The following is a 72,089-nucleotide window of genomic DNA, read 5'->3' as shown; positions in this document are numbered from 1 at the left end:
AAGAACTGCTTCCACTTTGCAGACAAAAAATGAGAAGCTATCATAATGACGCCTCCAAAATTGTTCACATCACTACTAGGATGATAATGGAATATGGACAACATACAAATATTAAAAACCTGATCTTCAAATAGTTCATGTAGATCATATAGCAATGGCCAGACCAAAGGGCAAATTGTCCCTGCTCTCTCTACAATAAAGTTGAATTAGCTTCTCGGGCTATTCATACCATTTCTCCCACACAGTCACCGACATGTACAGGTCATTTGATCTGGACACTAACACTTGCTCACTTAGATGAATAGTGCTGTCTTGTGAGTCATACAAGGAACTCCCTAAACCAGTATTACTTACCCATCACCTCATTTTCCTTCTTAGAGGGATTATATATCTTCCATATTGCTTCCTTTAAGCATTTAAATAGTATTTTTAAAATATTTTAATAATAAATGTATAGTATTTTATGTATTGTCTTCCACAATATTTCTACTTTGACACTTTATATTGGTGAGTATGTAATCCTTGATTCTTGAAGAGCATAACAACAGAATTCAAACTCTGACAGGTCTTGCCAAACTATAACTGTTTCATATCCAGTTCCAGAAAGAAAAATGTGTCTCGGGTATCTGTATCAGTCTAGCTAAGATTAAAGAGGCTCACCACCGAAATGATTTTAAAAATTTGCATTTTTCAGCTACAGAAATACTTGGAGACCAATGTCTAAGAGTCACTATAATGTATTGAGAGAAATCATTGTTAATAACCAGTGATTTGGGGAGATCCCCTCTTTTTCTAAAGTCTCGATTTTAAAAAGTTCAGTCTCTGAAGGTCAGCTAAACTTCTCCTCTTTCTGACCCAACTCAATCTTACAAGGACTCTAGACTAAGGTAAATTCCATTCAACCAAGTCTGGGTGGAGACAGACCCTTTTGTGTAAATTGCCCAAGGCTGGAGGTGGTCTGAGTATCTGTCCAAGGGTGATGTGATGTCACTCTCAGTTTCTCATTGTAATATTCTTTCTCTCATTAATTGTTAACCCATCAGAGTTGATTGCCACTCCTCTGCCAAAAGAAGATATAAGCCCTCAGCCCACTACCATGATCACCTTTGGTCTAAGAGAGACAGCCAAAAAACTGGCCTTTTTAATAAAATGATTAAATTATCCAGATACTATGTCTCTTAAATTTAATGGTCACAGTATATTGCTTTAAATAATACACACAGTGTGTGTGGGGGAGTGGGGAAGACAGATAATTGAATTATTAAGTGGGTTCTTCTGGTCTGCCCTGGGAAGAAAAACACTGTAAATATTATTTCTATAGTTAAATGCATTCTATGTTCTTATAGGATCATGGATTTCATGATGGAAGCAATGTTATCATAGGTTATCCTTTTAGACTTCAGTTTCTCAAGATCCATGGCCATGGTAATCTCTAGTTTCCCAGTGTTAGATATAACTCCCAGAATAGCCCCAAGTATGCTAAATAGTAATTCTTAGAATTATAGTAACAGACAGTCCTACTGAGGCTATCTTGCAAGATATGGGAGTTATATAGTTGATATTTACTATGCTTATCCAGAATGACAATAATACTTAAGTTAACTTGTGAGCTTAATGTTGGTAAGATGCCTTCTTTGTCTGTTGCTCTATTAAGCAAGTGAGCAATGGTCAGTGAATGAGGAATCCATGGGGAATCCTTGGGGGAATTCATGGGTAATACACAGAGGAATGCATGTACCTGCCTCAACTGGCCCCCATTGAGGCCTGAAGGGATGAAGGAGAGTGCAAGAGCTTTGTTTGTCTCGATTGACCCCATCAAGACATATGGGTAGTTGTCCCCCTTCTCGCTGGCCCATGTGAGAAGGGTGATTAGGGAATGCTTAATTAAGGAATTCTGTAGGTGTTGATTCTCAGCAACCTTCGGAGAAGACTAGATGAGAATAAAGTTTTTTATTAATCCTCCAGAGCTGTCTGCCTGTCTGACCAGATCAAGAGTGAACCTGTTAAAGGCTGGAGTTGAAAACTCCAGAGTCTCCTATGTGTTATCTGTGAAACACTGCTTCACAAAATTTTAAAGTTGTTTGCATAGCATCTCAGGGACTATCTAAACTTGGGGTTCTTAACATCAGGTTCCATTGACTTTGTTTTTAAATAATCTGATGGCTATGTTTCAGTATAATTGGTTCCCTTGTAATCTTATGTATTTTATATTAATCATTTAAAAACATTATTCTGATGACAAGATTCACAAAATTGCCAAAATAGTCCATGATATAAGAAAGGTTATGAAACATTTATTTAAGTCAACACATACCTATAAAAGGATTCCTGAAAAGTTATCTTCTACCCTTTTTTTCAAGATCTCAAAAAGTGATGCATAAACTCCTAAGGCTACTTTTCCACTTTAGAATAGCTCTGAGTGTTTTAAAGTTATTCCTTATATCAAGCCTAGATTTTCCTCTTTGCAATTTACTTCTTACTGCTTCCATCACACTTCTCTCTTCTAGGACTAAGCAGAGCAAGTATAATTGCTTTTCCACATAAGAATCCTTTAAATCCTTGAAGGTAGTTATCATGATCCTGCTAAATCTTCTGTACTCCAGATTCTTCCTCATTTTCTTTAGCTGATTGTTACATGGCATAAAAAGGCATTACACCTTCATGGGAATCATCATCTGGGAATTCTCATACCTAAAATATAGTAGCCCGAATTTGGCTAAATCATCAAAGTGTGATCTAATCAAGACAGAGGGCTGACACAAAGAATAGTCATTAATAGGTCTCACACACACACACACACACACACACACACACACACACACAGACATGAAGATGACACAATTCCCCTAGGTTGTATTGTTGTTGTATTGTATTGTTGACATAACTATTCTCAGTAATACAATAATCCAAGACAACTCTGAAGGACTTAGGATGAAAAAAGACTTCATCTTGTCCTTATCATGCCCCACCTCATTAACCAAGATCACATTAACTCTGGAATTTGTAACTTATTAGTATCTTCAGCCCTTGGGGCCCTGCCCTTTCGCTTATGAACATAATGTCAAATAATACAAGTTTTACACACTACCTAATTTCTAAAGGAATTTGAGGTGGCATACAATTTAGAATTATAAGTAGAACTAAGGGGCAGAGTCAAGATGACTGAGTAAAGGCAGGGACTCACCTGAACTCTCCTCTAAAACCCTCCAAATACCTTTAAAAATGAATCTAAACAAATTCTAGAGCAGAAGAACTCACAAAAAGATGAGAGAAAGAGAAAGGGATAAGTAGAATGGGGTAAATTATCTCATATAAAAAAGGCAAGAAAAAGCTTTTATAATGGAGGGGAAGATAGGGGAGGAGAGGGAGAGTGAGTGAACCTTATTCTCATCAGAACTGGCTCAAAGAGGGAATAAGATACACAGGCAATGAGGTATAGAAATCTACCTTACCCTATGGGAAAGTAGAAGGGGAAGGGAATTGGGGGGGCGGGTAGGGGGAAGGGGAGGGGCAGATTGGGGGAAGGGGAGTCAAAATCAATACACTTTTGAGGAAGGACAGGGTGAAAGGAGAGAGAGAATAAAATAAACAGGGGTAGAGAGAACAGGATGGAGGGAAATATAGTTTGTAGTAGTAACTGTGAAAAAAAAATTGAAGCAAGTTTCTCTGATAAGGGCCTCATTTCTCTAACACATAGTGAACTGTGTCAAATTTATAAAAATAAAAGCCATTCCCCAATTGATAAATGATCAAAATGTGTAATTAGTTTTCACATGAGTAATTAAATCTATCTATAGCCATATGAAAAATATTCTCACTCGCTATTGATTGGAGAAAAGCAAATTAAAACAATTCTGAGATACTACTTCATACCTATTAGATTGATTAATAGGACAGAAAATGTGAATGACAAATGTTGTAGGGGATGTGGGAAAAATGAGACATTAATGCATTGTTGGAAGAGTTGTGAACTGATTCAAACATTATATAGAGCAATTTGGAACTATGCCCAAAAGACTATAAAACCATGCAAACCCTTTGACCTAGCAATACTACTTCTAGTTCTGTATCCCAAAAGGGATAATAAAAAAAAACAAAAAGGAAAAGGACTTATGTGTACAAAAATATTTAAAGCATCTCTTTTCTGGAGGTAAAGAATTAGAAATTGAAAGGATGCATGCACATCAGTTGGTGAATGGCTGAACAAGTCGTGGTATGTAATTATGGTGGAATGCTATTGAACTATAAGAAATGATGATCGGGATGTTCTCAAAAAAAAAAACATGGAAGAACTTGCATGGGTTGAAACAAAGTGAGATGTGCTTGGTACAAAGTAACAGCAATATTGTAAGATGATCAGCTGTAAATGACATGGCTATTCTCAGCAATACAATGATCCAAGACAACTCTGAAGGATGTAGGATGAAAAATACTCTCTATCACCAGAGAAAGAACTGATGGTGTCTGAATACAGATTGAAACATAATTTTTTTTACTTTATTTTTATTGAGGTTTTTTTTGTCTATGTTTTCTTTCAAAACATGACTGTTGTGGATATGTTTTGCTTGACTGCACATATATAACATCTATGGAATTATGTTGCCTTCTCATTGGAGGGCTGTGGGGAGTGGGAGGGAGGATGGGAGAGAATTTGAAATTCAAAGTTTTAAAAAAAATGTTAAAAATTGTTTTTACATGTAACTGGGGAAAAATTAAATACTAAATAAATACCAAAAAAAATTTAAAGGAGCTAATATACACAAAAAAAGGATGGGATTTAAAAAATGGTTGGCAATGTCTGCCTTAAGGAGTTTTAATTCTATTATGAAAATAAGGCAGAAAATTCAAACAAAAATTTGATAATTATGATGGCTACCTCAGTGATGATGTTGATGATTGAAAACAACAGTACCAGCAAAAAAAAAGACAGTAGAACTATTCAAAATAAAAACAGAACATGTAAGGACATCTAAACCAAAGTTCCTTAGCCTAGATGCTATGAAAGTAATATAATATAATACAAAACAATACTATACTACACTATATTATACTATACTATTCTATTCTATTCTACACTATACTGTACTGTACTATATTATATATTCCTGGATTTCAATATAATTAGTTTCTTTTGTAATCTTATGGTCTTTATTTTACGTATTTAAAATATTATTCAGAAAATGTCATGAGTGTCCATGACACCATGTAACAACAATGCTGTTTGCAACTGTTGTGGAGGTATAAGGCCAATGAGGCCTTAGCAGCACACAGGAAGGCTGCTAGCACAGATTCTTTGATCTGCTTTTCTAAGGAAAGCAACCTTAAGGGGTTAACAATCTCACTTTAATTAAATATACATATATCATTCACTTAGTTCAGGGGAAAAAGTCAACACCCTGAATTTCAGAGAAAACACAAATAGAAATTACAAGCAGAAATTATATAAACAGAGCAAATAACAGAAATCAGCAGACAGGGCTTCTAACGATCTGTCCATTAGCAATGCATACATAGTTACCAGGGAGAGAAGCACCAACATCTGGGTTTTCAAAGCCAGGGGGGTCCTTAATGGCTACGCAGAGTCTCATCTGGCCAAATCACACACTCTTGCAATAAGTGAGGGCCCAAGCAAAATGCTAACCTCAGAATATATATATTGTTTCCAATCAAGGACTTTTGATTCAATCAAAGACTCTTCATTCAAACAAAGTCAAGACTCAATCAAAGGCACCTGATTGCCTTAGTGCTGAGAAGCACTCCAAAAAGAAAAAAACAGCAGAAAGTCCCACTTTCCTTGCCATTGCACACCAAAAATGTTAATAACCTCTGATCTAATAGAAGCACATGAAGCAGACTTAACAGGCACTAGAGACAAGTTGATTACACAACTGAATATTAAATGTGGAGGCAGCTAGGTGATGCAGTGTACAGAGTGCCAGGTCTGGAGTCAGGAAGGCCTGAGTTCAAATTTAGTCTCATTTACTTGCTAGCTGTGTGATCATGGGCAAATCACTTAACCTTGTTTGCCTCAGTTCCTCATCAGTAAAATGAGCTGGTGAAGGAAATGGCAAACCACTCTAGTATCTTTGCCAAGAAAACCCCAAATGGAGTCATAAAGAGTTAGACTCAACTGGGAAGATTAGATTCCATAGATACTAGACTGTCACTGAAACATATACAGGTCATGTTACGAATCAGCAGTGGATTCTAGTACCTTTTATTCAGGGACCTATTCAACTAATTCCTAAATTTAAACATTATGTAATTATAAATTGTAAATCAGATTTTCCTTAGTTTAGCATAATCCTAACATGTGCTTTTACTAAGAAGTAGCTAGAGAATGCATAAGGTGACGAGGTGGACTATCTGCTTCAAAGGTTCTGTCCATACCATGGATTATATCATGCTGTGCATGAAGGTGTGAAAGGAAAATTGTTGTGGGAAAATAAGCAGCAGAATTTGGTGAAAATCATTCAGTATCAGCTAGAATGATATTTATTAGAAGTCAAGTATAAAAAAATCCTTGTGAAAAACAGTGCCTCAAAAATGATAGGATATACTGCTTAACACTATGGGAAATAAGTATTTGTTGAGGAATAGAGAACAGTAAGACAAGGCCCACAACCAGAAGAGGCAACTCATGACCCAGTTTTCAAAAGAGAAGGGAGACTATTTCTTCAAACTACAGATTCCTTAAGGAACTACTAAAATAGATTACTAAAGGGTTGATTTGTGGTCAGTTGGTCAAAGATGGCAATTGCTATGAGGTAATACATGTTCATTAAAAACAAAATAGCCTTCCCTGCTTTTACTGGAGAGCTGAGGGTGGATAGAGAGATAAAAAATATGAAATATTACATATGATAGCAGATGCAGTAAATGTATTGATGAGTTTTTCTGAACTTTTTTTTTCATTTTCATAACAAGGGAAGGCTTAGTATGATATAAAATTGAAATTAACAGATGAAGTACAAAAGAGAGGAGAATGGAGGAGAGTAAAAGAAAATGTATCACACCAACTGTTAGAATGGTAGAACAGGAAATGTCCTAGGTATGCCAGATAATAGCAAGGCATTTGATAATTCCTTTCTATATATCTTTGAGAACTAGATGGAAAGATAATGTAAATAGAACTATTTAGCTTGAGTTGGACCTGATTGAATGATTGACTCTTGAATGAGTACTCAAACTGATAACTTTCGAGAAAAGACAACTCTAACCCCTCAGGGGTACCACTAGAATCATGAAGGGAACCTGTAGCTAGCTTCAGTCTAGGAAAGTGAGGTGAGAACATTGTCATTCTAATGTACTGAAAATATAAAGATTAAAAATGGCAGACAAGAAACGTATAAGAATTAAAACTATCTGAAAAAAGAGAGAAGTCCTACCTCAGAAAGTAAAGAATAACCAGTCAATGGAAAGTAATTGCCTGAAGACTAAGTAATAACCTGTTCGGAATATTATAGAAGTAAGTTTTGCTCTAAATAGGTGTTGGAATAGATAACTTCTGAGATCCTTTGCAAGTCAGAGTCTATATTTCTACGAGACCATGAGCAAATTATAGGATACGTGTATCATCAACATATGGCTAACAAATGAATCAGGAAATGTATGATTACCAAGAAATTAGCTGCTTGGCAAAGTGACTGCAGTACTAACTAGGAAATATATAGCATGGGCAAAAAGTATAAGTCAAGTTGATGGCTATGTCTTAGAGGGACACTCGAAAATTCCAACCAAAAGAGTTTTTCTCAGTGCAAAATCATTAAAGCTTATTCCTGTGTTTTGGGCCCTAAGGAAAGGGTCTTAGGCAAAGGCACCTCCTACTCATTAGTAGGTGACTGTGCCAACTTGATTTACATATGATAAGTCACAGTTCCTGAATAATGCCATCTAGATCAGAGGCTGTTACTGACTATGTCTTGAAAAAAGGACAACCCAGTAGCAGAAATTAAATCACTGCATGGTGACCATGAAAGATCAAACAGAACAAATATTCTTTCTGTCCAATAAATGAACAGATGGGGCATAAGATCTTAGGTTTTCATTTCTCTTATAAGCAACATTACATCATTTCTGTTCTTCGTGAAGTGCATATAAGTCTGTGTGAGGATGTAGCAGCTTGGGAAATTCATAGTAGCTAATATCACAGGGAATCCCAGTGAATTTGGAAAGCAAATATGTAATCCTTAAAAGCAGGGCTTCTTAACCTGGGGTCCATGACCTTTCTTTTAAATATATTTTGATAACTATATTTCAATTTAATTGGTTTCCCTTGTAATCCTATTTATTTTATTTTATGAATTTTAAAACATTCTGGGAAGGGGTCTACAAATAAGGTTAAGAAGCATTTCCTTAAAATATTCATTAAAGTATGAAGCTTCAGGAATATACTATGGGTTGATAGATAATTTCTTTATGGTCATATAAAGATTCTATTTGTGAAGTTGATCCATTTGATTCAAGTTACTTTTAATGCTTTGGGCATATTTGCATTATTGCTTGTAAAGCTGAAAAAAAGAAAATAAATACTCACTTATATTGCCACCAAATCAGACGTATAAAGTTCTCCTAATTTGAGTCTTATTCTAAGTCTTAACATATAATCTGGCTTAAAGACATTTGAACTGAATCTTCCTCTGCTACTTACAATGACCTTTTTATCTTCTTTTCATATTATGTATTTTTATTTGAAATAAATAATTATCACAGTTTATGGATGAGAATTATCTTCATTTGCTGTCCTTGAGGGCCTATTTCATAATAACTTGGAGAATCCATAATTGATATTAACATAGCATTTCAGATATATAGTTTTATTTGGTCCTTATAGCCTTGTAAAGTAGGGCAAACATTATCATCTTCATTTTCAAAGTGCTCAGAGACATTAAGGACTTTGTTCCAGGTAGCACAGCAAGAGACATTAAGGACTCTGTTCCAGGTGGCACAGCAAGTAGGCAGCAGAGCTTGGACTTCATCCCACTTCTTCTGATTCCAAGCCCAGTGTCCTTTCCGCTACACCATGATATCTTTCTCATCATGTAAGTAAGAAGGCTATTGCATATCCATAATCAAGTTATAATAATAAGAGAGTCAAGGTTAGAGTATTACTTTTATCTCCATGCCTGCTAAGTATGAAAATATCTGAAGTATTTCCCAGTAACCAGGTAAATATAACCTGTCTGGCCAGACTTTTCACCTTATCTAAATGTGTCCATTTTAGGTTATTTGGCTCAAAGTAAAACATAAAAACTTCTTTACCAAGTGAACCCAGTTCCTCCCTCTACGATTCTTTCCCTAGTCATCCATGTTTAAGTCATTCCCTTCCATGGGAGTTAAGAAAGGGCATCAAGGCTTTCAGGAAGCTCAAATAGTAAGAAGATTACAATCCATTTTATACCAGAAGACATCTTACTTTTTCAAGTAGAATTTCCTAATCTTATTTAAAATAAAACCAAGAATTGTAAAAAGAAAAGTTTCAATGTCAAGTTAATATTCATGTAATTGTTAATCGTCAATTAACAAAAGGGGTAAAACAGCTTTTTAAGGATCCTTCCATCAATAATATTCTATAATCACAGGATCAAAGATTTAGAGCTTGGAAAGATATTATATGTCATCTAGTCAAATCCCATCATTTTATAAATAAGGAAATGGAAATGGCAAGTGTTCAAGGATGTATAGACAGTAAGAAACAGAGCTGGAATTAGAAACTGGAATTCCTGACCACAAATCTGGTGCTGTCTCCACTTAACTGAGACTAGAATCTTATGATTCAGAATTTTTATTGTTCTGAAATAGTAAAGTACCTTGCTGACAAATTATCCTAAGCAGTACAGAGTTAAAAAAAAAGCTCCTAAAGCAACTACTTAGTGTTATTGATAATGTTTTCATTTCAAATGATAGTTTTATTTTGTTAGTATGGTGAAATTTTTTTCCTTCTTATTACTTTTTCCCATGTATAAACTACACACTGAAAAATTATAGCCAAGAATTATTATTCATTTATTCATTGGACAAAAATGTATTATGTCTATTTTGTGCCAGGTAACTTTTCCCAGAGTCAGTATTTTCAAATTGAAATAAATGTGTTTCTCCTCCAACATGGTAGAACATGATTATATATGGATGTTGATTTGACCATAAAATAAAGAATTTATCACCTTTATTTTCTCTAAATGCTGTGATATTAACTCATAGAATTGGAGAGTTGGAAGAGACCTCAGAAGTCATCTAGTCCAAATCCCTCCCCTGAAGTGGTGTATGAAATATGCTTACCTAATTCCTTGGTTTTACAGATTAAGAAACCTGAGTTCCTGTTTGTTGAGATGATTTGCATATGATGCCAGTCTGTTTATCCACATTAGATATGGAGAAGATCAGTGCTACCAAAAAAAATATGAACAATACAGTTCTTGACTGCAGATGGCACAGAATGTGATCAGCTATTTACAAGATGGTGTGCATTGTAAAAATGTAAGTGAAGAGCAAGGGATGAGATGGTAACATAATACTCTCATTGTACAGACAACATTGCAAGACATAGTTGTTACTGTAAAATGAAGGAGATGTCTTCATCTATAGATCCACTGACAACCTCCAGTGAGGGACATGCTATTACTTCCCAAAGCAAAATCTATTTTCCTTTTGATAGCTCTAATCGATAGGATTTTTTTTCTTTACAAAGAGCATCTTTGCAGCTTCTACCCATGATCCTTGGTTCTACCCTCTAGGGAAACTAGGAGAAGTCCTCAACAACAGGAAGTAGTTCAAATACTTGAAGACAGACATTCTGCCCCACCCTGAGTCTGCCCTTCTCCAGGCTATCTCCTGTTCCTGAAACCAAGACTCATGCCACATGAACTCAAGGCCCTTCACCCTTCTAATTGTCCTGCTCTGGATTATCTCCAGCTAACCATGTCCTTAAACTGTGGTGACCAGAATAGAACACAAAGTTCCAGATTCTACCAGGTTTTTCTAAGTAGAAAAGTCAGGCCTGATGATGGACTTTTGCATTCTGAGGATAATACTAGCTAATTTTATTCACTCAATGGGCATTTATCAAATGCCCATGTGCCAGATATTGACCTAGTCTTTGGGAATAAAAAGACAGAAACAAATCAGCCCCTGTCCTCATGGAGTTTATATTCTATCGAGGAGAAACAATATATATAAAGATAATTCAGTATAAAAGACAAATACATTAAATACAGACTAATACCTGCTGAGCTACAAAAAGATGACTTTCTTCCAGATCAGTTCTCAAAGGCACTTATATGCAGAGGTATTGAGTTCTATATTCATGAAAGGAGAATGCATACCCCACATATCACAGATCCTCAAAGTACTGAATATGGAAAATATGACATTGTACTTGGAGCTACAATGGATACAATGAAGAAAGAAGGTCCTTTCTACTCTCAAAGACCTTGCAACCTAATTGAGAAGATAAAATGCATACATGTAAAAGAATAATTAAAAATACCAAGTACCATAAGCTAAATATCAAGTGAAGTGATACAGATAATAAATTATATTAAGAGAAGTATAAAGGATGTAACAAGGTGGTGATATAAAGAAAAAGGAAGGAAGGAAGGAAAGAAGAAAGTAAGGAAGAAGGGAAGAAAGAGAAAGAAAGAAAGAGGAAGAGGAAGGTAGGAAGTAAGGAATGAGCGAAGGAAGGAAGAGGAAGGAAGGATGAGGAAGGAAGGAGGGAAGAAAGAGAAAAAAAGGTAGAAAGGAAGGAATGAGGAAATGAGGGAAGGAAGGAAGAAGAAAGAAAGAAAGAAAGAAAGAAAGAAAGAAAGAAAGAAAGGAAGAAAGAAAGAGAGGAAGGAAGAAAGAAAGAAAAAAGAGGAAGGAAGGGAGGAAGGAAGGAAAGAAGGAAGGAAGGAAGGAAAGAAGGAAGGAAGGAAGGAAGGAAGGAAGGAAGGAAGGAAGTAAGTCACATGAGTGAATCAACCAGTTTGCAGTCGGATGACCCAGGAACCCTTTGATCTCAGCATATTCCTAAGATCAAGAGAGCAAGGAGAGGAGCTGGGAAGTTAGGGGCAGGAACTAACTTGAATAGCTTGAAATCTTGAGATACTGTTTGCTCAGCAGCAATACCTGGGGGGTTTACTGTGTCAGGCAAAAAGAAAGCAGCACCTTGGGCCAACATCCTGCCACTGGAGGGTTTAATACCAATGTTAGAGAAGTTGCCCAGCTATGATCAAAGTAGAGATCACTAATAACTATGCTTTATACTTAGAATGTGAGTCTATGGGATCAGGTATATATTTGTGTATGGGGAGCTAAAAATTGCTCCACTGCCTGATTTTAACTTTATTTCCCTTGATATCTATTCTCTGTGAAGTACTTTGGCTATTTGATTAAAAAAAATAATTCTTACTAGAAGATATCACTTTGTCCTGGGGGCAGTACAGTCAAACTTCAAGGAAGACCTATAATTTGAACTGTGCTTTAAAAGATGACTAGGATTTTAAATGGCAGAGGGGATGTAAGAGGGCATATCAGGCATAGGTAGCCATGAGAATGAAAGTGCAGAAGGCAGGAGAGAAGGTATTGTTGAGAGATCAGTTGAGCTAAAGCTATTGATTGGTTTAGGCAAATAAAGGATGAGGCTGGAAATGTCAAAAAGGACCCAGTTGTGGAAAACCTTAAAGGCTAAGAAATTGTTTTTTTTTCCTTACATGCAGTGGAGAACCACTTAATATTTTTGAGTTATCGCTGCCCAAGTATCTGAAACTTGTTAATCAACATAATAAGCTTTCAGTTAGCCATTGCTTTATGGTCATGAGTGTGTGCTGTTCCATTAAAAAAGAAGAATTGAATCAAATCCTTTTGCACTTCTCAGTTTTGACATAAATATAGGGGAAGGAGTAAATTTATACTCTCCTTAACAGTCAGCAGTGCTAAATCCTATCCCCCTAAACTGGATGTCCTCAAAAACAGCCCTGACTAATTTGAATAAGAACATCCCTTTCCAGTTTTTACCTGATAGATTTGTGGGCCTAAGTTGCTATGGCTGAGGAAGACAGAGTTGAAGATTCTGCCAAACCTCTAGGCCTATGAAGGTGCTACATAGGTTGGACATTATCCACTGAGGCACTCCTTGAAGTGGAGACTCATCATTTTTGTCTTTGTCTCACCATTACCTAGCACATGGTTTAGTACATCAAAGGTGCTTAGTAAATTCTTAGTGATTAATTCTCTTCTCAGTCAAACATCTCCAGAGCTATGGTACAATTTCATGGTCCTTCCCCATACTAAGAGCTCTATTCTGGATGCCTTTTAGTTTAACAATATCATTCTTAAAATGGGACATGTAGAATTGAGCAAAATATTCCAGAAGTTGTCTAAGATAAGCAGAGTACAACAGCACTATCCCTTCCCATATTTGTAAAGCACTTTGCAAACTTTGAAGTACTATATGAATGCCATATAAATTGTGTTCAGGGACATAATAACATTTTGGCCAATATAGCACACTATTGCCTCATATTGAACTTGTAGTCCACTAAAAACATGAAATATTCTTCCTTCAAACTGCTTTCCTGTCATGCTCCTTCTACTTGTGAAGTTGATTTTTTTAATTTAAGCCTAAATTTATCTTCCCAGTGGTGGATCAACCACTGGCAGGGATAGAGGGGAACTTTCTCCTTTTAGGCACCCATCATCCAGAACACAGCTAGGCACCAGAGAGCCTGGATGAACAAGTGCTGTGGGGTTGCCTTCAACTTTCCTGTCAATATTTTCTCCTTCCCCAAACCTGGGTGAATATTGACCATGCCTCCATCTAAGTCTCTGTGAAAGGGAATCCAAAACCCTGCAGACCCTCAGACCCACTTCTCCTTTCCAATGGTGATTGTTGAGGCCCATGCAGCAATGCCCCAGCCCCACCCCTGCACTCTTATCCTACCCCCAGCAGATGTGGCTGCTACAAGTACTTGGATAAGTAAGTAGTCACCATCCACAATCCTGGTAAATCATAGGATTTCTTTATAATTGGCACTGCCTCTGCATTCTAAGGTATTTTAAATTTTACCATCTATCCTGATGCTTTGTCAGCTACCTGGGTATTACCACAAAGACCCTTTCTAGACTTTGTTATCAATCATGATGATACATTTAGGAATTCAATTTTTTTAACTCTTTCACAGCCAAATTCATTTATATGTATATTGTCATCCATAATTAAAGTGTGAGCTCCTTAGGAATAGGGATTATCTCACTTTTCTATTTATATCTCCAGTCAGTGGTACAATATCTGGCACAAAAGTACATAAAAAGGAATTTATTCATTAATTTATTAATTAATTTTACTAAAATTGGACCAGTTCTATAAGTTGTCAAGATCTTTTTAGATCCAGATTAGCTATATCTACCCTGCAGAATCATTGGTCATCAGTGTGCTATCTATGCCTTTATCTATGTAATCCATAAAAATGTTAAATACCACAAGCCCAAGCCCAGATATCCAGGCTGTTCTAATACAGACTTCTATCTAAGTTGACATCAACCACTAATAACTTTGGATCTAGTTATTCAACTAATCCCAAATCCACTTAATTGCATTGTCACTAAGCCTACATTTCTGCAAGAATAGCAAAATGCTTTTATAATATGTATTCAAATTATATTTGCATCATTCTAGATCTACCAGAATAAGTTGTCAAAGAAGAAAATGAGATTCGAATGGAATAACCTGCCCTTGATAAAGCCACCATCACTTTAAGATAACCCCTCTTCTGCTGTTCCTAGTTTTACTTTTGAGCCTCAGATTGTTCTCAGGCTTAGCACTATTATTATAGCACTGATGCATTGTTTTATTCCTTGCCCATAATTTTCCCTTGTTATCATCTGTACACACCTTTTAAAAAATTCAGTATTTTTTTAACATCTCCCCCTTTCCCTCCTCAACAGAACTGCTTCCCTTTGTGTCTTTGGAAGTTCAATTCTTGGTAACTTCTTGCTTCTCTGTAAGAATAATGTGACTAGCAGCTACTGTGGCTGTGTAAGACCAACAACAAGAGCACACAGAAGGGCTGCCAACATAGGTTCTTTGATCTGCTTTTCACGAAAGCAACTTTAAGGGGTTAACAATCTCAGTTCAATCAAACATACATGTATCATTCAGTTAGGTCAGGAGGGAAAGATCAGCCCCCTGAACTTCAGGGCAAATACAAACAGAAATTACAAATGTCACAGACCTTGTTTGATCGAATAGTTACCAGAGAAGCACCAACATTTGGGCTACGAAGCCAGGGCGGGCAGCTTCAACGGCTTGCCCAGAGTCCCATCACCCTCATTCTTTCAATGAGTGTACCCCCAAAAGTGAAACTAACCTTCCAGCACATATACCCTGTTTCAGGACCCTGAGGGCTTGAGACTTACCATTTAGAGTGTGAGAAACCAGAGTGTGGGAAAGCTCCACATCATATACAAATCAATGACTCCTGATTGTCTTAGTGCTGAGAAACACTCCAAGACAAAAAGATCCCACTTTACCTGCCCCATTCAAACAAAGGCATTAATTAATTAATTAAAGGCATTTAAGAGAAGAAAAGCAAAAAATCCTGCCCTTATTACCATTACATCCACCTAGTAAAATTTCTAATTTTGAATGTTATACCAGCGCATCCTATTTATCCTTTTTCTGAATATGTTGAAAACGCTATTCCTAAAGTCTAGAGCGCATGTCTGATTATTCTACTTTCTTCTTCTCTATTACAAATTCTGGGATGGAGTTTTTAATTCCCCTAAGGATTTCCATCATTTATGCCTCAAAAAAGATTTTGACAAGAATTCATTAGGTATCTATTATGGACAAGGCCCTAAACTAGGCACTTGAGATGAAGACAAAAATGAGAAATAGTCCCTACCCTTGTGGATCTTACATTCTACTCCACAGTCCTTCTGTAGCAACTTCATGAGACCATAGTTTTCAAATTAGAAGGAATTTTGGAAGGCATATACTTAGCCCTCTCATTTTTCTGGTGGGAAAATTGAAACCCAGAGAGATTAAGTAATGTCTCCAAGGTAACATAGGCAGGTAACAGAAGCAGGATTTGAATCTGGGTGCTCTGATCCCACGTAAGGTACTCTTTCTACTGTATCATGCTATTTCTCTCTATTAGAATTTAATTCTTTTATGTTAAAAAAATCTTCATTGATGTTCATGGGAATTCAAAGGGCTTGATCCAACCACCTATGTTCAAGTCAATTCATTAATGACAAAGGAGAGAAAGAAGAGAAGATAGCAGTGAAGCAGCTGTCTGACCTACTGGGGACCTGGGAAGTCAGGCCTGAAAAGCACCTCCAAAATGCTTGGAGAGGGAGAAGGGGGTTAGGAGAGGGAGAGGCTTACCTTTCAGTCTTGGCTGGAGAAGAACTTGAGATAAGCAGTATTCCTGGTCAGGGAACCAAAAAAATGAAGAGGTTAAAGAAAAATGATGATAGGTAGGGAACCATAGGTTTTTAGGGGTGCTCGACACCCCAAAATACCAACACGTCGGGTCCTGCTGAAAGAATTCAACTCAAGCCTTCTCAGCCAAGGAAAAAGATAAAGTTTATTAGGGATTCACCATAACAGGTTGTCTTAAGAAATCTCACCCTTTGTGATGCCTGTTTTCACAAGCAGGCCAGATTCAATCTACTGAGCTAGATTGAATCTGTACACCTTCATGAAGGCAAGAGGAGACTTATATACACAAATATTGTGGGAGGGATTGAGAGGTAGTCTGGGGTGACTAGAGGAGGGGTTTAGGGAGGATCTTGAGGAGGAGTCTAAGGAGGAGCTTGATGGGACCCAGGGACCAAGATGAGGTCAGACCCCAGGAACCAAAAGAATGGGATTAAGGGTAGGAAGTAGCTGAAAGCATGGATATTGATACTATCAAGGGTGGGAAGTAGCTGGACAATAAAGGGCAAGGCTAGGTAGAGATTTGAGCCTAATGATAATGTAAGGCTTATGGTCTTAGGGGAAGGCCAGATCTAGTTGGAAAATTCAAGGAGAGTTCAAGGAGGTTCCCAGAGACTATGCCCTCATCATTCTCCCCTCAAACAAATAGGACCCAAATTCTTTTGGGGTCCAAGGGGATTCCCACAGTCTAAACCCCATCATTAGGACCATGATTTTCATTTTAAAAAATGTCACTTTAAGCAAAAATGTTGCATGAGACAAAGGTCTTTTGGAACATACCCACTGGTCCCCTTCATAGAGTGTTCACCTGAAATTTATGATAATTTTTCTGACTTTAGGTTGCTACATCAAATGCCACTCCTACCTCCTATCTCATCTTTTAGATTGGGTATCCCAGTGAGCTCTGACTTGAGTAGTCACAACTTCTGATTTATTCTCTTTGATCACCCCTTGGTCCATTCCCTTTTTTTCCAAGAAAGATTCTTTCATTTGAGGGTTAATTGATTGCTCAGGCATCAAATGATTCCATTCCCATATAGAGTATGAGGTGACATTTTGATGATCCATGGGATTTGAGTATGAGAGAAGGAGACAAATCTTGCCATTGTATCTCCATAGTACATTTCATGTAACATTAGCTTACTGCTATTGTTGTTTGTTCTTTGTTCTTGAAGAGGACTGAAATATCAGGAAGGTGATACTTGCGAGTGAATTGGATTTAAGTGAGGGAGGGCTGTGCAAAGTCACCAGCCTCACTTTCTCTTCCAGAGCCATTTAGACCCAGTGGCAAGATATAGAGCAGGATGATTGGAGATGGCCTCAGATGAAGTGGGAGACCTTGGCCTTTTTAAGGAAAGGTCTTTCCCAGGTCTCAGGTTGACTGAGGCAATGCCCATTCAGTGATGGGCTATGAGATTGAACAGTCTCTTTCATTGCCCCAAACTACTTATATCTGGAAAAGTTTATTCAAAACCACTATTTCCCAGTGATGTCATATGGCCACACATCATGAGATGCCATAATCTTGGAAGAGTTAAAATATAAAATAATCTAAAGAGGGATGGTAATATGCACAGTGGGCATACACAGTCTTCAGAATATTACCAAACAAGTACCTCCATGCTAAAGAACACACACACACACACACACACACACACACACACGCACCAATGTAAGACTTCAAGTAAACGATTTATGGGAGGACAATATTTGCACAAGATGAGAGGGTTTGGATTAATGGTAATCTGCCATTGTTGGAAGAAGTATCCATGTGAATGAAAACCACAGAACTATTAAAATAGCTTATCCCCATTATATATGTACTTGCTGGTGGTTTTAGGTAGATGCAACTTATCATTTTAAGGAAGATGCCATTTATTCCTATGATCTCTAGTATTTTAATAGAAAGGGGTTTTGTGTTTTGTCAAAAGCTTTCTCTGAACCTATTGAGATAATCATATGTTTTCTATTAGTTTTGGTGTTGATATTATCAATTATTCTGATAACTTCCTTAATATTGAACCAGCCTTGCATTCCTGGAATAAATCTACCTGGTCATAGTATATTATTTTTGTGTTAAGTTTCTGTAATCTTTTTGCCAATATCTTATTTAAAATTTTTGCATCTACTTTCATTAGGGAAATTGTTCTGATTTTCCTTCTCTGTTTTGACTCTTCCCCATTTGCATCATAAAAATAATTTGGTAGGACTCCACTTATTTTCCAAAATAGTTTGTATAATATTGGAATTAATTGTTCTTTTAAAGTTTGATAGAATTCACTTGTAAATACACCTGGCCTTGGAAATTTTTTCTTAGGAAGTTCATTAATGGCTTGTTCAATTTCTTTTTCTGAGATGGATTAAGTATTTTACTTCCTCTTCTGTTAATATGGGTAATTTCTATTTTTGTAAATATTCACCCATTTCACTAAGGTTCTCAAATTTATGGGCATATAGTTGGGCAAAATAGTTCCTAATGATTGCTTTAATTTCCTCTTCATTTGGTGGTGAATTCACCCTTTTCCTTTTTGATACTGGTAATTTGCTTTTCTTCTTTCTTCTTTTTAAATCAAATTACCTAAAGGATTATCTATTTTATTGGTTTTTTCATAAAACCAGGTCTTAGTTTTATTTATTAGTTAAATAGCTTTCTTAATTTCATTTTGTTAATCTCTCCTTTGGTTTTCAGTATTTCTAATTTGGTATTTAATTGGGGATTTTTAATTGGTTGTTTTTCTAGCTTTTTCAGTTGCATGCCCAATTCATTGATTTCCTCTTTCTCTATTTTACTCCTGTAAGCATTTAGAGATATAAAATTTCCCCAAGAACTGCTTTTGCTGCATCCTATAAGTTTTGGTATGTTCCCTCATTATTTTCATTCTCTACATTTTCTAAAATTCTATTCACCTCCTTCTTTCATATTTATTTTGTGGTTAGATTTATCTAGTTCAGAAAGGGAGAGGTCGAGGTCCCCCACTAGTATAGTTTTGCTGTCAATTTCTTCCTCCCTTAACTTCTCCTCTAAGAATTTGCATGCTATACCACTTGGTGCATATAAGTTTAGTAATGATATTGCTTCATTGTCTATGGTACCTTTTAGCAGGATATAGTTTCCTTCCTTATTTTTTTTAATCAGATCTATTTTTGCTTTTGCTTTGTCTGAGATCAGGACAGCTATCCCTGCTTTTTTTTTTTCTACTTCAGCTGAAGCATAATATATTCTACTCTAGCCTTTTACCTTTACCCCATGTGTATCCCTCTGTTTCAAATGTGTTTCTTATAAACAACATATTGTAAGATTATGGTTTTGAATCCATTCTTCTATCTGCTTCCATTGTATGGGAGAGTTCACCCCAATCACATTCACAGTTATGATTACTATCTGTGTCTTTCTCTCCAACCTATCCCCTATCTGTTTACATTTTTCTTTCTCCTTTCTCCTTTTACCTCCTCACTAGTTTTGCTTTTGACCTCCACCTCCCTCAATCTGCCCTCCCTTCTATCAGCCCCCTTGCCTTTTCTTTCCCCTTTACCTTACTATTTCTTTCCTCCCTTCTATCCCTCTCTCCTTTTTCTTTTCCCTTTTCCCTCCAACTCCCTATAGGGCAAGTTAGATTTCTGTAGCTGAGTATGTTATTCCCTCCTTTAGCCATATCTGATGAGAGTGAAGTTCAAACAATGCTTATTGCCCTCCCGTCTTTCCCTCTACTCTAATATGCCTTTCTGCCTCTTTGTGTGATATAATTTACTCTTTTCTGCCTCCTCCTTTCCTCTTCCTCCATTACAATCTTTTTTTCAGCACTGAATTAGGTTTTTTAATCATCCCATCAAAATCAATTTAAATCCACCCCCTCTGTCTATGTATTTCCTTTCTGTATGATATAATAAAGATACAGTGCTCAAGAGTTGTAAGTATCATCTCCCCATGTAGGGATTTAAACAGTCTGTCCTTATTGAATAACATGCCCCCCCTTTCCTGTTTACCTTTTTCTGTCTCTCTTGAGTCTTGTATTTGAAAATCAAATTTTCTGTTGAGCTCTGGTCTTTTCATCAGGAAAGTCTGAAATTCCCCAATTTCATTGACTGTCCATCTCCTCCCCTGAAAGAGTATGCTCAATTTCACTGGGTAGTTAGTCCTTGGTTGTAATCCAAGCTCCTTACCTATACCACTTGGTGCACAAAGCCCTTTGATCTTTTAGTGTAGAAGCTGAAAGGTCCTGTGTAATCATGACTATGGTTCCACAATATTTGAATTGTTTCTTCCTGGCTTCTTGCAGTATTTTCTTCTTGATCTGATAATTCTAGGATTTGGCTACAACATTCTTTGGCATTTTCAATTTGGGATCTCTTTCAGGAGATGATTGGTAGATTCTTTCAATGACTATTTTACCCTCTGGCTCTAGGACCTCAGGGCAGTTTTGCTTGATGATTTCTTGAAAGGCGCTGTCCAGGCTATTATTTTCATCATTTTCATCAGGTCGATCAATAATTCTTAAACCACCTCTCCTGGATCTACTTTCTAGGTCAGTTGTTTTTCCAATGAAATATTTTACATTTTCTTCTATTTTTTTGTTCTTTAGATATTATTTGACTGATTCTTGATATCTCATAGAGTCATTAGCTTCCACTTGCCCTATTCTAATTTTTAATGAATTGTTTTCTTCAGTTAGCTTTTGTACCTCCTTTTTCATTTTGCCAATTCTACTTTTTAAGGACTTGTTTTCTTCAGGAAAATTTTTTTTTTCCATTTTGTCAATTGTATTTTTAATTTTTTCTTCTCCCTCTCTTATTTGAATTTTAAAATCCTTCTTGAGTTCTTCCAAGAAGGCATTTTGGGCTTGAGAGCAGTTCATATTCCTCTTTGAGGTTTCAGTTGTGGGTACATTGGCCATGTTGTCCTCTCCTGGATTTGTGTTTTGATCTTCCCTGTCACCAAAATATTTCTCTATGGTCATTGTTTTTCTTTGATTCTTCCTGTTCATGTTATTTTCCTTTTCTCCAGCTTTTAAATTTGATGTCTGCTTCTGGGACTCAGGGGGCACTGTTCCAGACTTCCTATGCTGGGGACTGGGGGCTGGGGGCCTGGTTACTGGATTTCTGTGCTGGGGCCTCAGGTGCTGGTAGCTGGATGTTGTAGAGGTCTGGTAGTTTACCTGGTGCTGAGCTGGAGCCACTAGTGGTGGCTGGTGTGTGTCTGGTGTTGAACTCGCCTGCTCCACCACCCTTGGGCTCACTGGTTTGCTGAGGTGGAGCTTGCCACTGGCTTGCTTGGACACCTTCTTTCCTATGCTGGTTCCCTTCAGCCACAGCAAGAGGGACCTTTCCTGTTTAGCCCCCTAGCCTCCCAAGCTAAAAGACTGCTTTCTTTCTGTTGGCTCCACTATTCCAATATTTTTCTTGGGGCAATATTTTCTGGGTTTTTCAAAGTGTATAAGAGAGGTTGAGAGTGACTTACTGCTTATTCCACCATCTTGGCTCCTGGAAGTTTAAATAGTTGACTTTCAAACATTCAGGCTGTAGCCTGATAGCCCCCGGAGCCACCACCGCCACAGGCCTTGTGCAGGACTGTGCTTCTCTCTCACCCAGTGTAACCAGAATGGCCTTTGTTTTCTTTGAATGACTCAGCTTACCTCATTGAGCCTCGCTGGATGCTGGGGCTTGCTCTTCCAGGGCAGGAAGCCCAGCGACCATGCCAGGAATCAGAGAACTTCCTGTGTGATGAGTCATGGGGCTGGCTGAGGGGAGGTGTTAACTCCAGAGCCACGCCACGCCCTATTGGGTGTTAACCTGGTCGACGCAAGGGGGAGGGGCCAGCTCAAGAACCAATCGGCTCTGGTCATTCAGGCGGCGCTTGATGATGTCAAAAACTCTATAAGAGGGGAGATGTGAGCTTGAAGATCCCCTTTCCTTTTCTGGTTGGCGCAGCAGTGGTGGGGAGTGTGACTCGGGGCCAGCCCTTGCTCTTGGGCCGAGCCCAGATGTTGGCAACTATGAATTGTATTGTGTCTGTCTGTTGATATTTGTAATTTGTTTGTATTTTGGTTTTGAGGTTTGGGATGCTGGTTTGTTTTCCCCTGAACTAAATGAATGTTTTGAACCTCAGGGTGCTGGCTTTTTCCCCTGAAGTACGTGAATGAATCTGTATTTGGTATATCTCTTCATGCTTGTCTCTTTGCTCCCCTGAACTAACTGAATGCTGGCATTTTTTTCCCCTGAACTAAATGAATGTTGTCTGTATGCTAACTGAATGCTGGATTAAAGTAAGCTGGTCAACCCCTTCACCGTGCTTTCCTTGTTTAAGCAGATAAAAAGAACCTGTGCTCTCCCAGCATGCCAGCAGCCTCCTGTGTGCTGGCTGTGGGGGGATCTTATGCCCCCACAGGAGCTGCTAGCCGGATTGTTAATACACCCGGTTCTGAAAAACTGCCCCTCCACACACACACACTGAAAAGTCTGGGAATCAGCACTGCTTCCAGTGATTCAATTTGCTGGGGTCTGCTCTGGCTTTACTATGGTGGAGTCTGTGCTGGTTACAGCTTATGTGCTAGACTGTGCTCCTCTCACAGCCCAGTACAACAGATCCTTTCTGTCAACCTTCTACATTTCTTGGGCTATAAATCTACCATACTCTGTCTCTTTGTGCATTCCACTGATCTAGAATTTGCTCAGATTCACTTCCCAGAGATATCTGAAGGGGTCTGGGAGAGAGCTCAAATAAGTCCCTGCTTTCACTCTGCCATCTTGGCTCCTCCTCTTAGTATCTTTAACAGGAAAAGAAATTATATCAGACAGTATCAGAATGTGAAAGAAATGTATATCCCAAGTAGTGCACTGGTACCTTGGAAATACTAAAGAAAGTTAAGGAAGAGCTTTAGTATTTTGAGTGGATTCTCTAGGGAGGATTTGTGGAAAGAAAGAGACTAAAATCACATAAAGAAGGCATGAAGAAATCCAGGTCTGTATCAGATAGTAAAGTGCTCATACCAATGAAATCAAGAATTCAACAATATGTCAAGGCTGAACACTTAAAAAAAATAGAAAATACCATTTTGGGATAGAATTAGAGAAATGTGGGGTTCAAGCTTTAAAAAAACAAGAGAGGCTTCAGAGGAAAGAGTAAGTAAAAGGCATGAGATGAGGATTATCCAGACAAATGAAATTAATTTTGAAGCAAATGGCTTGGCTTTAGCAGATGAATCATGTTGCAGAGGAGTGAGAGAGATGACTGTTGGGGTAAGGTGGACTATTGATAGAGGTTCCTTAAGTGATATAGATAGATAGATAGATAAATAGATAGAGAGAGAGATATATAAATATAGAGATATAGATATATACAAACATACACACATATGTATATATATATATATATTACCCATATAATACATACATATACATGTACACATGTGTGTATTTGTATGTAGCTGCCTTTTCCTGTATTTCCCTATTGTTGTCATCATCATTCCATCACTTTCAGTCATATCTGGTGCTTTGTGACACTATTTGGGTTTTCTTGGCAAAAATACTGGAATAGCTTGCCATTTCCTTCTCTAGCTCATTTTACAAATGAGGAACTGAGGCAAACAGGGTTAAGTGATTGTCCCAGGGTCACAGAACTAGTAAGTGTTTGAGGCAAGACTTGAACTCAGCAAGAATAGTCTTCCTGACTCTAGGCTGAGCACTTAATCCAGCATGCCACCTAGCTGCCCCTATATTTCCCTATAGTTTAATTAAATACAATTCCTTCATCTGAAGAAATGTACTACTTGAAAAAAAGTATCTGCAATCTAACTGATATAAAAACTATAATGATAATCAGTTTAACATGGAGGACAGTAGAGCAATTTATGGTCCTTTGTGTTCTGGTAGAAAAAAAAAAGGCAAGATATATTGGAATAAATCAGAAATCCCAATACTCCACCTGCTGGAATCCATAGGTACAGTTGTATTGACCACTAAAGTCAGCACACAATATGCCTAAAGGCAATTAACTGAAGAGATGAATGTTTTTATCATGCATCAGTACTGTTTTGGAGCAAAATTGTAAAGACATTTCACCAGGTATAGATAAGGGCTGTATACTACTCTTTCATCAATGATGTCATCAGTTTCAAGTCATACAAGAATATAACTGATCAGTGCAAGACAACCATAACAAACAATATGTCCCTAAGCCTAGATTAGACAAAATAAGAGATGACAGCAAGAAGATAAAATCTGAAGAAGGAAGAATTGAACACTGAGGTCATTGAAATTTGTTTAACACAAACTTAAGAAAGTACATCTAACAATGAAATGGTTGACAAAAAAGCACCAGCATCTCAAATGGTTTGAAAGGGAGAAGGACATACTTAGGCTATAACTCTGAGAAGTCATTTTTGAGACTGATGGCATGAATTCAACAAGAAGATCAATTATACCAATATGGAGCAAAAAAAAACCTACCATTATTGAGCCAATAAAAAATCTGCTACCACCATCATGAAAGAATACATTCTCTTGCATGCTTTTACAAGTATAAAAACATTTAAGGACCTGAACCCAGAAATTATAGATAGATAGATAGACAGACAGATAGCAGCTTTCGAGAAACATAGAGAAAATTTAAAGTTGTCCAGAAGCATCCATGGAATACTATTGTGCTATAAGAAAGGAGGAGCAGATGGATTTCATTACAACCTGGAAAGACTTATATGAACTGATGCTGAGTGAGGGGAACAGAACCAGGAGATCATTACACATGATTACAGACACATGGTATCTGTAAGGACTAACTTTGATAGACTTGGCTCCTCCCATCAATGCAAGGTTCAAAGACAGCTCCAAAAGACTCATGATGGAAAAAGCTATCCACATCTAGAGAAAGAATTATGGAGTCCGAATGCATATTGAGGCAAACTATTTGCTCTCTCTTTCTTTTTTCCTTTTTTGGTTTCACTTCTTCTTTCTCATGACTGAATGCATTGGTTATAATTCTTCTTTACAACTGGACTATTATGTAAATGAGTTCCATGTGAAGGTGCATGTAGAACCTACATTCAATTACAAGCTATCTTGTTGGGGAGGGAGGAAGAGAGGGAGGAGGAGAAATTTTGAAACCCAAAAATGTGTGGAACTGAGTGTTGTAAACTAAAAATAAAAATAAATTTAGTTAAAAAAATAAATAAAAATAAAGAAACATTCATGAGAACAAGTGCCAAATTCCACTGTGACAAAAGAAGCTTGGGACAGCTGTCCTGTAGAAAGGCATTGGAAGATCAGTCAGTCAATCAAAAAACATTTATTAAGCAGTTACCACATGCCTGGCATTGTGCTAAACACTGGGGATACAAAGAAAGGCAAAAGAATAACCCAGCCCTCAGAGTCTAATGAAAAGACAACATGTAAATAATTATGTACAAACAAGCCATATGTAGGATAAGTTGGAAATACTGATATCTAGGTGGTACATGCAGTAAATATCTTAAACATCTTATTACTCAATTAACAGAAAAGGAGTTTATATAAAGGAAATCAGTAAGCAAAATCATATTGGAAATTATATATTCTCTTCCTCAGCAATAAGAAGCAAATCAAAAGGTTAAGAAAAAGGAGTCACAGTAATACAAGGAACAAAACAAATATCAATAAAAAAATTTTTACTTCAGAGAAGTAAAAACTCAGAAAAATAAAATACAAGTGAAAATGTCTGAAAAGGGAATGATTTCAAGTTTTTCTGGAAGGTATTCTTTCCTCAAATATTTACAAAAACTCAAAAACATTGCAAAGGGATTTCCAAGACAAAACAAAGATGGCAGAGTAGAGGAAGCATTTAGCTGACTTCTCTGAACATTCCCTCTGAATAATTTTAAAATAATACCTCAAATCAAATTCTGAAGTGGCAGAGCCAGCAAAAAGTTTAGGCAAGACATCCTTCTAGCCCTAGACAACTGAGGAGGTAGGAAGGAGAGATTTGTGACATGGACATTAAAGCTGACCTGGAACTCACATGGATGTAACACCAGTGATAGGACTAAGGGGTGGTAAAAGAAACAGCAGCAACTTTAAGAGTTCTTAAGACAGAAATGATAAATGGATTTGGCAATTGGTCAGAAAGAGATTACAATAGATCCGTGCTAGCATTGGATGCAGAACCTAGAATTTCTTTGGTGACTCCATTCCTACATTCCAAGTTTGTTATGAAGATCAGATGAGATAGCATTTGTAAAGTGAATAGTATATAGCACCTGGCATATAATAGACACTACATAAATGCTAGCTATTATTTTTTTTTAATTTGTCTTTGTTCCCAAACCACCTCAATCTCTGAGGCAAGAAGATGGATTAGGTTCATAGCTTAGCTTGGTTCCTACATAACGGAGCACAGTCCCACCAAGTTCCAAGTCCAAAACCCCTATTGGGCCCAAGTCTCTTGACCTCTCTGGGCTTCTGTGTTGTCCTGACAGCAATGTTAAGAAAAAATTTTCCTCCAAGGCCATCATGACTTGATTATAAATGTAGGAATTCTGCTGCCTGCATGTACAACTGAAAAGGAGAAATGAAACAGGCCACTGGTAGGCCTTCCCTCCTTACCAGTTCAGTTCACGGAGGGTGAACTGGATGTTTTGTGGGTGAACTGGACCATCACCATTTCTGAATATCACAGGAAGAGAGTGTGACTGTTCCCAGCTCATAGTTTTAAAGAAGGAATTTGTTTCCATCTGGTTGGTTGGTCGTTGTTTTTCATTCTCAAAGAGGACCAAAATGACATCACTATGCTAGAGTCAAGTTTCAATGTGTCTGATTGTGGCTGATCAGACCAATATGAGCTCAGAATGCTCTACCACAGATTGGACACAAATAGTCCATGTGAACATTTGGGGTGGATATTCTAAATTTGCACATGATGCATTTCCTTTGAGCTGTTTCAATTCTGTTTTCCTCATAGAGCACAGCACCTCCTCTGATGTGGGCATGCCATGCTGAGCAGTCCTATGCCCATGTCACATAATCAATTCCAAAATTATTAAGAGAGACCTAAAGAATGTCCTTGCATCGTTCTTCTGGCCACCATGTGAATGCTTGCCCTTTGTGAATTCTACATAAAATAGTCTTTTTGGCAAGTGTATGTTTTGCATTTGAACAACATGGCCAGCCCATCAAAGTTGTGCTCTCAGAAGAAGAGTTTGAATGCTTGGCAGTTTAGTTCAAGTAAGGACCTCAGTGTCTAGTACCTTCTTCTGCCAGATGATCTTCAGAATCTTCCTAAGACAATTTAAATGGAAGTGATTCAGTTTCCTGGCATGGCACTTGTATACTCTTCATGTTTCACAGGCATACAACAATGAGGTCAGCACAACAGCTGTGTATACCTTCAGTTTGGTAGTCAGTCTAATACCTCTTCTTTCCCCCACTTTCCTTCAGAGCCTCCCAAACACTGAGCTAGCTCTGGCAATGCTTGTGTCAACCTCATTATCAATATCTACATCCCTGGAAAGTACCCTACCCTAAGGTAAGTGAATTTATCCACAGCATTCAAAACTTCTCCATTTGCTGTAACCAGCGGTTCCACATATAGATGGTATAGTGTGTTTCCAGCTACATGGCCAATGAAAAGAAGCTATTGATTGTCACATGGCAGAAGATGCAGATGTTTTCTCTCAGAAACAGGATGTCTCCATGCTAAGTGATATGGGTATATGCAACCAAGCCCCACAGGGATGCAGAACCTGTGCCTCCAGGCCACATGTGGCAGGTTCCCCACCTCTGCCCCAGAACAATTAGATCAATGGGAAACAGAAAAGGAGGCATCCTTTGGAAAGATGTTGACAACACCCTCCAAATTTTGTGACCTGGATAATTTCACAGCTGCCTTGACTAGTTAGTTTTGCTTTTGGGGAGGAAACTCTTTCTTTACTTAGTTAACTCATAACTTATTTCATTAATCTAAAAATTGATTACAAAATGTACCTTGGAAATTATCTGAGGAGAAAGTTCCCAAATTTGACAAGGCATTTAGTGTGGTCAATTTTTCCATCTCTCTCTCTCTAATCTAGACCTGGATTCCCAACCATTCAGACCACCTATAAACCATTCAAAACCAATGAGACTTCAGGGGGAAAACTCAGTTCTTGCTCTGTGCTTAGCAAAAATAGTTTCAATACTTTGTCTTCAATTCTTCTGATACTTGTCCAAGAGAAGAAAATGGCAATTCTTCTTTTCTGGCATTCCTCGCCTTTCGTGTAAATTACTCCTCAAACTTCTATTCATCATTATGAAAATCTTAATCCTGGTACCTTTCTCTTTCCTACATGAAACCCCAAATTCCAAAGAGAAAATAATCAAGTAAAATGCAATCCTAAGTATTATGGGAAAATTAGCTGATGGTTCCTATATGTTATGTTCCTATAGCACTTATATAGTTCATGATCAAATTTTCCTTTTTTTCTTAAATGGTACAACATGACTAGTTTATATTCAGCTTGTCTTCCAGAATGGCATCTAAACATTTTTTTTTGCTATGCTCAATATAGTAAAACACCCTTCATCTTTCTTTTGTATAGTGTATTATCTTCTACCTGCTTCTATCTCTAACTAGTTAGAGGTAGTACCATTTTTTTAAGGATCCAAATCCTTATCTTAATACATGTTTTTTAAAAAGAAGGAATACAAATCCTTATCTTTGTGATAAAAAGTGGAATTCTTAGGTCTTGAGTATTTGAATGACATTTGCATAATTACTACAATAAGGCATTTTTCTAATAGTTATTAAATTAAGAAAATAAAATGAAACAAAATATCTGGTGTATAGGCAGTCCCGGCTTTTGGAGACAGGGAATTTTTAGAGATCAACTCTCATATTGCTCATATTGCTCCCTTCCCCAACCCTTCTTAATTCTAATGCCTTCCATCTGTAATTTCCTTTTGATCCTGAACTGAATATAGCTTACTTTGTATATATGTTTGCTTATTGACTCCCCCATTAGAATGTAAGCTCCTTGAGGGTAGGAGACTATCTTTTGGTTCCTTTTCTATCCCTAGCACTTGGCATGGTGCCGGGCACATTGTAGGTGCTTAATAAATGCTTACTGAGTTAGTGATTTGCTTGCACTTCTCTGAGAGATAATGAAACCTAAGCCCAGAGACAAGAGACTTGCCCAAGGTCACCCAGGGAGCTAGCAGTAGAACGCGAACTAGAACTACTTTAGCATACATGAAGTTATTTGGAAATAGTTGACAGTTAGAAGGTGGGGGAAAAAATAGGTTGCTGGGGGAAGAAATGACAGCAAATAAAAAGACACAGGAAGGCGCACATAGTTCCTGGTTTTAAAGAGAAATTCCAAATGAAACATTAAGGAAGTGTATGGTTGTTTGTTTGTTTAATCCTTTCTTTCTTTGAATCTTTGAAACTAAATTTTGATATGATAATGTGATTTTTTAATAAAATTCTTTTCTCTGAAGCACTTGAAGGGTATCCATTTAAGGGTTTCCATTATCCATTTAAAAGAGTAAATTACTGATTTATTTCATTTACCACTCTAGCCATATTTTCAGTTACATAGAAATGCAACTTAAGCTACCTGTATATGTAAACTTAGCTCACAATGCCCATTCTGATTAACATTATGCTCAGGCAACAGGTCTTAAGCACACAATGTATGAAAGACAGGCTAGCTGAGTCATTGCTTTTTAGTTAGAACTTTCCCAGCTAGAACCCAGGAAATCAATATCCTTTACAAGGCTCTGGAAGTGTTGGAAACAGTTTATCATTAACCTCCACCCACTGTTCTCACTGTCTATAAAACAGATTCTAGTTTCCCCAGTGGCTTTTGAAAAAGAACTAGTAATCAACTTGCAAATGGCACTCCATTTTTTTTTTCCTGAGACCAGCTCTCAGATATAACCTGGTGCTTCTCTCTTTATTGTTAATGAGCTCCTATCACCATAGCCAACAAATCACCTGAAATCAGTATTTGATAGCAATAGCATTCAAATTTATTCCAATTCTATTACTAAAGGAATAATCAATCAGATTTATTAGGAGATAAGTATTTTTAAAAGTATATTAATACCTCTAAGAAGTGAAATGAATGTAAATCTACTTCCTTCTTCTTTGTCAGTGACTCTGGATATTGATTTTTAAAAAGCTGCCCAGTTTACGACTTACATGAAGGAGTTAATTTGACTTCTCAGAGTACCTGGCTGACTTTAGCAGGGTGATTTATATATTTAGAGAATGTAGCTGTATCAACATATGAATGTTATCTGGGTACACAAAACATATTTCATGTTGATAATGAATCTGTTGACACTGTTAATACTTGATTATATACATTTTAGTGATATATTTGCTAGAGAGAAAATTAATACACAGGAAAAGACTATGGACTGTGACAAACAACATGTTTCTGTTGACATATGTCCCATTTTTGTTAGGTGGAATATAGTTTTCTACTGAGCTTTTATTTGAACAATAAGAGCACTGAAGTCTTCATACTAAGTACAATGTCTTCATTATTGTCTAAGGCATACTAGGTGCTTTGAAAACATAAATGAGAAACTTGTGTTTTTCTTTTAACAAAAATTCTGAGTTCAAATTTTAGTGCTGTTGATGAAGATGAGCAAATACAACTACTGTTAGACATGTTTTTAAAAAAATGTAGGCTAAATTTCTTCTATGGAACAAGGTACCACAGTGGATATAGTACCAACCCTGGAGTCAGAAGGGCCTGAGTTCAAATGTGACCTCAGACATTTACTAGCTGTGTGACCCTGGGCAATTCATTTAACCCTGTTTGCCTCAGTTTCCTTATCTGTCAAATGAACCGGAGAAGGAAATGGCAAATTGCTCCAGTATCTTTGCCAAGAAAACCTCAAATTAGGTCACGAAGAGTCAGAGAGGACTGAAATGACTAAACAACAACAATAAATTACTTCCAGCTGAATTCTGCGCTTTCTGAATAAAGATTTTAATTTGAGAAGATAGAGTCATGCTGGTCAAACATCCAGTAGTAACCTGAACTGAAAGGCACCAATGCTAAACTGAATCTGAGTGGTATAGCACTCAGGACTCCCACATTCAGACCAGCCTTAGCCCCAGTTTCCTGGATTCACAATGACATGACCTGGCCTCAGTCATATATTGATTGAAGAGTCCATCGCTGAATTTTCACTGAATCTTAAGAATTTAATTTTAATCTTACTGTTCAAAATGTTTAGTACTCTGTAACATTTTGAATCATGTGAGTATAATGCTGCCCTCTCCTGTTGCAGAAAGGAAGATTCAGGTCCAAAGTTAGAGTATCCAAGCTTTCTTTGGTTATGATGTTTTTGAATCTTCCATCACAGATAAACTGATAAAGAGTATTTTTAACTTGATATATATCCCCTTCAGGTACTAGTAGTATTCTAATTGAAGGTAAAGAAGTGAACTCATTTTAAATTAAATCTTTGCTACCCAGTTTGAATAGATAGAATTATCAACAATGGAAATTCTAGCCCTTTTAACTTCTGTAGCATTAAACAAATATTTTCCATTTCATTTTAGAGTTCTTTTCTGTCTGTATGCCTGTCTTTGTTTTTGTCTTTCTCTGTCTCAGTTTTTTTGTCCCTCCAAGAATCAAGCCATTAGCTTGTGGGCGGGGAGGGGGATTTGCATTCACAACCCTTTGGTATGATTTTTTGACACATTTATGAACCAAACAGCCTCAATTGGTATATGGTACGTTAGTTTTCTGTTTTCATCATGTAAATAAATATGTAAGAAAATAAACAAAATGAAGTAACAGTAAGGAATCATGAAAAAATTTAGAGAATTTTACTAAAAAGACAGAATTTCAGAAAAGGCACTTCTGGCCATGAAGGAATATCACTAAAAAAAAAAAAAAAGAATCTAACGCCATAAAACAATAGAACACTGTAAGTGGGATGGACCTCAGATGCCATCTAGGCTAACCTTAGCCCAAATATGAATTGCTTTTCACAATATCTTCCATGAGCCTGTCTCTCTGCTTTTTAGATTAACTTCTTCTGCTTAAAAACGTTTGTGATTTTTTGTTTGGTCTTTCTTGTGGTGGTGGTATTGCATCCTGCCTGCATTTTAGCCCTGTTTTTCATGCCCTCTTGGAAGTCATAAATCTACCACCTCAACTTCCCCCGCTCCACAATTAGATGCTAGAAAAAAAAATTGTCTTAAGACCATATGGCAGGATCCCCCAAAATATGTTTCTCACTCAATCTTCCCCTTTCATATCTATATTTTATAAGAATTCCCAGGATCTCAACTGGAGCCAATCTGTTCTCTTCTCTCAACGTTATGTTAATTATGCAGTTTGGGATGACAGTCCACATTGCAGTAGGAGAGAGGGGCAGATAAGCAAACTTATTTACACATTTTCCAAGTCTTTTCTCCCTAAATTATGATCTCTCTCTCTCTCTCTCTCTCTCTCTCTCTCTCTCTCTCTCTCTCTCTCTTTCTCTCTCTCTCTCTCTCTCTCTTTCTCTCTCTCTCTCTGTCTCCTGAAATCTAGCTGTGGTTTTGTGTTTTGTTTTCATCAGGGTAGGGAAGAGTAAAAGTAATAAAGATGTTTTCATTGAGGAAAAGTTGAGTAAGAATGGGTAAGAATATCATATTACACAAACATTCCCCAAACAGCAGAAACTCTTAGCAGAAGCAAATGTCAGAGACTAAAAGGAGCTGAAGAAGCAAGAAGAGTTAGGGGTCTGAGGAAGGTTAGTTGTCTAGTACTAGCAAATAAAAGGATATATTTGAATTAACTTTCTTTCCTCTGCCTAGTCAACCCTAGAAGAAATCTCTTTATGCTCATGTCCATTGGAGTTGAAAGTGGTAATGGAACGTAGTGGATTGCTCATCAAACCACTTTTTAAAAATGAGAGAAGAGATACATGGAAAGTTAAATGACTTGCCCAAAGCATATTAAGTACCATAAACAGGATTTAAATTCAAGTTCTCTGACTCCATATCCATTGACCTTTCCATAAAAGTTAAGCTTCACCAACATCAATCATCACTATCAATATAGTTCAGAAGCTAATCAGATTGACAGCACAACTGTTATATTTGAAATAGCAAAACTTAATCTGTATACTTCTAATCTCTTCACTGAGGTTAAAGGAAGAAAGGAAAGGAGACAGAATCCAATCATTTGGAAAGAATACGAAGATCCTAGGGAACTGCATTAGCAGAGCATTGAACCTGATATGAATTGTAGCTGGTTAAGGGAGTGGGGGTGAGATGCCATCAACTTGAATGAAACTTGATCTGACAAAACAGTTTTCCTTGGGAATCATCAGTTTCATTAGCATGACAAACTACATTTGTCTTGTGTGGGGTGGCAAAGGCTCCTAGAAGTACCAAAAATCTAAATTCTGCTTATGAAGTAATGTCATTTCTGGTTCTGTCCAAAAGGGGAAAAAAAACCTGAGTGCTGTAAATGGATTTTGTGCTGTGTAGGAGCTGTTAAAGGCTGGAATAAAACCAGGTTAAGTTTTTCTTAAGGTGGAGGAAAGAAACATGCCTGCTGTTTGTGATAGAAATGGGTAAAAGACTAGAAGGATGAAGAAGAAAGAATTCACTTTGCTCATGAGAAGTGGAAAGCTAGTGAACAGGGAGTCTTTCATCAGCTGAGTGATAATGTAAATAGATATTTTGTGTAAGATATAAATATGGATTTGTCTAATAATAGTTTATGTATATTCCTCATTTTTCCCCACCTCCCTCGCATTGTTGCACACAGATAAAACATCATAAAGACCTGGCGTGACATTGATAGCCCATATATAATCAGCTTTGCACAACTGGATTATACCGTTTTGGGATAGCCCCACCCTCTTTTCAAATTTGAAAAAATGGATAGCTGAGCCAAAATCCAGATAATCACTGAGTTTTGCTTTTTCCTAGTCCTCAGCTATTAGCTTTCCCTGATGTCCCTACATATGGGCTTAAATTCTATCCAATACAGTTTTTAGTCTTACTTTCCTCCAAGTACATGGTGAGTCTATGAGGCCTTTTCTTCTACAATCAAGCAGCCATTTCTGTCAAATGATGCCTAGCAATGCACCACCCTGGGGGGAGGAATATACAACGTGATGTTTAGATGCCCGAGTCTTATTTATTAAGCACTTACTATATATTAAGAAGACACTATCAGGGATTTTAAAAACAAAATAGATCACAGGGTTCCTGCTTTCCAATGGTGAGAGGGAGGTTAGGGTCCTTGCCCTGAGGAGTTTAATGCTCTGCATATAGGCACAAGATGAGAGAATATATGTGATAACTAAAGGATAATTGAAAACACTATCTATAACTAATCTATCGACCACTTTGTGTGATAGAACCTATTACTGCTATGGGAATACGGAGAAGAGAAAGATGATTGTAGAATGGAGTTGTCCAGAAAAGCAATATCTAACATCCCGAAAAGCAAGTTTGAGATCTTTTTTTTCTTTCTTTTCGGGGGGGTGGAGGGGGGAGCGGTGCAGAGGTAGTGGCGGTGGATTAAATGTAGTCGACAGCCAAAGAAATGATTTGTTTTGGACGCCAGTGTTCTCCCGGTGTGTTCCAATGACCCGCACGATTCTGGCAGCTTTTTGCCTGAAGATGTCTCCAGGGACTCAGGCGTTCAGGCGTGTTTTGTTGTCGTTGTTTGTTGTTGTTTTCCTTCTCCTCAGTAGGTCTCTTTCTGCCTCTTGCCCCGTCAACAATAAGGTTTGTGCTTGTTTCTTCAGCAGTGTGCGTTGAGGTGTGTTTCAACGAGCGGTTCTGGTTAGTCCCTTGCTAGCAAAGGCTGCACTTCGAAGACGTGGCATGGGAGCCCTAGGAGGGTAGAACTGGACGCGCCCCATCCTTCAAGTCCAGAACCAATTCCTCCCTACTTCTCCATCTCCTTTTGCGTTAAGCAGGCAAGGGACTTGACGGGATCATTAGTCCCTTAATAAATGATGCAGCTTTACTCAAATCCTCTGGCGAGGAGAGCCTTTCCTAAGGCTGAGATAACCCAACTGTGAATTACGCCCAAAGGAGATAGCATACAATGAGGTTTTGTGAAGAAAAGAAAAAGATCTCATTTTCCTTTTCTATCCATTCCCATTCTGGATCTTGTCTTTTTTGTTTGTTTTGTTTTGTTTTTACCTAGAGGAGCTATCAACTCTATTTTCTCCCTCCTTCCTCAGGGATCTCTGCTCCGCTCCCCACTATCTTGTTGGTGGGACTGTTACACCTAAGTCCAAGGACGATAAACTCTCCTAATGTCCTCTTTAGGATGAGAACACCCCCCCCCCCCCCGCCCCGCCGCTTTCCCCAAGCAGTCCAGGGAAGCGTCTCCATAGAAGCACTGCTCCCTCCTGCTCCCTTCCCTCCTCCTCTTCATCTCCCTCCTTCCCCCCCTCCCCACGCTGCCAGGCGCTGACCACACCCCTCGCCCGTTGTCCACTGTCCCCGGGACGGTCCGCTGCCAGTCTGTTGGTACTGGGGTTTGGGGGCCAGAGACCGGGAGCTGTCAGACCGCCCATGCGCGGAGTCAGCTACAGCAGAAGCTGCGGGAGCGCGCAGAGGAAGAGGCAGAAGGGCAGCTCCTCCAATGTAACTCTCCTCCTGCTACCGCGGCGCTGGTAGCAGCAGTAGCTGCAGCGGCGGCGGCAGCATCTCGCCGTCCCAGAAGCTACACCATGTTTCTAGCTGCCCAGCCACTGACCAGAGTCGGAGGGTCCCTTGTCTCCTGCCTCCCTGCCCAGCGCCTCTAGGGCTGGGAGCTCATTCCCCCTGTCCACACCAATTCTAGGAGGACTTTTCTTTTCTCTTCTTTTTGGCTTTGGCATTTGGGAGCACCGGGCAGCCAAGTGGGAAGTGGGCTACAGAAGAAGGGTTGAGAAAGCAGCTGCACAAGTCGGAGCCCGGCTCCGGCCTGAGACTTTCACCGATGTGGCAAGAAGCGATGAGAAGGCGCCGCTATCTGCTGGACAGGGCAGAGGCTGCCACTGGTGGAGGCGGCAATGGCTCGGGGTCCGGAGCTGGGGGCTGTGGCGGCCGGCTGCACAAGTCCCGAGACTGGCTCTACGAGTCCTATTACTGTATGAGCCAGCAACACCCACTCATCGTCTTCCTGTTGATAATTATCATGGGCACCTGCCTAGCCCTCCTCTCCGTCTTCTTTGCTTTGGGGCTGGTAAGTCCCTTTCCTGTATCCCCACACGCGCTCCAGCACCCCAGACCCTTACGGTCCTCTCCCTCCTTGGGTTTCCCGTCCACTCCCTGCCTCTTTCCCCTTCTGGAGAGCCAACCTCCTTAAATCAGACTGCACCCGGTTAAGCCTTTTGCCGCTCAGTCTTGTCCTAGTTGCGCGAACATCTTTCCTTCTCTACCTAAATCTTCTCCGCCCTCCCCTTTCTCTCCGGCTCTCATTCTTTCTGCTCTCCTTGAATATTGGTTTCTTTTCGTGGCCCAGAGACGGGCTTATGGAAAGAAAAAAAAAAGTTACTTTGGAAGGCATTAAAAGAAAATAAAGTTGAGAGTTTTCAGCAGGTCTATGGTCAGGACGTCAGGACTTGCTTGTTCTAGTGCTTCTCTCACTCTTAGGCAAACACCATTTTTCCATTCAACCAAGTCAAACAGCTTTGAACTTCATATTAGAATGGGTTCAAACTCAATTAACAAACTCTTTGGGCTTGCTTTAACTAATTCATTGGTTTCTGGTCTTTCCATTGGAACAATCACCATTGTGGCATTTTGTAATGTAAAAATCATGACCTGAAAATAACAAAAAAAAAAAAAATCTTAAGGCAAAGGGGATGATAAGATTTTAGCATGGAAAGAGGAGAGTTTGTGAATTTTTCATGCTCAAATAATTGGTAATGAATTGATATACAAAATAAACCATTACATGAGTTTCATGAGAGGCAAGTTCATCCTGTTTTACTCTGTTTAGTGTACTTTATAAATGTGGCTTTCAGGACTATGGGGAATATAGTGCCTCGAAAAATGATGTCAATTGCCAATTTATATTTTCAAGCAACAATGCACAGCTCTGTACACTTAGGTTGAATAGAAAGGGCGAGTCTGTAGAGGGCAGTAAATTCCTGTCACTGCTTCTTTTTCTTATTTACAATTCAAAGTTTTACTCCTTACAAGGGTAAATACAGGATTTTGTTCTAAGGTATTTATTGTTAAGACATATGTTTGGTTACTCTGCTATTATTTCTCTTTGTCTTTCTGTCTTTGTCTCACTTTCTTTTCCACCTGCTTCTCTTCTTTCTCTGTCTCTTTCTGTGTCTCTGTTAGTCTCTGATTCTGCTCTGTGCCTATCTCTGTTGCTGCCTCTCTGTTTTCTCTATCTCTCTTCATTCTAGGTGGTATTTTCTGACTTACTGATTAGTTCAAGGCTCTGTCAAAGAAAAGGATATTTCTTATTTAGAGAGAAATGGGACAACAAAGTGGTTGCTTATTTTTCCCCCAGTCAGGTGCAATTGAAAGCTTCCTTGGTATTAGGAAATGTGTTTTTGAAACAGCTGGTGCTCCCTTTTTTACTTATTGATGCTGCTGAATGTTTGCCATCAGAGGGTTACTTGGTATTCCTTTGTGTTTGTTTGGTGAAGCAATATAATCTATTTTATTGTCAAGATTTGACACTTTTGGTTTCTTGGATAAGAGAAAAGTAATACGACCATCAAAGCATAAGGGAGTGGATATTTTGGTATCAGTCCACACATGAGAAAATGTAATAAAAAACAAAAAAGACCCAACAGATTCTTACTGTCTATCTGCATAGGGAAGTTCCTTCTGGTATTCATTCTCTAGGCTATTTTGGCCAAGTTTTAAATATTTCTATTCATGTTACATTTATTTCTTTCACTGACATATTATTCTCTAATTTTGGAACTGGAAAGGACCTCAAGTGGTGCTTCATTTTCTTCTTGAAAGTCAGTCTTGAAAACTGAGTGATTATCTGTTTGTGTGTGTGTGTGTGTGTGTGTGTGTGTGTGTGTGTGTGTGTGCATGTGTTATATGTTTTACTCCCTCCAAGGAAGGAAAATCCATACTTCCCTTAGCAACTCAATAAATTAAACAGCTCTCACCTTCAGGAAGTTCCTGCTTAGGTCCAGTCCTGAGTCTATAATGCTCATTTGTTTCCTTGTGAGTGGGAATGGAGATCAGGTGACCCATCTATTTATAGCATCCATTTATATGTTTAAAGACAAGTATGAAATTGGGGCTCCTTTTAATCTTGTTCTTTTCCTGAATAAATATCCTAATTCAACCTTTAACCATGGAAACTGCTAAAAGGTCAATCAACTTTTTGGGTGGAAAAGCCAATCCAAGTTATTTCTTTAATTAAATTACACTTGATTTGTGGACTGGATCATAGATCTAGAACTGAGAGGGATCACTAAGGGCATCTAGTTCAAAGTATTTATTTTATAGAGGAGGAAGGCAACTTACTAAAATTCACACAAGCCAGAGAAAGGATTTAAATCCTGGTCCCTTCATTCCGGAGCCAAATGTGCTATCCATTGTACCATAAGGCAAAATAATTTCTATATATCGTTATGTTTGGCTATTACACACTTTTTTCAAATGTTAGAGTGATAGCTTTGACAGTTATTCTTTCTCTAAAACCGTTTATTCCTAACTTATCAGGTTTTTTAATGCCTTCTTTTACCTTTCACTTTAAAAGATTTGTAAAGTAATCGTAGAGCCAATGATAAGTTAAATCAAACATGGCAGCATCAGCCTATTTCTTTATGGCCTGGTTCCATTCTATGTCACCCATCATACAAATCCACCTTAGTGATCTCTTTTCTTACAGGATCCTAAGATTAAATCTACTTTGATAAATATGGTTGCTCTATTTGGCTACTGAAAGCAGGATCCTGAATGAATTTTCTAACTTGGATAATCAGAGCAGAGAGAAACAACTTTTAAGCGAAAAGACTTGCATTATTTTCTTACACTAGAGGTGCTAAGACACTTATGGGAATTCTGTTACCTTGTGATTTTTTTTGTAAAGACGTCATATTAATCCTTATTATAACTCAAAGTTAGATGAAGTCTAGTTGGGGAGCTTCTAGTTGGGGAGGAAGTTTCATTTGAAGTTGTAGCACTTTCATGGGCCTAGGAAGATTTCTTTGTAAGACTGAAGCAAAGTTTTTCTTTGGAGACTTCCACCTCAGGATATTGAAATATTTCCTTTGGGATATTGCCCAGATTTCCACCTTAAAACACTTTACTAGAATAGCTTGGCTCTGATGTAATTCAGGAGCTAAGCAGATCTATTTTTTGCTGCCTGAAATCTTGGACTGATTCCTTATTTTCCCCTGAATGTGTCTGATTTAGATTAACAGACTTTCATCAGGTTTTAGTAGTAGAAAAAGTCTAGCCAACTCCTTAATAAAAACTATACTTTATTAGAATATTTGATTTGAAGCAGTCATTCTAGAATGTTTCTAGCACATAATAACTTTTGTGTATGTGTATGCCTTTATTTGTGATATGAAATAAGTAATGAAAGTCTGTAACTTCATCTTAATTTAACATTGTTTTAATTTTGCAGAATTTCAAAAGTATTTCACTTCATTTCAATAAGCAGCCCAATTTTTGATTCATAAATAATTTGGTTAAGACAATTTTCAAGTAATTTTAGCTAAAATTTGCAAATAAATCTAAAATGCAAACCACAATGCTTAATTAACTTGACTATGAAGATAATTTTTATTTGTTGGAATTATCTGAAAGTTTAAAATAATGTAACTAGAACTCAGTTTGTCCTGAATATTCAAATTGATAAACAATTTACTCTATACAAATGGTAATACATTTAATGCAAAGATTCAACAGGGTTGAATTTTACTCTATTTCTCCATCTCCTCCCCATTCTGCTTTTTCTTACTTTTGTTTACTTACCGGAATGTGAATGATTTTCCACAAAACTAAAATCCTTATTTCCACATATACATATTCAGATCTTTTCTACACAGATTCAGGTTTGGAATAAAACTTTGACATGCTCTTTTGACAAAAAGATAAAATACCAATTAGACCCATTTAGACTTATTTTCAGAAAAATAAGAGGCAGTATATGTTGACAAATCACATTATAAGCTATACCTTTTGACACTTTTAATTTTTTTCTATTGCATTTCTTTTCTAAAAACCTATAGAAGAACTTATGTTTTCAGTAAATATAGATTGATGGAATTTTCACAGTCATTGGGTCTTAGGCATAACAGAATAATAATAATGAGAATATTAAGTAGTAAATTCCAAGTAATTCAGTAATCTGCCTCTCCTCCAAATTAAGATATCGTTCCATCTTTCAAATTTCTTTCTCTCTCTAAAATATTTAGAAGATTTAGATGGAAGACAAGGGCTAACTTTTTCCTTGATAACTGTTAGATGGTATAATAATTAGATCTTATATCTATATTTACTTTTAATATTTCATTGCTGAGATGTATCTCACTTTATGATTTTTTTAAATAGCAGAATTAATTGTGGGATTTTTAAATATGAAGATTGAAACCTTATTAAAAGTATCAATAACTCCCAATAATCAAACACTTAAAAGAACTGATATATTCTTTGTGTAACAAGCAGGTGGATTTTCTTACAGATGGGCTATTGTGAGAATGAGGAAATAGAACTTTTTTTCCAGACTCAAGGTCAGGGAAGAATGGAAAAGAAAGAGAGAGATAGAGAGAGATTGGGGTAGCATGCACCAAAAAACCCCTTTTTGAAAGGAGTTCTGTGTACAGTTACTCTGCCCTGACTATTGTTGAGGTATGGAGGCCCAGGTGCATGTTCTGAGAAGCACTCAGCAGGGGCAAGAGATAGGATTATGATTGTTACAGATATTTTTGTGACACATTTTATACAATTTTTGGAAAAACAGAAGTGCTACTTGTTCCAGCTGTGTCTCATCCATTCTTTTTCCTGAATACTTCAACTATCCCTTTTCATCTAATTGAATACTCCTTCCCTTGACACAATTTATAACCTTATTGTGTCTCAACATATAATCTTAATGAGTGAATGTGGCTGAAAAAGAAAATTTGTTTGCCGGCTAGCTAATTGATGATTCTTTGGCCAGGCCAGTCCTTGGATAATAGTTGTCCACAGGTTCCCGTAAGTTAGGAGAACTTGCTTGGACTTTCTTGGGATAGCTATTGATGGAATTTACATTTGGTCTATACAATGAGGAAGGAAAGCTAAAATTGCTCCTTGAAGAGTTAGGAGAATTGGACAGAACCATTTTGTGGTTTAAAAGATCGTTTTAATTAGTTTTAGAAATACTTTTGTTATATAATGTTGGGCCGTAAGTAGGTTCATAACTGTTTACATTAATTCCATGCCTTCCTCATCTATTTTTTGAAATTTCTGGATTGGACTTTTGTTTACATTAAAATATACCTCAAAGCTGATTATTTGAACTTATATAATTCATTCTTCCATTTGGTGTATGTGTGAGGGGGTGTTGGTGTGTGGAGTTGTATATGTGTTTGTTTTCAAAAATATGGTAAATATTTTCCAAAGTCTGAAAATGATGACAATTATCAACCTACCTTTGTATTATAGAAGGATTATCTTCAACATTGTGTGTATTCCAGTAAGATCTCCAAATAAGCACTAAGTGAAACCAAGTGATTCTTCTTAATTTAATGCAACATTCACCTTATCACAATATTATTAACAATACTGCAGGGGAAAATGTGCCCTCATTTTACTTTTAACAGGATTGTGTCCATGACATTGATGTGGCTTCATCATTAATCATCAGTGACAGGAAATCCCAGGGTGGAAGTTAACATGTTTTCTCTTCTATAATGAAACTGTTCATTATAAAGGGATATTCACTATAAGGTGGGTCTGTGTTGCCCTATATCATAGGAGATTCGGTTACTGAAGTGCCAAAATAACAACATTATGCACTTAGCCTAAGTATTTCAAGGGTAGTGACCAATTCCAATTTATCTTTATAACTTCTAATGCCTAGGACAGTATGCTGCTGCACATAGTAATTCACTTAATAAATATTTGTCAAATGATATGAATAAGATAGTTTTACAGAATGGATCCTAAAGTATTTCCACTCATATTGCTTTCATTCCAAATGTCCTCCTTACTCAATTCTCTAAAGATTCAAATCTTTCCCACATTTCCAAAGACTAACTCAGCTCCCTACAAAACACTTTAACACATTGTTCTTTCTTTCATATAAATCCCTACAGGATTGTTAAATACTGTCTAATCCATTTAGCCCTGCAGAGGACATTAGAGGTCATCTAATCTAACTCATTCATTTTATAAATCAGGAAACTGAAGTACAGAGAATTTAGGAAACTTCCCTAGCATCACAGATAGAAAGAGGGCAGAGCTTAGATTTGAATGTAAGTCCACTGACTCTAAATATTGTATTTTTGCCATGCTTCTTTTCATATGATACATTTTAACTACAACTACGGTGGTATGACCGAAGCTTTGTCCAAGGGTGCTGAAATTTTGGAGATATATGTGTATGTATGTACACACACATATATACACATACATATATATGTACATACACACATGTATATATCAGCTGTGAGGTATATTTTTAATATAAACAACAATCCCGTCCTGTGTATGTATATGTATGTATTTGTGTGAGTGTACGTGTGTATATATACAGAGTGTTCCTAAAGTCTGGACACAGAGGAAAAATGCATATTTTTAAGAAACGAAATGAATGAAATTTTCAATAACATTTTATTTAATTGGAATTTCAACAAATAACATCTTCAATATGATTTCCATCATTTGTGATGCAAAGGTTGATGTGCTTTGCAAGATTCATGTGAACTCGATGCAATAACTTCACACTGCTGTCAATTTTAGCATATTCACTCTTTATGCTTTCAATCAAGTGTGTTGCATCTGTGATTTTCATGGAGTACACCTTTCCTTTAGCATAACCCAGAAAAAAGAAGTCAAGGGGGGGTAAGGTCTATTAATATTCCAAATATTTAAAAATATTCATTTTTGCCTGTGTCCAGACTTTACTGACACCTTGTTCTTTTAGTAGAAACAGCTGAGCTTAGTACCTAGTTAACAAGAATAATTAGTTTAAAATATTCTACTAAATGGTCTTCCTAATCCTGGGAATTGTTTTCAGCTGAGTTCCTCAACAAACTGGACCTGCTCTAGAGGAGTAACCCAGGTGAGCTTTTCCAATAAGCGATATTACAGGGTCTTCTAGGACATCTGTTTCCTCTCCAATACACCATATCCCAATGTATCTTTCATGGGGCCTTGTGTTCTGAAATCTGATGTCCCTCTGAAATACCCTGTTGTCCCATCCATTTAATCCCTATTCACCTCTGTTTGCCCTAAGGACCAGAAGTACTAGATATTATAGTGCCCATAATCATATTCTGTCTGAAATTACTTGAATTATTTTATGTGTCATTCTTGCTTCTTACCTAGATTATAAGCATCCTTGAGAGCAAGCCTTCCATCCAATACTTTCATATCTTCAATAACAGATAGCACAGTTTCAGAAACATGGTAGATAATCATCCAATAATTATTAATTGATTGTGAGATTTTTTTTCTTAAATTCCTGTCACCAATCAATTTTACTGGAGAGGAGGGTATTCATAAAGCTGCATGCTACTGTGATTTGGGCCACAAAATGATAGTTATTTGACTAAGTTTAGAGTATAGAGAATGGAAAGTAGTATTGTTTTGCTGTTCATGTGATAAACATTTATGATTTTTTTGGAATAAGCAACTAACTGGTGAAGAAACCCTCTCCACCAATGCAGTTTGGAGACTCTCCTGCAACTTATAGTCTTAGATTGATGCCTAGGGCCCTGGAAGTTAAAAGACCTTCCTGGCCACACTGCAAGTACGAGTCAGAGGTAGGATTTGAACCCAGCTTTTCTGGACTCCAAGATTTCACTATGTATTCCTTATTGCCCCTCTTGTCTAGACCAATTATAGCCGTTTAATAAAACAAATCTTCAATTTTCCAATGAAATAAGATCATCCTGAGTCTCAAAAATATTTTTAATTTCACCTATGTGAGGGTTTACTCCCTCCATTGACACATTACAATCCCTCCACATCTTAGAAAGGTGGTTTCTTGAGTTTCTGAGGCCAAAAAATAACCTTTTAATGGTTAGCCTCTTGGTGACAAATAGTTTTGTTTACTCAGCAGGGTCCAGTGCGACAGATATAAAGTCTATCACTATGTTCTCATGCAAAGCTTTTCCAGCTCAGAATCTATCAGAACTTATACTTCCCTGACAGTGTTCAAGAATGCAGAATCACAAACCAGCACACTATAATGAAGTATAGGGTTTTAATGGACACAAGAAAAAGAAATAAGCATTTATTAAGCACCTACTATGTGCCAGATACTGTGCTAAGTACTTTACACATATCCCCATTTGATCCCCACAAAAACTCTGAGACTTAGGTGCTGTTTTTTTTTCTCCTTTTGATAGTTGAAAAAACTAAGGCATATGCATGTTAAATGACTTTGCCAGGACCACATAGCTAGTAAGTGTCTAGGGTCAGATTTGAACTCAGGTCAGCCTAAAGTTGTTATGGATAGTTGAAATTGAGAAGACATTCATTGTTTTTAAATTTCTCCCCATCCAAACTTCTTCTTAAAGTGTTAACAAGGAGTAAAATTAATTGACTGGGGATTATTTCTTCTGGAGAGGAATATTGCATATCATTTGAAGTCAGTGCCAACAATTAGGGAACCAATAAGAAGGTATACACGGAAGAAAAACAAGAGGTTGGGGTGATTCACAAACTGGATAATCACTCTCTGAAAAATCAAATATTTACTGTTTATATAAGACTTTCCAATTCTCTCTTAGTTGAATGAGGCACATGTTGACCCTCGTATTCCTCAAATCTATTACTATAAAGATAATTTTATACAAATTGAGTAAAAATAAGTAAAAAAAATTATCCACAGTTCCTTAGTTTAGAATTTATAAGTTAAACAACTGATAATGTTGGATTTAAGAGAGGATTTCTTCAGCATATACCTGCCTTCCCCTTTCACTAACCCAAACTATGCCCAAAATTTTGCTGGCAACACTATCTTGGTTGAATAAGAACATAATCAAATCACAGTGGGTAGAATGATGATAGGGCAGTGTTCCGGGAGATTATTCTATTGTTGTAGCAATACCAAAAAAAAGTTATCTTTTCACACTTTCTTGTTACTTTGGCTTAACTTCATGTTATGTCAAGGAAATCTTAGATGAGAGGGAGATGTGTTCTTTGCGTACACTTGTTTAGCTGAGTTGCAAAGAGTCAGTAGGGGTGCTTTTCCTAGCTCTTCCTTCATGACAATCCTTACTCTGCATGCACAGAGCCAGGAAGAAAGCTAAGAGCCAGAGAGCGAGACTAGTTAAGACTTTTCCTTAGAGCTCTTACATTTACCTTTGTAAAGGATCCTCTTAGGGGTTCCAACAGAGATGCATTTTGTCACCAATACTAGATGCAGTAGGCTGTATCTTCCTCTTACCTAGGTCTTTCTACCCCAACTCTAACTCACCTTCTGTCAAGGGTTTGGGGATGAAGTGGAACAGAAGGGAGGAGGGACAAAGGGGAGGTTGTCTACTGACAGAATTTTTTCTACCATTTCCTAAGCTCTGAGGTGCTTTCATGATCTGAAGGTGGAGCAGACTTCCCAGACCAACAAATTGACCAACAAACACATGGTAGACAATGATGCGGAAGTAGTCTCATAGGCCAAGATTGCCTCAACTTTTTCCAACTGGCAAGTTTAAGGGGACACATGCTGAGTTTGTTCCTTGTCTTAGCAGTTCCATCATTTTTAAATTCTGCCTGTTGTGTCATTGTCAGTTTCTTTATTGACTTTCTTTAACTTGTCTCATTGAACTAAAATTGTCATCTTTAACAAACATGAAGACTATAACAAGAAATGTTCGGTCACAGATCTAGAATTCCCTTTAAAAGAGTAGGACATTTATAGCAGGACATTTCCTTTAAAGTCATGAATATTCAAGATCGTTAATGCAAGGAAACAAAAAAAAATCTTAATGGTCACTTAATGCATTTATTAAAGAGAAGGCAAAATCCACTGAGTTACAAACTAAAGTATTGCACCGATCCATAGGAGAATTCCCTTTTTACATTGCTCTTCCATCATCTTAACCATTTATTGACCAGATAGACTGATCTTCATTGCCACCTAGTTTGGCTCTTTGATGGACATGAGAAATCAGTGTTCATTGTAACATGGGTACATGGTTACAAGGAACTGGAGGGAACACTACAGCTCATTTTTCATCAGCCAGTTAGGTTGTTTGCGTGTTACTGATAAAGTTAACTTTAGGGGGAATCAGAGCTTAAAGGTCTTGTGTTTCATTCCTATGTTCTTGTCCCAGAGGAATATTTCCTTTTTTTTTTTTAACTTCACGTGCTATTAACAAAACTATAGACATCAAAGAGAGGAAAAAAAGAAAATATTCCAAACTGTCAATGAGTTGTAGATATTATAAATGAAATAGAAAATGTCAGACTAAAATCATTATTAGAACAAAATAAACAGTTTGGGCTATGCAGGAACTACAGAAGCCATCCAGCCTGAGAGTCAAATGCAAATAAATTATTATGAAAGAATAGCACTGTGGTTGAGAGGTTAATTAGTAGATAATACAGGGTTGAATTTTAAGCCTCACTCCCTCATTGACTTACTGCAAACCTGAGTGTGACCTTTCTGTGTGTCTTTTGCCATAAAACATGGAGAACAAAACTGAAACAATGTTCTAAAATGTTTGAATGAAGTAACATACTATAGCAAAGAGGCTGGGCCAATGTTTTTCGATTCCATTTAATTTAGTAATGAACATTTATCAAGGCTGGCCTGTGTGGAAAATTCTAAAAGTACAGTGCTAGGAAGGAATTCAGAAGCCAGAGAATAGTGGGCAGCTTTTGTCATGAGAGTCTTTTGCCTTGCGGTGACCAGAGATATAAACTTTAGCTAAGACATGGTCTCCACTCCCAGAGCTTACAGACTAGTAGTAGAAGATTGTAAGACAAATATGAAAGCTATGCTAAAAAATAATATGTGGTACACTAGATAGGTACAAACTAAGTTCTATTTGGTGACAAAGAAATGATAGTTAAAGTACTTTGAAAAATGCATAGGCCTGCATGATCACCAATTTGAGGCAAAACTTTTACTACATATTTCAAGTGTCTGTAAACAGGTTGTTTCTTCAAAAACAGTCAATGTTTTCATTTCTGTCATTCTTCATGCTGCTGACAGCTCAGGGTCACAACTAACCATGATTTGAGTGTAGAAAAAAAACATTTCAGAAAAAAAATATAGGTCACAGATAAAGATTGATTGTTACAATTCCAGGAAGACCTTCAAAATTATTTGAGGTAAGCAAGAAAGGAGAAAAGGAATTATTGAAAACACAAAAATAGTCATCATTCTGATAGAGTCAGAAAAGTCCTTGGGAGAAAGCTTTGAGAAAGGAGACCAAAAGCAAAGAGGGATAGATGGATAAGATGATTACAAAGAAACTGAGAAGGCAGGAAAACAGCCATAAGGGAAAGAGAATGAAGAGCAGAAAAAAGGTGGGGAGGTTGAATGGAATTGAAAGAAAGGGAGGGAGAAAAGAAAAGTGAGGCTTTAGTTTTCCATATATGATTGTACAAATATTTTGTGGCATTCATACATTTTAATCCAACTCATGAGTCATCCAAGACATGAATTTTTGTTTGTATATTATTGTGCATTTTAAAAAAAAAAACTTTCTAAGTGCTTATTACAGTTCCCAGGCTGGTAGTAGGCATATAATAAAATTTTTGTTAAATTGAATCTTAGAGAGTTGATTGATCATTGGATAGAAATTAAAGCAAGAAATTGTGAAAATGAAAATTAGACTACATTAGTTGAATTTGTCTTTGTTGAAATCTTTATTAATTATCAGTGCTTGAAATATGGTGAGATATGGTATAATGCTATCCCAGTTTTCAGTAATAAAACTGCTTTCTTTTTATTCCCCCTCTCTTACTACAAAGACTATTTGTTAGGAACCAAGCAGAGCACAGACAAGACAATTAGGCAAAGTATGAAAATTGCAACACCTCCGTCCTCTGCCCTGCTCTTACTAACCTAACTAAACCTTTCAGCCTTCACTGTACCTACCCCAAGTGATAAGACTTACTTCTAAATAAACACGAAGGTGAATTTCTTATCATCAAAAATATGTGTATCTATAAGAAGTAATTTTGAGAAATGCCCTTCTTTGTACAATCTCATAAGTTACACCCTAGGTGCCTTTCTATTCCCAGTTCTGGAGCTGAAGCAAAATAGCAAAATAGATAGATAGATAGATAGATAGATAGATAGATGAAAAACAAGACAAACTCCAAAGTGTAGGTAACATAATAGTTTAGTTCCAAGTAGCAGATAGGTGTTACAGTGGATAGAATGCCAGGCCTGGAGTCAGGAAGACTCTTCTTCATGAGTTCAAATCTAGCCTCAGACCTTTACTAGCTATATGACCCTGGGCAAGTCATTTAACCCTGTTTCCTTCAGTTTCCTCCTCTGTAAAATGGGCTGGGGAAGGAAATAGCAAACCACTCTAGTATCTCTTCCAAGAAAACCCCAAAATGGGGCCATGAAAAGTTAGACATAACTGAAACAACTGTATCATAACAGGAGTCCTGACATGTCAAGAAAAGAATAGATTTAATAGAAAGTTTCTATCCTTAACAAAAACTATGATGAGCTCTTTACTATATGAGTTGTTTGGGTTTGAAATTAGATTGCAAATTCCTTGAAGTCCACTGGCATGCCTTTTGTAGTGATTAACCAAGAATAACAGGACTTAAAATTATTTATTTTAAATTTACATGTGTGTATGTACATTTAATCATATATATGTGTTATTCAGATCATCTATTTATTATAAAATAAAATAATCATGTTGTAATTTTGGTTTTAGGTGGCATTAAGGAAGAAAAGGGTAGGGAAGGGAATAAACATTTATAAAGCACTTACTATGTGCCAGGCTTTATGGTAAGGTCTTTGCAAATATTGTTTTATTTGATTCTTACAACAACCCTGTGAGGTTAATGCTATCGTCATCTCCATTCTACTCTTGAGAAAATTGAGGCAGATAGAGGTTTAGGGACTTTCCTAGGGTTACACAGCTAGTAAACATCTGAGGCTGGATTTGATCTCAAGTCTTCCTGGCTTCAGGCCCAGCACGCTATTCATTACACCAAAAGACTTCATTAGATTTTATACATTTAGATAGATAGATAGATAGATAGATAGATAGATAGATAGATAGATGGATTGATGATGTACAAGTATAAAGAAGAATAAATAGATAAATCAGAATAAGATTTCATGTGGATAAAGAAGGTATAGAACAGAAAGTCAATCAATCCATGAGAATTTATTGAGCACCTACTATGTGCCAGCATTCTGCTAGGTGCTAGGGATACAAAACCAGTAATGAAAAAGTCCCTACAATCAAGGAGCTTATATTCTATTGGGGGAAATAACATATCCATATAGCAGATACAAATATTTGCACATGCAGCTCATGATCTGAAGCTAATCTCCCATCCCTTACTTACATCAGCCAGTTGAGCATGTCTGCTGCATCTCCATCCCAGAGCCCTAGGGATAGACCTGAAATGTTTGGGACTTGTTTTTCCAAGAACCTCTATGAATATTCTTCCCTCCATGATTATTGATCGATATCAGTCATACTAATTTAACAAGATATTACCCCAGGTGTTACCGTTAGAACATTTGGCACTACTACTACTCCAATTTCATACACACTCTCCCACTAATATATTATACATAGATATATGTTATATCAATATATCTTTACGTATAATCTTTTGAGAAATTTGAGGCAGAGTGAGGCTAAAGATCTTATACTTACAGACCAAGAATAACAGGACTGGAGAAATGATTATATATTATGTGTCTGTATGTATATACGTATATACATACACATATATACACATATATTTGTATGTATGTGTATATATATATTCTTGATCAGATATTCCATTGTGTCTATATTGATATATACATATTAATGTGTCTATTACATACATATAGTATGAGAAAGAGAAAGCGAGAGAGAGAGAGAATCCATGTGAAACGGTTTAGCACTTAGAAATAATATGTGGCAATGGGGTTATAAATCCTCAGTTTCTGGACATTTTTTTCTGCTTCTCCTGGGATACTTACAAAGTTCCCCTTGGGTATTGTGTAGCTTTTTCCTAAACTGTTTGTAGAGCCCTTGCTCTGCTTTTCTTATAATATTCAATCTATCCTTTCCAATAATGCAAATATCACCACCTCATGGAAACTACTAGGATGCCAATGAAAAAGTCAAAATCTTCTGGTCTTCCAAAGTTCCCAAGATCCTTTCCTATTCAAGGGGTAGGGGACACTGAGGCTGAGGTACTTCCCTGTTCTCCCCCAACATGCTTGGGGGTGCACACATGCTCACACGCACACACACACACACTCACACACACACACACACACTCACACACACACACACACACACACACACACACACACACACACAGAGTTCTGTACTGTTCTGCTATTTTATAGAAGATCTATTTGGTGTGACCAAGGCCCTTCCTCATCAATCCAGAAAGACTTCCTGTTGCACTTAATTGAAATGCCTAGGCCTTGTTCACACAATCAGAGTTTGAAACAGATTTACTCATTTGAGATATTTTCTCATCTGGTTAAATATCATGGGAAAATAGGAAAGGGTGATTGATTCAAATAACCCCCGCTCTTACATAAGATAAATAAAACATAAATAAATAAAAGATATCGCAGGGCAGCAGGGTGAAAAGAGGAAGCTCTATCATGAGTGGATGAGGAAAGACTCATGGGGTTGTGCTTAAGCTAATCATTGGACTTAGCTAAGGATTCAAAGAAGCATAGGTGAGATGAGAATAAGCATAGGGGACAGGCCATCTGATAGTACGAAAACAGATAATGAAATACCACGTGTGAAGAACAGATAATAAATCAGTTTTGGTGGGAAAATAGAGTGCACGAAGGGAAATAATGTATAAGATTGCAAGTACAATTGTCGCCAAGTTATAAAGGGCTTAAAAAGCTGAAAATAAGACTATGTATATTTGTTTCCCCATAACCTAGCACCCCTTGGCACATAGTAAATTAACTGCAAGTTGATTGATTGATTAGTTGTCCATCTAAAGATGGCTATATTGTGTAATCTTGTGTATTTATTTTAATAGTCATCTATTGTCTAAATAGCTATATCAAGATTTAGCAAGTCCTAATTACTGTCTGCAAAGCCTATCACCATATGATAGAGAGATCTGTTAAACTTTAGTTTTGAGAGGAACTTTGGATCTTAACATTTGCTTGAAAATGTGCTGAAATAACACTCCCCTTTAAAAAGAATTTAAATTAGAAAACCTTAAAGAGAATTCAACTGAAGCCTCAGGCTATTTGGGCTTTATTCTGCTAGAACAAGCTGATAAAATGTTTGTGGCCCAGTTTTGAACTGTCACAAATAGACTAAAGGCAAATTACCATTGCAGCACTGAAATGAACATGAAGAGCTGAGAACCAAAGAGATCTATGAAAGGAGACTGTCTGCTAAAATTCTGGAGAGCAGCCTTTTGTTTATATCAAGGCAATTCACTAAACTATCTTTACGCCAAAAGATAATTTTGTATAGCACTGATGCTCTGTTCAATACCGTCTAAATGGAAGCTCATATTATTTACAAGAAAAATGCAGGGGTGAATATGGTTAAGGATGAGGAGGAAGGCAAAAAGCATAGCTTTGTGGAAAGGTCACAAAGAATGACTTCCCACCTAAAATAAGAGAGTTGTCTTACAATAAATGAAAATGGTGAACTTTTAAGTAGCCTTGCAATTAGGAAAAATACAACATTAGCAGAAAAAGCATTTGGAAAGGAAACAATTAAATTCTGAATCGAAAAGAACTATACAGACAGACCAATGCATTAGAGGCATCAGGCTAGCAATTTCATTGTTTTTGATGCTTTTTAGTACATTTATTTCAGAGTGCAGTGTTTTCAAAGACTAATCCTTTTCCCCTTCTATGGAACATGAGAAAAAAATTGTCTTTGAAAAGTGATTTACCTTGATTTGAAAAGTTTTGACTATTTTAGTGTCTGTTGATTTTAAAATTATCTATTTTTTGCCCTAACATTTTAAAATGGATAATTGTTAATAAAGATTATTTGGGAGAAAAACATTTTTTAAAAAAGCATGCTTCTGTGTTAGCATGGCTTCATTCCTTTTCCTGTTCATTTTGAATTGTAAGGGGAAGGAGATTCAGAATTTTGCCTTCCTATGTTTAAGGAAATGTCCCCAGCTAATTCTCTTACTCTTAAGAAAACATTTCATTGAACTGATTGAGTCTAGGACACCTTGAGGAGAGAGAGAGAGAGAGAGAGAGAGAGAGAGAGAGAGAGAGAGAGAGAGAGAGAGAGAGAGGGAGAGCGAACCCGAGCCCTTTGAACTCTTCAATGAATACTCAACTTTATTTTCTTTGTGGCATTTTAAAAAGTTTCTATTTCATCAAGGAGCCCACACTGGAACGCTTTCATAATTATAGTTCCAAAGGAAAATGTGGTCTAGGTTAAGGACTGCTCCCCTTTCTTGAGGAGTTCTCAGCCCTTCAGTGCACCATTCTTTCAGAGTAACCAAAACTCACAAAGAGATGACCATACCAAATCGTGGGGTCTTACAGCTGAAAGAGACTTTAATGGTTATGTAATTGAAGCCACATCTGATAAAGAATGTGATAGAATGTGCCCTCTATACCATGTCTAACAAATGAGTACTCACCCTTTGTTTTAAGACATCCAGTGAGGAGGCACTATGGTACAATTGAAAGAGCTCAGTTCCCAACTCTATTGCTTACTATGTGTTGGACCTTAAGCAAATCATTTTATCTCTGTGTACCTCAGTTTCCTCTTCTGTAAAAGGAAAGAGTTGGCCTTGGTGGCTTCTGAGATCACTTCCAGCTTTAGATCTAGGATCTAGTCAGCCTCCTAAGGCATCTTGTAGGCTTTCAGGTAGTTCCAATTCTTAAGTTTTTCCTTCAATTGTATGTACTTTTCAAGCAACCTTACATTATCTCAAAACTAGAAGGAATATCATCAATTATCTCCACTTTTTACAGATGAGGTAACTGAAGCCAGGGAGGCTGAGTCTGCCTAAGGTTATAAAATGAGTTAGTAACTGATGTGGGACTCAACTCCAGTTTTCCTTCCTCTCAGTCCAGTGGTCTTACTCTTATGCCAGGCTGCTTCCTTGAGTTCTAAAGATTCTTTTTCTTCCTTCTACAAATAAGAGTTTCCTCTAGTTTTCAATGTTTCTCTAGTTTTCAGAAGCAAGGCTTTGGCATATAATTCCTATAATTTGCTAAGAAATGACATTTGAGACCATTTTCCCCACTTAAAAAAAGAAAGAGAAAGAATAATGGTCTTCCTTATCATATATTTGACTATATTGTTCAGTAATTTCAATCACATCCAACTCTTCATGACCCTATTCTTGGCAAAGATACTGGAGTGGCTTGTCATTTCCTTCTCCACCTCATTTTTCAGATGAGGAAACTGAGGCAAACAGGATGATGTGCCCAGGGTCACACTGCTGGTGTCTAAGGCTAGATTTGAGCTGGTTCTCTATCCAATGTGCCACCTAGGTGCCCCATATTTGACTATAGGCTTCACCATAACTGTTTAAAGCAGGGCTGTCCAACCTTAGGTTTTTATTGAAACAACAGACAATGTATTTTGATGTGCCATTTTAGTGAGAGCTCTGTGGTAGCTCGGCTTCCTTTATTAAAGCACTTGTGTAAATTTCTATGCTTGTAGGCAGGGCCGCATAAATCATACTGAGGCTGCATACAGCCAGTGGGCCACATTTTGGACAGCACTGGTTTAAAGTATCTAAACTGGTAAGTTTGTCATTGGATAAAATCATATGTTCAGTAAAATCACAAATTGAAATTGAGGTCACTGTGAACAATGGTTAAATCCTTAACAGGGACCCCTGTCTTGATGAAAAGGTAAAGTTAGCAACAAAGTATGAATCTAGGGTAAAAATATTGAAAGCATGCTAAAGATATTAAGCTTCTTTTTCTTTGATTAAAATCCAACAAGTATATCAATAATAATTTAGGAATTTCATTGTTGTATGGATAGGGAGAATAATAATACAATATACAATGTGACATAATAACATGTAGTAAGTACCTACTGTATATGGAATACTACTAAGACACTTTGAGAATTACAAAATTTTATCAAAAATAGTCTCTGCCATCAGGAGTTCATAGTCTATTAGGGCAATGAAGTATGAATGCCTGTAGTTATAAGGTACAATAGGTACTTAATAATAACAATGATAATATAGCTAACATTATATATATAATGTGTATGCTTTAAGGTTTGTAAAATGTTTTACATATGTTATTTCATCTGATCCTCACAACGGCCCTTTGAGGCAGATGCTATTATTGTCTTCATTTTAGAGATGAGAAGACTGAGGAAGAAAGAATACAGCTAGGAAATGTTTGAGGCAAGATTTGAACTCAGGTCGTCATGATTCCAAGTATAACATTCTGTCTGTCAAGTCACCTACCTGCTTACACAATAAGTGTATTATATATTTAAAAAAATAGAAGTAACAAAGATGTCTGAAAAGGAAGTTTATTACTGATTTACGAATATGAAATAGTTCTGGAAAGAAATGGCATTTGACAGGTTTTAGAGGAATTTAGTAGGAATTTGATAAAAGTGTTGGAGCACTTAGGGTACATAGGAGGTTAATCTGGGGTTTATGGTGGGCCTTTATTGTCAAATAGAGGCATTTGAATGGTAATTTGGAGTTAATAGAAAACACCTAAAAATTTTTAACAGCAGATAACGTGACCATATATATATATATAGTATAATATTTTCTGGAAATGATAAAGAGTATGAATTGGACAAAGGTGAGGGCAAGGAGAGAACCTTGGGAAACTTCCACATTAAGGAATTACAAAAGGCAGGGGGAAGGAACAGAACCAGTGTGTTATAACAAAAAGAGCATTGAAAACAAAATCAAAGAACCTGGGTTGAAAGCAACACTATTGTTTACTGTGTGTATTTGGGGCGAGTGACTTTTGCTTTCTAGGACTTAGTTTTCTATAAATGATGATACTGGAATAGATGACCATTAAGGGGGTTCCGATATGCAAACCCTATGATCTTAAGAGGTAGGAGAATAAGTAAGATCTACATTCATTTAACAAATATTAAGTTCAATGCACTGTGCTATATACTGGTAGACTTCGAAAATAATGAAATAAGTAAGGATGATAGTAACAAATTATCTACATGGAGTGAGAAGTATCCTAATTTTAAGCCTTAAAGATTCTCTTCACTAAAATAAATTTGCTGATACTAGTGACATGAGTAGTATGGTATTTAGAAAAGCAATAAAATATGTTGCCTAATCCACCTATAATATTACCATAATTGTAATTCACCAATCTGATATTCTTCTCAATATTTTAAAGTCTTCTGGATTAAAAGGAAGGAAAGTGCCTACTATGTGCCAAGCACTGTGCTAAGTACTTTACAAATATATTTACAAATTTACAAAGATTTACAAATTTACAAATATAATCTCATTTGATTCTCACAACACCTATAGATTCTATTATGATCCTCATTTTCCTGTTGAGAAAACTGAAACAGAGAAGTATTAAATGATTTTTTCAGGGTCACACAGGTAGTTGCAACTGAGACTAGATCTCTCAGACTTCAGGCCCAGCACTCTATCCACTGGGCCACATAGTAGCCTATACAAGGCTCCAAGTATATATAGCATAAGAACCAAAATTTGGAATAATCATATGGAAAGGTAATCAGAACAGTAAAACAACGTGAAGTACTGACAAAATTGGGGGGAAAATTACAATTGTATTCAAGTTCTTTTAAATATGAAGTCCTGATCACATCGCTCTACTACTCAAATCTTTGTTTGGCTGCCTATTACCCACCAATTAAAATCTACTCTATATATTCCCAATTCAGACCCCTCCACAATTTTGCTAGATTGCAATTTTCCAGCATTATTTGGCAGTTCCCCCAACAACTACTTCATGCTATGGCCAAACTTCTTTCCATCTTCTAAATTTTATCCATGGTTTTTTCAAGTCTAGGTCTTTGCTCATGGTAATCTTTGACCTGTTCATGCCTTCTCCACCACCTTCATCCCTTAACATCCAATACTTCTTTTTTTACTCTATTAGGTAGGCAAGAAGAGAAATCAGAAAATGAACATGGCAGGAAGCACCAGTAAAAATTTGCGAATGATTATTCACTCTGGGTTCCAAAAGTTGAGGAGTAAAGTAACAAAGCAAGATGAATTGCAGTAGTCTATTCTTCTGTCTTCAGTTCATGGCTCTATTTCCAGTTGACATATTTCTATTCTTTTTTATCAACTTGATCATTTTCTATAGAGAGTAGCATAGTTTTCCTTTTAGACCTAGTTGAGAAGCTTAAAATATTTTAAATGCAGTGTATAACAGTGATTTTCTATATGTGTGAATATTTTTCTTTAATGGAAACCCAATTCTGCTCTCCTCGATTGCGTTAGGTAGATTTTATTTTCCTGAATTTTATCCTTCTTCTCATCATTTTGAGCAAAATTATTCTCTTAATTTATGCAGTCCATAAATTTAGAATATATTTGCTTTCATACTTTATAAAGTATTTCATGCTGTAGTATTTATGCAGATGTTCCTCTTTCATACTAACCTTAGTTTTCAAATGTTCAAACCAATTAACCCTTGACAGAATGCTTCTATTCCAATATTCTTCGACATTGATTATTGATCATTTGGTTTTTAACAGCATAAGTCCTTCTTGATTGCAAGTGTCTTTAAATTGATACTTTTTTCTCTTTCTTTTCTTAGGAAGTTGAAGATCACGTGGCATTTTTAATAACAGTTCCAACAGCCCTTGCTATTTTCTTCGCAATATTTATTCTTGTCTGCATTGAATCTGTATTTAAGAAGCTGCTTCGTGTTTTCTCTTTGGTAATATGGGTATGCCTCGTCGCCATGGGATATTTATTCATGTGTTTTGAGGGCTCCATCTTTCCTTGGGACCAGGTAAGATTTAAAAATATTTTTCTATAATCTCTTTGTTCCATGATTGGATTATCACTTCTGCACCCTAATCTAAACTGAATAACTCTGTAAGTGAATTACTTCAACACCTTCAAAATAACCAAGTTGATCTATAATACATTTATTTAATAAGAGATGATTTCCTGTCAATATATTCAAAACAGAAATAAAAACAACACTAACATCTTAGTCACCATTACCTAAACACAAGCCTTAGAGACTGAACACATGTTCAATATAGATTTATGCCATCTACCTTCGTATACAGATAGCTTTGTGTGGAGTTTGTGTTAGGGAAGGAAAGAATTTCATAAACAAAGGGGTACTTCTGAGCTAAAATTGGATAATAAAAAAATTTATCTGGGAGTTGTGATGAATAGTTATAGTTCCTGCTATTGTGGAGGCTGAGGATGGTGGATCACTTGAGTCTGGGAGGTCTGAGTTGTAGTAGAGCTAAAGGCAATGGGTATCTACACTAAGTCCAGCACCAGTATGATGAGCCCTGGAAGTTGGAGAGAGGTAAAGCAGCCTGCTGAAGTAAAGGTGAATTGTCTAATGTCAATTACAGAGTGGATCAAAGCTTTCTTTGATGCATGCCCATGAGGGGCTGCTGTCCATTCAGACAGGGGAAGATAAGGAGACACAAATAAATAAAACAAAACAAAATATAAATTATGAAATATAACAATATATTGAAAGATTTTTTTCTAAGATACCTACAGATACAATGAAGATTTTTAGTTTATTAATTGGCACATATTTAAAGATAGGAAGAATGAAAAGACTGACATACTTCCAGTTGGATGGCTGATGGGCACCTATTCCTCTTAGGGTTATTTATGTGAAGACTTTAGGAAACATTAATCATCCAGACTCAGCCATTAACTAGGAAGTAAGCAAAAGAGCAGAAGAAAAAATGCCTATCCAGGGTCTTCTTTGGGGAATTCCAACTTTTAGACATTCTATGGGTCAATATGCCCCTAAAAGCATAGCACAGAAGTCTCTATTGATGTGTTTACTTTTACTGATAAAGCAGAAGACACACACGTTTTTAAAAGGCATTTATCAAATAGAAAAGATAATACAATGACAAAGAAATATTCTCCCATATACATATCTTCACATATATTACCACAGTACTGGTAGGAGATACATAGTATATATGACTAGAGAATATCCATGCCTCATACATATTTAGAGGTCATATGTGGCCAGGGAACATGCTTAAAAAGCCACATGGAACTACACCATCTGGCCAGGAAACTTGCTTGGAAGACTTCACCGCACATGGAGGACATATGACCAGGACATGTGTGTGGTTGGGACAATTCACACCTCTGACATTGCAGAGCTACCAGTGTCCTCTGGTGATGTCATTGCCCTGCTCTCTGCTGCTTTCTGCCCAGTGCCATTTCTCAGATTGCCATTGGACATAATTGTTTCTTGCTGGGTGTTATATCTGATTTTATTATTTCTTTTTTATAATTAGTATTTTATTTTCCCTCAGCTACATGTAAAAACAATTTTAACATCTGTTTCAAAATTTTTTAGTTCCAAATACTCTGCCTTTCTCTCTCCCCACACCCCTTCACTGACAAGGCAAACAATCTGATAGCTTATACATGTATAGCCATGCCAATCATGCAAACAATTTCCATAATAGTCATGTTGTGAAAGAAAATATAAAGAAAGAAAGAAAGAAAGAAAGAAAGAAAGAAGGAAGGAAGGAAGGAAGGAAGGAAGGAAGGAAGGAGAGGAGGGAGGGAGGAGGAAGGAAGGAAGGAAGGAAGGAAGGAAGGAAGGAAGGAAGGAAGGAAGGAAGGAAAGGAAAGGAAAGGAAAAAAGTATGCTTCAATCTGTATTCAGATACCATCAGTTCTTTCTCTGGTGATGGATAGCATTTTTCATTATAAGTCCTTAAGAGTTCTCTTGGATCGTTGTATTGCTGAGAATAGCTAATTCATCCCCAATTTATCATCATTCAATACTGCTGTTACTTTGTACACAGTGCATTCTACTTTGCATCAGCTCATGTAAGTCTTTTCAGGTTTTTCTGAGATCATCCTGCTCATAGTTTCTTATAGTGTAATAGTAATCCATCACAATCACATACCACAATTGGTTCAGCCATTCCCCAATTGATGGACATCTCCTCAATTTCAAATTCTTTGACACCAGAAAAGGGCTGATATAAATATTTTTGTACATATAGGTTCTTTTCCTTTTTGTTTTTTGTCTCTTTTGGGATAAAGACCTAGTAGTGGTTAAAGGATATACCTGGTTTTGTAGCCCTTTGGGTATAGTTCCAAACTGATCTGCAGAATGGTTGAATCAGTTCACAACTTCATTAATAGTGCATTAATGTCCCACTTTTCCACATCCCCTCCAACATTTGAATTTTCCTTTTCTGTCCTTTTAACCAATCTAATAGGTATGAGGCAATACCTCAGAATTGTTTTAATTTGCATTTATCCAATTAATAGTGAGTTAGAGCATTTTTTCATATGGCTATAGATAGCTTTGATTACTTCATCTAAAACTGTTCATATCTTTTGATCATTTATCAGTTGGGGAATGGCTCTTATTTTTATAAATGTGACTCCATTCTCTATATATTTGAGAAATGAGGACTTCATCAGAAAAAAACTCTTCAACATTTTTTTCACAGTTACTATTGCTAAATGTATTTCCTTCCATCCTATCCCCCCACTTTATTTTATTCTCTCCTTTCACTCTGTTCCTCCTCAAAAGTGTTTTGCTTCTGACTACTCCCTGCTCCAATCTGCCCTCCCTTCTATCACCACCCCCTTCTCTTATCTCCTTCCCCTCCTACTTTCCTGTAGAGTAAGATAGATTTCTATGCCCAGTTGAGTGCATATATTATTCAATCTTTTAGCCAATTCTGATGAGAGTAAGATTCATTGACTCCCCCCTTCCCCATCTTCCCCTCTATTGTAAAAGCTTTTTCTTGCCTCTTTTATGTGAGATAATTTATCCCATTCTACCTCTCCTTTTCCCTTTCCTCCAGTAAATTCCTCTCTTACCTCTTAATTTTATTTTCTTAGATATCATCCCTTTATAGTCACCTCACACTTGTGCCATCTGTCTATATATACTCCTTCAAACTGCCCTAATAATGAGAAAGTTCTTATGAATTACAAGTATCATTTTCTCATGTAGGGATGTAAACGGTTTAACCTTACTAAGTTACTTATCATTTCCCTTTCCTGTTTACCTTTTTATGCTTCTCTTGAGTCTTGTATTTGAAAGTGAAATTTTGTATTCAGCTCTGATCTTTTCATCAAGAATACTTGAAAGTCTTCTGTTTCATTGAATATCCATTTCTTTCCCTTGAAAGTTTACACTAAATTTTGCTGGGCAGGTGATTCTTGGTTGTAAACCTAGCTCCTCCCTTCCCCCTCAGAATATCACATTCGAACCCCTCTGATCCTTTAACGTGGAAGCTGCTAAATCTTATGTTATCCTGACTCTGGTTTCATGAGACTTGAATTGTTTCTTTCCGGTTGCTTGCAATACTTTCTCCTTGACCTGGAAGCTGTGGAATTCAACCATAGCATTCCTTAGGAATTTTTATTTTAGAATCTCACTCAGGAGATTATTGGTGGATTCTTTTAATTTCTATTTTACCCTTGGTTCTAGAATATCATGGCAATTTTCCTTGATAATTTCTTGAAAGATGATGTCTAAGCTATTTTTTTACTGTGGCTTTCAGGTAGTCCAATAATTTTAAAATAATCTCTCCTTATTTCTTTTCCAAGTCAGTTGTTTTTTTCCGATGAGATATTTGACATTGTCTTCTATTTTTTTCATTCTTTTGATTTTTGTTTTATTTTATCTTGATTTCTCCTAAAGTCATTGCTTCCATTTGCTCAATTCTAATTTTTAAGGAATTATTTTCTTCAGTGAGCTTTTTGACCTCCTTTTTCTTTTGGCTAGTTCAGCTTTTAAAGGCATTCTTCTCCTCATTGGCTTTTTGAACCACTCTTACCATTTTGTCTAGTTTATGTTTTAAGGTGTTATTTTCTGCAGTATTTTTGGAGGGTCTCCTTTACCAAGCTGTTGAGTTGGAGGCTTTGGATGTAGGAACTTTGACTTTGCTATCTTCTTCTGAGTATGTATTTTGATCTTCCTTATCACCATAGTAACTTCTTATGGTCAGAATTTTTTCTGTTGTTTGCTAATTTTTCCAGCCTAATACTTGAGCTTTAACTGTTTGTTAAAGTAGGGCTCTGCTCCCGGCGTGGAGAGCACACTGTCTTAAGCTTCAGCGGTTTTGTGCAGTTGCTGTCAGAGATACTTCTAGAGACCTGTAAGTTTTTAGTTCTTCCTATGTGGTATGATCTAAGGAGGGGTGTTTACCCTTCTCCTGGCCTGTGCTCTAGTCTGTGAGTGACAACAAGCACCCTTTTTTGTCCTAGAACTGTGAGGAGGATCTCTGCTGCATTGTGGTCACAATCTCTGGTTTGCTAGTGCTCCTCCTTGCCTTGGGACTGCCACCCAGAACTGCAACTCTGATCTGAGTATGGGTAAAGCAACAGAATCTTGCCTCAGTGCTAGCAAAGAGATCCCGGTAATTTCCTTCTGACCAGTTGTTTGTCCCCTTACCATATGTGGTAGGAGAGCTCCAGAAGCTGCTGTTGCCATTGCTGAATCAGTAGCTCTGAAGGCCTGCTCCTGGTTTGTGGGGGCAGGGGCTGTGCTTGTGCAGCCTGTGCTAGATTGTGCTCCACTCTCACCCATGTCCAACAAACCTTTCCTGCTGACCTTCTAAAGTGTCTTTGGGATCTGTGGGCTGAGAGGTCTGGAAATCACCACTGCTGCCAATGATTCAATTGCCTCAAAGCCTGCTCCAGGTTTGCTGGGGCTGGGTGTGCCCTGGTGCAGCCTGCATTGCACTGCATTCCTCTCTCACCCTGGTGCAACACACTATTCTTCCTGACCTTTTCAGTTATTTTAGGGGGGATATTTATTTCACTCTGTCTTTTTGTGGATTCTGCTGCTCTAGAATTTGTTTAGAGCCATTATTTAAAGGTATTTGGAAGGGTTTGGGGGAGAGCTCAGGTGAGTTGCTACCTTTATTCCACCATTTTGGCCTAATCCCATTATTTCTATTAGGTATCTGTTAATCTGTGGTTGCAAAACTATTCTTTGCTGCCATATGCTGGACTTCAGTTCTTTAATCTCTTCAGCACTCTCTCCTGAACTTTTGCTGCCATCTACTGTGGCACAAGGTCTCACATACTTCTCTTTGACAGAGGCAACTAATTCTCTTTTATTGGCGGTACTGAAACACAAAACCACCCAGCTAAAAATTCAGCCAAAGCTACCAAAAAAAAAAAACCCAAGCTAAGGTTAATTTATAAATCTTAGCTCAGAAAATAAGGTTTCCCTTTCTCACAAGATCCTCTCTGATTGGCATGAAGAAAAAGCTAGAGGGAAAAAACAGCTAGGTTAAGGAGGCCGGTCCATATATTTGTATCCTTGTTTCACACTCCATCATTTTTTGAGTATATTCCAGTAATAAGATTGCTGTACTTTTGTGCCACATTCTGGTTAACACAAACTTTACTATTTTTCCTACACCAGAAATTCGGACAATCATGGAAAGAGTTGTATGAAATGTTGCTGAAGGGAGAGAGAAAAGTCACTAAAACAATACACACAATGATTCACAATACGTGAAGTAATGTTTAAAGGCAGTAGAACTCAGATCAATTATAACAAACATTCAGCTGGTGCAAAAGAACAGATGATGAAGCATTTCCCCTTTCTTGGTAGAGAGGTGAAGGATTATAACTGTGGAATGCAGCATAGATTTTCAGAAGTGATTATTTTGTCAGTTGATTTTGCTCATCTTTATTTGTTCCAAGGGAGAGTTTACTGGAGATAAGGGGTGCGTATCAGGAATTAATCAATGTAAATTTTTTTTAAAAGTTTCAATATAACATTTTTTAAAAGAGGATAGCTACAATTAAGTCTATGTACTTTATCAAGAGTGGTCTAGAATCTATAGCTACAATTAAGTCTATGTACTTTATCAAGAGTGGTCTAGAATCTATTGATTTAGAATTATGTGTTAATTTTGATTAATCATTGCCCAAATTTGCTAGTTAATTGTGACCTAGTTATCATCCTAATTCTTCCTAAGACTGAAAATTAAAAGGAAGAAAACAACACCTTCTTTCTGATACTACACTGAAAATTTACAGCTGAAAAGAAGATGAAGAATTAGAAGAATCACCAAGACCAGTCTAGTGCTGCTTCCTATAGGACAGAAAAAAAAAACCAAGCACTTATTAAGTGCCAACTACATGCCAGGCACTGGGCTAAATGCTTTACAAAAGAAAAATCTCATTTCATCCTTACAAAAACCCTGGGAAGTAAGTGGTATTATAATCTGCATTTTATAGTTGAGGGAACTAAGGCAGTTTGAGGTTCACCCAGGGTCAGACAGGTAGGAAGTATCTGAGACTGGATTGTCTTTCCCTAAATTATTCTTTTTAAAAGATTATAGTATGTTTAATATGTTCTGCTTCAAAAATCAGGGAAGTATTTAATATAGTCTTGAATAACGAAAAATTTAACTTATGTTTCAGGAGTTAAAAGGCTAAGTTTAAGCAATTTGGATAATTAATTTAGCTTTAATTAGATAGCAGTATGTTTTTTTTCTCATTGAAGATCTTCAATCAAAGGCCAAATATTCCTTTTCAGGAGATCATAAAATAGATTCCTATTCAGGTACGAGTTGAATTAGATGATCTCTGGGCTTCCTTCCAACTTTGAGATCCAATAATTCTGTTAATACTTTATTACCTGAGGGAGATGAGCAAATAATGGGTAAGAGAACTTGCAAAAACAAAACAAAAAAGCAAGTATTGACATCAAAATTTTCTTGAAGTTGATGACCTACTTTTGTAAAAATGCCATAATTTAGATAGATTTTGTTCATGAGAAAGCAGTTTTAGAATTTAAACCAATAACAAAATAAGAATGAGTGGCATAGTAGATGGAGGTAGGTATTAAGACATGGGTTCAGATGCTACTTCTAATGTTTGCTAACCACAGGACACACAGCAAATCATTTATTCTGTGTCCCTCGGGCCACTGACTATGCCTTTTCTATTGAAATGGGAGAGGGGTTTCAATCTACATCTAGGGAGAATGTTCCCTATGTGGATAAAAACACAGATCTTTTACATTTTCAAGTAACAAATAAGTAAAAAACTGATAGATTTTTCTGCCTCATTCCCCTGGCATTTATTCAGCCATGAGATATTTTAAGTGATTTTTTTTTTCCTTCAGATAACTTAAGCTTCAAGTGAATTTAGGCATCTTCGAATGCTTACTTCAACTTTTTAAAAATAGAAAATATCCCTTAAATAGATTATTCCCTTTTCCTGTCTTCTAAATAGAAGAGAGCAAATGTAATTTCATACTGTTTGATATCAGCATCATCATAACTACTCATTTTATTTTGTATGTAAAATTGTAGGCCTCTAAAAGAGAGCTAAGGAACAAAGCACACACCCCTGGAGCAGAGGCTTTTGGGAAGCCTTTTCTGGTAGCCAGTGGATTTTTTGTTCTTCTTGGTTTGGCTCTATTCTGGAAAAGTTGAAGAAGCTGGTTGTACAGCCATTACTATTGAAGGAGTTTTTTTTTCCTTCTGAAAATTGAACCCAAATCCATAGCCTACACGTAGGCCATATGATATGTTTGATGAGTCAAGTCAACAAGCAAAGAATTCACAATTCATACAGAAGTTTGCGTATTTATGACAACAGGACAAAGGAAAGACAAAATAACAGAAATCTCCACCTAAAATGGCATGGGGAAAGTGCAGTAAAGGTGAAAAAAAGGACAAAATTCCTCCTGAAGGGGAGGAGCAAGATGATGGCAAAAACTGCATTCTTTTCTCTTGGGAATTGCTAGACTATGAATATAAGATGATCTGCTTATCTACATGGGTCCCAACTGCACCAGCAATTTTAGCCTAACACAGACTGACTGGTGCCTGTCTTGACTCCCAAGGACACACAAAGAGTTCAGCTTGGGGTGCAAACAACAAATTATGTCAGATGTGGGAGGCTTTGTCCTTGACACATTCAGGGCCTCCTGCTTCTCTGGGTCCAGTATTTCTGGGAAAAAAACACAAACTTTCAATAAGAAAATGTAGGCTTCTACTAGCATTTGGAAGGACTTGTTTGCTTTTGTTTAGGGAAACTATTCAGAATACCATACGCATATTTATTCACTATATGAATACCCTGGTTATATATGGAATGAAGAGGAAGAAAGCCAACCAAAGGTGTTATCATTTGGCCTCCAAGAATACCATCATTTATAACTGAGCAATCACTGTTTTTCAGAGACAAGAAACCAAAAGCAATAGGTCAGTTTTTTTTTAAATTTTATACAGAAAGAATGTGCCTTTCATGTAATATAAGTTATGTAAATGAAACATATCACAAATACGGATGTTTGGCCAAAGGTGAACTTGACTTATATGTTCTGTCTGTATACCATGAGATGATTAACAATGAAACAAAAAGGTGATCATGTGAACTTTTCTTACCATCCTGCTATATTCAGTTCAATAAGCATGTATTAAGCCCCTCCTGTGTACCCAACACTATGCTAGGTGCTGAGAATAAGAGAAAAATTAAACTCTCTCTCTCTCTCTCTCTCTCTCTCTCTCTCTCTCTCTCTCTCTCTGTCTCTCTCTCTCTCTGTCTCTCTCCCCCCCTCTGTCTCTTTCTCCCCCCTCTCTGTCTCTCTCTCTGTCTGTCTCTCTCTCTCTGTCTCTGTCTCTCTGTCTCTCTGTCTCTCTCTCTCTCTCTCTCTCTCTCCCTCTCTCTCTCTCTCTCTCTCAGTTTATTTACATTGCTGTCAGTGTTTACAACACACTCACCTTTTGTCAATGCCTGAATTAGTCAGGTCCTACTTATACTCCTTGCAACCTTTCCTCCCCATGCTTACCCATGATGGGTGATAATTTCATTAATGATCATTAATGACTATAAATGTATTTGTATAGTGATCTTTAGCACTCTTTCTCTGCTAAGAACTGAATGCGGAGATATATTTATTTCTGACTAAACATTTTATTCCACAAATCCAAAAATTACAAAGGAAATAATATAAATATATGGAACACAAACAATAAATGTGTAGGTTTCTTTCTTCTCTATCTCAATTTTCCCCTATATTTTCTTAGTGACAGAAGTTTTCTCTGTATTCCAATACAATGTCTATCTTTATGCATTTTTCCTAATAGTTGTATGAATTCCCTCTCCCTTCCCTGCCCCTACTCTTGTGTTAATGGAAGTTTTAGAAATGCTTCTTTAGATTGGAATGCAAGAAAAAAGAGTTGAAAGGCATTGGCTTGTAATGATCTTTTTTATGTTTTTATTAACATTAAAAAATTAACTACTTTTATTTTCCCTCCTTACTAATTTCTCCCCTTTGGGGGCTGGAGGGATGTAACCAATATTTATAATCAGATTGCTATAAGCAAAGATGAAAAGGACAGATTTAGAGAAGCCTGGGGACACTTGAATGAACTCATGCAGAATAAAGTGAGAAGAATCTGGAGATGAATTTCTGCAAAATCAAATGTTTGTTTTTTAAACTCTCTGTAATTAGGTCAACTTTCTGGTCTGAGAAGACAAATAATCAATTAACTTACAAGGGATTTGAATGAAAAACCATGTCCTTAGACCGGCATTGATAAAACTTCACTCTGAGGGTTGTTGTGAGGATAAAATGCTATGTTTTCAAGCACTTAGCACCCCACCTGACACGGCAGCAACTTAATAAATGCTTCCTTCCATTTAAGGCCCTCTAAAATCTGACCAAGCCCTTTCATTCTAGTCTTATTTCACAGTTCCCCCACATGTCAGACAGACTAGAATTCTCAGTTTTCTCCAATCTGATCCTGATCCTCTCTTGCCCATGAGTATTTGCACTTGCCACCAACCCCAGCCCCCCACCCCCCCATGCCTAGAACACACTCCCTCCACAGTGATTTCCTGAACTATCCAGGGTTTTGCAGGAGATGGGGGGAAAGTGCTTTCTAGGCTTCTTATACATCTGTTACTAACCCATTTTAAAGAGCAAAAGTTTGACTGCTTTAGGATTTGTTGTGAATTACTCCTTACATTTAGCAAGTGACTTGATGAAACTCCTGTCTGACTGGGAGACAGACTTAAGGGTGAGTAGGTTAAACAATATGGGAAGCAAAGAAAGTGTTCTTAACCTCCAGCCAGGTTGAAGGAGGAGGGGAAGAAATTTGGAAATTTTGGGTACAGCAACAACTTCCCAGGAAGGAATAATCCAGAGTTTAAAATATTTCCCATTAAGAGTTGCTAAGCAACGTCTCACTCAGCCTCACCTGTATTTAGTATTTCAAATTTCCTTTTCTCAGCAGCAGTTAATATCAACCCCACCTACCTCATAAAATAAGGAGCAAAATACAGACCTTCAAACCAAATAAAAACATTTTCATGGAAGAGTTTTAAGTCTTGTTTTCTATATTTAGGGTAACCAAATAATGAAATATCACTCACTTTTTCATGAGTCAGCTCTAAGATTAAAGGAAATTCATCTTCCTTAAAAATATCTTGCAACTAACATATCTTTCCTTTCATCCCTCACCCTCATTGTGGACTACTTATATTCTTAAGTAGGTTTAATTTTTTTTCCCTTCTCTCTTCTAGGCTTTCATCTTTCTCTCCTAGAAGAGTATAAACTCCTTGAAGGCAATAACTATTTTTCATCTTTGTCTTATTATCCACAGTGTTATTCACTAGCTCATTTCCTTGCGGTTAGAAGGCCCTTAATAAATGATTGTTGAATTTAATTATATTTTGTGTACTTATCTCTTTGTATTCCCAAAGCTCCTTACCATAGTACTTGGCATAGTTTAGGTGCTCAATAAATAGCATTTTAATTGTCTGACTGATAGATTACTACTTAAAACGCTGGTGGATAACAATTCCATGTTTTCTTCTTCAGTTTAATTCTTCCCAGGCAGTGGAAGCCTAATAAATGTTAGGTTGCACTCATCTCCTCCCTTCAAAGTGATGTTGGACTAAAAAGCTTCATTTGCTATTGTTTAATATACTTCTTAAGAGTTCCCCCAGGAAGTTCTTTTAAATTTCCCTTTAGCTCTTCTTAATGTGCTTTCTACTCTTCAAAACACACGAGTAAAAAGAATTGGTGGTCATCCAGAATAAATTTATCTCCCACCAGACACTTTCTTTACTTCTGTCATACATACTTTGCTTTGAATCACTTATCACTCCAGTAGTGTCATCAGGAAGAGATGGAAAACCATTTCACAGATGTGATATCTATTACAGGCTTTTTTAAGCCTCAAATTAGTTTTCTAGCATCTGTTCACAATAACACTGCTTACCCTTGTGTGTAAAGGATTACTAATATTTCTAGTAGGAAAGAAACAAATAAAAGTGTCTATGAGAAGAAAGCTTACCTCCCAGATATTAAAAAATAGACTAACGCAAAGGGCTCATTCAGTATTGTTCAGAAAACTTGACTTACTCATATAACTTCCTAGTAGTCATTTTCCCCTGCAGAGTGGGAGTTTTCAGGTGGATGAATCAGTAGAAATAATGTAAAGTATCTCAATGTCATTGATAGGACCAGAAGGAAGGTCTTTTCAGGTAATTGGAAAGAATACCTTCGTAGTATTCCTCCCTGTGGCTTCCCCTGGGGCAAATATTTTTCCTTAATCCTTCAAGGTTTTCAAAAAGCTAAAAGCTTCCCTTAGACTACAGAGGAAAGGAAGGTTCTTCACTAAATACTGTTAAGAATTTTTTAGCTAAAAATGGAATAGGTAAGTATTCTCTTCATTTTACCACTAAATGAGACTTTGTTATTATAAGACCCACAATGAAGCCTGGATGTTAAAGAGTGTTCATTTTCACAGATGCATATCACAAAAGTTAGAGCAAAGGTATTGAGAAATATATAATCATACATGCTCTACAACATAGGCTGGAGCCAGTTTTATCAAAACTTTGTCTATGGAACTGTGGTTAGTTTGAGCTTTAATTCAGGTTTTCTCCCTTGAACTCAGATTATTACAGACTGATGGATTCTTTTTTTCAATTTATTTTTAGTTTCAGTTTTCCGCATTCATTTCTGTAATATTTTGAGTTCTAAATTTTCTTCCCCTCTTTCCGCTGCCCCCTTCCCAAGATGGCATGCAATCTGACATAGGCTATACATATGCATTCATATTAAACATATTTTCACATTAGTCCTGGTATAAAGAAGAATTAGAACCAATGGGAGAAACTATGAAAAAGAAAAAAAAACAAACGAAAGAAAGCAAATAGTATGCTTCAATCTGCATTCAGACTCCCTAGTTCTTTTTCTGGAATGTGGACAACACTTTCCATCATGAGTCTTTCAGAGTTGTCTTAGACACTCGCATTTCTTTGAAGATCTAAGTCTATCAAAGTTATTCATTGCACAATGTTGCTGTTACTGAGTACAATGTTCTCCTGGTTCTGCTCACTTCACTTAGCAACCATTCATGTTAAGTCTTTATAGGTTTTTCTGAAGTCCACCTGCTCATCATTTTCTTATGGAAAAATAATATTCCATTACATTAATATACCATAACTTATTCAGCCATTCCCCAGTTGGTGGGCATCCCCTGAACTTCCAGAATATTTTTTCAATAAATGTGAACTACAATGGCCTCTCTATTTATTGTTTATCATAATACTTTACAAGTTCAGGCACGAGGTGAAAAACTTATTTTTTACTTTCATATTCTTAAGTGATTCTTGTGGCTGCTTTACATTCTATAACTCATGAACTTGATAGTAATCTTTATATAATAAATAGCAAATTCTTCTTAAGAAATGTAATTAAATTTGGATACCCATGGAGTTTTTGTTGCATCATATTGACATCATTCTTTGGTAGACAAGAAGATAAAAAAAATGCTGAAAAGTTTCTAATAGGGGAAAACAAACTTCCAGGACCTTGTGGAATTCTGGCTTGTTGGATTTCAGTTTTCCAGCTACTCAGAGATATTGCTATGATCACATTCTGCTCCTTCCTCCACTCTTCTTTAAAACTACCACCAAATAAAACATTTTGTTATTTTTTTAAGTCTCATGGATAGGCAAATCTTAAAATTTAGGTACTAATTATATAATTTATAGTTCTTAAGACCTTTGGTCTCTGTCACCCTCAATGCTACTCAAAGCCAGCTGTGAAGAGCTTCTTCATTCTTTTAGTGATTCCATCAGAAAGTAGAGAGGATGAGTAGGAAATGCTGAAATTCAAATCAGTGCATTTTGTGACTCATCACTAACTTTTCTAAAATACAGACTTTAGCCTTTAGAATTCTTCAATTTTCTGAGTAAATAGATATATCTTATTCTTTATAGAATAATCTCTACCTCTTCTCCAAGCAACCCAGGATTGTGATGTTAAAGTCACTCCACTGTTCCTGATGATTTAAAAAATTGTTATAAAAATACTTGAAAATCTTTTCTATTTTTCTTATTATTATTGTACTTCTTCCACTTTTGTCTTTAAATGCCCTGGTTTTGGGTTATTATAAACTAAATTGGATCCTCACTAAAAGTGATGGTTTTGTCCTCTATTTCTGTCTGTTTTATAACAGAAAGTTCCCACTTCTAATTAATGAAAAGACAGTGGCCATTATCTTTATTCATTTTCCTCCATAATATTTTAACAAGTTTATGTGTTTAAAGCAGTGTTGCCTTGGGTTGTCATATCTCTCCATTTGTCAAATTAACTCAAATGGTTACTGATCAAGGCAGTGTTTAGATTCTTTTAGTCTCCTTATATGACAAATAATTTACATCACTGTAATACCTGTATGAAATTACTGCAGTCTCTCTGTTCTATTGTCCATATCCCATTTTTCATAATAAATGATGTTTTAAAAAGTCAGGATGGAGTTAAACATATGCATTATATTTTTTCTAACATTTTTATTCATTTCTCTAGCTTAGTATGAACCTTGGTCTTGTCTTCTCAAGTTGGTGACCTTATACACAGGCAGCTGATTAACAAATTACCCCAACACCAGTAACCAGTGTTTCCCTATTAAAACATAATCAGTTTCATTTTGGGAGAAAATATTTGGTGCTCACCATATTCAGTACCTTCTGTTTAAGTATCCATGACCTGTAAACCCCAGGCTTCTTTGTAGTCTACAAATTTTTTTATCTCCATCATTCTCCTTACTTTTGATGCATACTATTTTTCAACTATTTGCTCACCATCCTCACCTATCCTTACTTTTGCAATGAATTCACCCTGTGTCTTAGTATACACTGATATATTTGCTGTCTTCTTAAGTACTTCATAGAATGTCCCTCTTCATCCTTTATGGTAGGTGCTGATGTCTA

The 72,089-nt window shown here is 36.8% G+C and overlaps 1 protein-coding gene across 1 annotated transcript; it reads left to right on the top strand.

Annotated features, from left to right (window-relative positions):
• The first annotated feature begins 33,012 nt into the window (after window positions 1-33,012).
• On the top strand, window positions 33,013-64,280 carry LOC118838267. Its single transcript, XM_036745513.1, has 5 exons — window positions 33,013-33,016; window positions 35,820-36,115; window positions 36,199-36,582; window positions 57,433-57,630; window positions 64,266-64,280. The coding sequence occupies exons 1-5, from the start codon at window positions 33,013-33,015 to the stop codon at window positions 64,278-64,280; spliced, it is 897 nt and encodes a 298-aa protein (XP_036601408.1).
• The last annotated feature ends 7,809 nt before the right edge of the window (window positions 64,281-72,089 follow it).

This window comes from Trichosurus vulpecula, chromosome 1 (genome assembly GCF_011100635.1).
Source record: "Trichosurus vulpecula isolate mTriVul1 chromosome 1, mTriVul1.pri, whole genome shotgun sequence".
Lineage (NCBI taxonomy): Eukaryota > Metazoa > Chordata > Mammalia > Diprotodontia > Phalangeridae > Trichosurus > Trichosurus vulpecula.
The sequence above is the reverse complement of the archived record's forward strand: the minus strand, read 5'-3'. Positions and strand labels throughout refer to the sequence as shown.

Bases quoted from the DNA above. Each gene is read 5' to 3' on its own strand.
- LOC118838267 (XM_036745513.1), top strand. The intron at 36,116-36,198 runs GTCGGAGGGTCC...CACCAATTCTAG, and splicing joins CTGCCCAGCCACTGACCAGA to GAGGACTTTTCTTTTCTCTT. The intron at 36,583-57,432 runs GTAAGTCCCTTT...TTCTTTTCTTAG, and splicing joins TCTTCTTTGCTTTGGGGCTG to GAAGTTGAAGATCACGTGGC.